Source organism: Urtica dioica, chromosome 9 (assembly GCF_054948205.1).
Source record: "Urtica dioica subsp. dioica isolate 48M chromosome 9, U.dioica_male_clone48M_v1_H2, whole genome shotgun sequence".
Classification (NCBI taxonomy): Eukaryota; Viridiplantae; Streptophyta; class Magnoliopsida; order Rosales; family Urticaceae; genus Urtica; species Urtica dioica.
In genome coordinates this window covers 29,719,648-29,788,914 of record NC_142764.1, presented here as the reverse complement: position 1 = coordinate 29,788,914, position 69,267 = coordinate 29,719,648, and the positions used below count along the sequence as shown (strand labels likewise).

The 69,267-nt window shown below is 35.2% G+C and overlaps 9 protein-coding genes across 14 annotated transcripts; 6 read left to right on the top strand and 3 right to left on the bottom strand.

Moving 5' to 3' along the window:
• The first annotated feature begins 19,164 nt into the window (after positions 1–19,164).
• On the top strand, positions 19,165–26,608 carry TPL (Transducin family protein / WD-40 repeat family protein). The gene is made up of 25 exons (XM_089625187.1): positions 19,165–19,321; positions 19,866–20,003; positions 20,135–20,314; positions 20,415–20,528; positions 20,620–20,778; positions 21,020–21,197; positions 21,286–21,415; positions 21,521–21,630; positions 21,725–21,893; positions 22,008–22,187; positions 22,292–22,365; positions 22,465–22,560; positions 22,663–22,758; positions 22,868–22,995; positions 23,094–23,328; positions 23,410–23,571; positions 23,666–23,761; positions 23,882–24,028; positions 24,222–24,332; positions 24,426–24,605; positions 24,694–24,822; positions 24,917–25,012; positions 25,188–25,376; positions 25,490–25,656; positions 25,914–26,608. The coding sequence occupies exons 2-25, from the start codon at positions 19,924–19,926 to the stop codon at positions 26,122–26,124; spliced, it is 3,417 nt and encodes a 1,138-aa protein (XP_089481313.1). The 5' UTR covers positions 19,165–19,321; positions 19,866–19,923; the 3' UTR covers positions 26,125–26,608.
• Positions 26,609–27,803: 1,195 nt separating this feature from the next.
• LOC149386728 (Leucine-rich repeat family protein) lies at positions 27,804–32,589 on the bottom strand. 3 transcript variants are annotated; one of them, XM_089625188.1, is made up of 16 exons: positions 32,445–32,589; positions 31,738–31,980; positions 31,507–31,635; positions 31,219–31,426; positions 30,912–31,058; positions 30,767–30,841; positions 30,604–30,675; positions 30,441–30,512; positions 30,108–30,179; positions 29,917–29,991; positions 29,499–29,570; positions 29,301–29,372; positions 29,042–29,185; positions 28,879–28,950; positions 28,656–28,802; positions 27,804–28,293 (listed from the first exon to the last, which is right to left on the bottom strand). In XM_089625188.1, the coding sequence occupies exons 2-16, from the start codon at positions 31,936–31,938 to the stop codon at positions 28,109–28,111; spliced, it is 1,743 nt and encodes a 580-aa protein (XP_089481314.1). In that variant the 5' UTR covers positions 31,939–31,980; positions 32,445–32,589; the 3' UTR covers positions 27,804–28,108. The 3 variants fall into 3 exon arrangements, with proteins under 3 accessions (XP_089481314.1, XP_089481315.1, XP_089481316.1); XM_089625189.1 differs by having other exon boundaries at positions 31,738–31,983; positions 32,442–32,578; XM_089625190.1 differs by lacking the exon at positions 32,445–32,589 and adding an exon at positions 32,214–32,234.
• Positions 32,590–34,247: 1,658 nt separating this feature from the next.
• On the top strand, positions 34,248–37,279 carry PTAC17 (plastid transcriptionally active 17). Its single transcript, XM_089627155.1, has 10 exons — positions 34,248–34,697; positions 34,916–34,981; positions 35,078–35,258; positions 35,371–35,567; positions 35,900–35,950; positions 36,071–36,162; positions 36,314–36,432; positions 36,501–36,595; positions 36,697–36,801; positions 36,890–37,279. Exons 1-10 carry the CDS (start codon positions 34,401–34,403, stop codon positions 37,025–37,027), a joined length of 1,341 nt encoding a protein of 446 aa, XP_089483281.1. The 5' UTR covers positions 34,248–34,400; the 3' UTR covers positions 37,028–37,279.
• A 2,122-nt stretch (positions 37,280–39,401) lies between these two features.
• On the top strand, positions 39,402–40,776 carry LOC149386726 (uncharacterized). The gene is made up of 3 exons (XM_089625065.1): positions 39,402–39,451; positions 39,875–39,936; positions 40,199–40,776. Exons 2-3 carry the CDS (start codon positions 39,908–39,910, stop codon positions 40,656–40,658), a joined length of 489 nt encoding a protein of 162 aa, XP_089481191.1. The 5' UTR covers positions 39,402–39,451; positions 39,875–39,907; the 3' UTR covers positions 40,659–40,776.
• A 291-nt stretch (positions 40,777–41,067) lies between these two features.
• LOC149386725 (triphosphate tunnel metalloenzyme 3-like) lies at positions 41,068–42,610 on the bottom strand. The gene is made up of 2 exons (XM_089626663.1): positions 41,906–42,610; positions 41,068–41,404 (listed from the first exon to the last, which is right to left on the bottom strand). The coding sequence occupies exons 1-2, from the start codon at positions 42,466–42,468 to the stop codon at positions 41,377–41,379; spliced, it is 591 nt and encodes a 196-aa protein (XP_089482789.1). The 5' UTR covers positions 42,469–42,610; the 3' UTR covers positions 41,068–41,376.
• Positions 42,611–43,362: 752 nt separating this feature from the next.
• LOC149386724 (DEAD-box protein abstrakt) lies at positions 43,363–47,352 on the top strand. Of its 4 annotated transcripts, none has more exons than XM_089626630.1 (5): positions 43,363–43,516; positions 43,738–44,210; positions 44,496–44,951; positions 45,567–45,915; positions 46,530–47,352. In XM_089626630.1, the coding sequence occupies exons 2-5, from the start codon at positions 43,765–43,767 to the stop codon at positions 47,043–47,045; spliced, it is 1,767 nt and encodes a 588-aa protein (XP_089482756.1). In that variant the 5' UTR covers positions 43,363–43,516; positions 43,738–43,764; the 3' UTR covers positions 47,046–47,352. The 4 variants fall into 4 exon arrangements, with proteins under 4 accessions (XP_089482756.1, XP_089482755.1, XP_089482757.1 ...); XM_089626629.1 differs by having other exon boundaries at positions 43,368–43,516; positions 43,699–44,210; XM_089626631.1 differs by having other exon boundaries at positions 43,370–43,516; positions 43,718–44,210.
• A 3,605-nt stretch (positions 47,353–50,957) lies between these two features.
• LOC149386723 (NADH-ubiquinone oxidoreductase 24 kDa subunit) lies at positions 50,958–53,528 on the top strand. Its single transcript, XM_089627086.1, has 10 exons — positions 50,958–51,130; positions 51,223–51,255; positions 51,374–51,439; positions 51,872–51,988; positions 52,103–52,180; positions 52,266–52,371; positions 52,494–52,540; positions 52,808–52,885; positions 53,001–53,066; positions 53,162–53,528. Exons 1-10 carry the CDS (start codon positions 51,074–51,076, stop codon positions 53,267–53,269), a joined length of 756 nt encoding a protein of 251 aa, XP_089483212.1. The 5' UTR covers positions 50,958–51,073; the 3' UTR covers positions 53,270–53,528.
• A 362-nt stretch (positions 53,529–53,890) lies between these two features.
• Positions 53,891–55,163, top strand: LOC149386722 (uncharacterized). Its single transcript, XM_089626079.1, has 6 exons — positions 53,891–54,107; positions 54,204–54,328; positions 54,404–54,500; positions 54,618–54,727; positions 54,802–54,876; positions 54,952–55,163. The coding sequence occupies exons 1-6, from the start codon at positions 54,038–54,040 to the stop codon at positions 55,000–55,002; spliced, it is 528 nt and encodes a 175-aa protein (XP_089482205.1). The 5' UTR covers positions 53,891–54,037; the 3' UTR covers positions 55,003–55,163.
• Positions 55,164–59,244: 4,081 nt separating this feature from the next.
• Positions 59,245–65,224, bottom strand: AVP1 (Inorganic H pyrophosphatase family protein). Its single transcript, XM_089625104.1, has 7 exons — positions 64,856–65,224; positions 62,974–63,548; positions 62,048–62,427; positions 61,869–61,955; positions 61,120–61,450; positions 60,002–60,472; positions 59,245–59,721 (listed from the first exon to the last, which is right to left on the bottom strand). The coding sequence occupies exons 1-7, from the start codon at positions 65,100–65,102 to the stop codon at positions 59,506–59,508; spliced, it is 2,307 nt and encodes a 768-aa protein (XP_089481230.1). The 5' UTR covers positions 65,103–65,224; the 3' UTR covers positions 59,245–59,505.
• Between the last annotated feature and the right edge of the window lie 4,043 nt (positions 65,225–69,267).

Here is a 69,267-nt window from a genome sequence, read left to right as displayed (position 1 = left end):
GAACTAAAATTTTATTCATATCGATAGTTTTTTTTTTTTTTTTAAGGCAGCTTTGCTTCAATGGGGATTGAACCCACGACCTCCACACAAGAGGTGGTGTGAAATTAACACTAGACTATTCTAGGTATCACTATTCATATCGATAGTTTAAATGTGAAAAAGAAGTAGATATATATTCTTAATCATAATTTTTATGGATTCTGTCATTTCCCCAAGGTTTAAATGTGATTATACTCTTTATATATTTTTTGGTATTAAATAAAGTGTTTATATATGTTTTTTTTTTTTTAAAAAAATTGCATGAAACTCTCCATTTAAGGGAATTGATAAACCATTTATATTTCTTTAAAAGAAAAATAAATAATCTATTATTGGTGGTGCATTAATGCTGAAAATGTTATAGGTCGGCAAGAAAAGTACAAAGTGACTATCTCTCCAACTAATTTTTTTCTTTCTCTTTATTATTTATTCTCTTTCGATAACTTGTTCCCAGGGCGACGAGACGATACGAGAATAGAGTTAATTAAAAAAAAAAATGGGCATCAATTCTGCGAACATAATCTCTTATACCATCTCATTCAAACCAAAACGAGAGAAGAGAAAATGACTAGTCGGTATATCGCGAGTATAGAAATTTAAAAGTTTCTCTTCTCTTCTCTTCAAAAGAAAAGATAGATACCCTTGTTTTTTTACTTTCTAATGCTGAACATTTTTTCTCGAGAAGATAACTTTCTTGCAAGTGCTTCACAACAATCACACGCCTAAACCTTTATTTTATTTGGCTATAAAAATAAAGTCTAATAGAATGATAAGACGTGGAGAATTGAGTGAAACGAAGTACGTACGTGGTACACAACAATGTATGCAATGCAATGTATATATAGTACGTTCTTTCTTATTGATTATTTTTCTTATTTATATTATTATTATATTTTATAAAAGTACATTATCTTTTGGTGGGTCTACTCTACTCCATGCCATCATCTTCCTTGGAGACTTAGACCATCTTAACATAATTAAAAAATATAATGTTTATATTTTGATGACAGATTTGATAGTAATTAAACAAAGATTATATAGTCATATCTGTCATTATTATATATATTCCAATATTTAAATCCTTATATATAACATCATTAAAGAAGTTTTGAACGTTGTACGAGTAAAATAATTTAAAGCTTAATTCATTAAAGTCAAAATCACTGATATGTGCTCGTTTTCATATATATATTCAAAATCAAAAACGTTGTGGCTTTCTTCTAAATGGTTATATCTAAGTTGTCTTTGTTATATTCTTATGAATTGTTTTTATTTAGAAGGGTCACCTACATATATCTATTATTATACTTAGATTTTCAATACACATATACTTCAAAATTATAGTTAAAGATGACAGTTTTACTTTTACTCGCATACTAGTCCTATTACCTGATTTATAACAGTTTGTATCGCATTGGAGGGTATATTTATGGAAAATTGAATTTGTCGCGAAGTTTATTTTGCATTGGAGAGTATGTTTTAGATTTAAGATATCAAACACATATACCAACAAATAAAACATAGGCTAATTAATAACCCAAATTGAGAATGAGAAAAATAATATATATCCCTCAAATATTTCTCAATAAAGTAATAAATGCACACAACTAATTATATTTTTCACTGTGTGGATGATATGTATGCGCACGCAAAAATAGAGAGATAGAGAGATTTTCATGAGAAATTTATTATTCCATTTGCTTTTAAAAACGAAAACCAAACTATATATATGTAAAATCTTAGCAGCTTTGTCTCTCCCAAAAAAATCGAGTTTTAAGCTTTCAATCTTCAGTTCCATCATCTTCCCTCGGATACGAAGACTCTAGTAGTCTCGACCACTGGAAGACTCTTGACCTAAGAGAATGTATTAGGGTTATTAAGTTATATAGTCACACGGTTATAGTGAATTTAGATATACCCCACCTTTCGTTAATTTCTTGTAAATAGCCAAGTTAACTTATTAACAGATTAATAAAAGACTTATTTAATCCAGCCAAACATGTAAAAAAAGTTAGTTAATAGGCTGCCACGTATGCAAGTTGGCTATTTACAAAGTATTTACTAAAGGTTGGCTAATTTACAATTCCTATAGTTTAAGTGGCTTTTTTTTTCATATTTTACTTTATTTAATACAAATTTATTATATCTGACTTTTGTACCGTCTTATATTTAATCGGAGTGGTTTTGAATATCTTTTCAGATTTAAATCTCAAATCTAAAATATGATTTTCTTTCGGCGTGGATCTCAGTCGGGCAAGACCCCTAACACCGTAATCTGCAGCAGGCGAAAACCGACGTTTCTGCTCGTAATTCTTGTAGTAATTTGATAATGACTGCTTACCTACTTAGATGGGTAACCCAAAAATTATTTTGTTATATTTTTTTTTATTGTTTTTAGTCAACTTTTCATTATTTTTTTTCCGTAGAAGTTTTCGAATTTCATTTACATTATTGTTGTAATCTAAATCTTTGATTTTTATCAATAAATTAATTTTATATATAAAAATAAAAATTATATTTGTCACATCATATTTATATTTCGTTAATTACAATTGTGAAATCCCAAATTTAAGCTTAATTAAAAAGCTAAAATTTTGGTGTTCGAGTGACGTTATTATTATTTTTTAATAAAGTAGTGTTGAATGATTTAATTATGTGGTAGTTTTTGAAGTTTTTTTTTTATGTGTTCTTTAGAGTGTTTTTGAATTTAATATACTCTTTAGATTATAAAATAGGGATATACTATATATATAAGTTATATATTATAAATAATTTATGTGTGTATAAATATACATACTTAACCTATCTTATATAAATATATATATATATATATATATATATATATATATTATGATTTTAAAGTAAAGTTAATATATATAAGTTAATATATATAAGTTTATGTACGTATAAGTTATATATATATATATATATATATATATATATATATATATATATATACTTAGTAGGTTATATTGTATAATATAATATTTTTCAATAAAAATTTACATGTTAACGATTCAGCATTTTGGGTTAGCATATACATAACCGTATATATATATTAATAATAGTAATAATAATAATATTTAATATATTAAGTTTATAAGTAGGATTAGGGTTTGTGCTTTTAGGTTTGGGCTTTAGGGTTTAATTAAACCATATATAAGCATCTCCTCCTCTTTTTTTAACGCTTCTTCTCTGCTCTCCCTCCCCCATCCCTCTCTTGGTTTGAAAATTCGTAGCTCCAATTAGGTATGCTTTTTTTTCTCTCTGGTTCGTATTCTTTGAAAACGGTTTCTTAAAACGCTTGCTCTGGTTTCAAAAAAATTGTTTTTGCGTTGATTCTTTTTGGAAAAGTTAGGTTTATGTTTCTTCTATCTAAATCTTTAATCGAAAAATATTTTTATGAATTACAGAATATTTTCCGAATATTTTCAAATCAATGCACAGATCTGAGACCTATTCCCGATTTTCAGACTTTAAATGCTTACCGTGGATTCAACAAATTTGGTTTTGCGTTGATTCTTTTTGGAAAAGTTAGGTTTGAATGTCTTCTATCTAAACCTTTAATCGAAAAATATTTTTATCAAATACAAAATATTTTCTGATTATTTTCAAAACAGTACGCAGACAATTTTTGACAAAAATTTTAAAGTTAGTTTTAGCAATTCTTCTATTTTTAATAAATAGTTAAAAATTTATTTTGGCCGTGATGCCTTTACAAAAAGTGATCCAAATTATGTTTTATACGTACTGGATTTTTTTTACAGAAGTTTTCTCAGAGTTTTAATTTTTCACCGAAACCCTAATAGCCAAGGGTATTTTCGTAATTTCACGTTGAATGTCGTTTCTGAAAATTTCCAGAACCTACAGTATGTCTTGAATACTTTTCTCAGCTGATCCCAATAGTCTTTTTCCGATTAGGTTCCAATTCTCCTAGAGCGTACAATTCCTTCGACGATCCACGATCGTAACTCCCGATATCCAGGTGAGAATAATCTCACTGCAACACATATTAGTTCAAAATAAATTTGATAAGTGTTTATTCATGATATGACTTGTTTATGGATTTATATGTTTGAGTATGCGATTTGTTATTTGATTGCGTGACTAGTTGAAGTAGTTTGTGAGTTATGTGTTGTATGCCATGTGGTGTTATGTTAAAGTATATTTGAGATATATGTTTTATTCTAGTCATGTTTTTGGTATGAGAATATATATAAAAGTTTTTATGCTCATGTCATATCAGTATGTAACGTAAGATTCAAAGTGAAAATATAAAGTTAAGCAAGGGAGTCATACCGCCTCGAGCTACGGAGGTATTATGGAGAATTTCTCGGGCCGAGGCTCAAATGGGGAAATTTCTCGGGCCGAGGCCCTAATAAGTTAATTAGCTAGATAGAGCGAAGTGTGGGCTTTGCAACCTCATATCTTCGTCTCTAAAGTGATCACTGAAATAGGTATGACTACCCTAGGGGCACCCCGAGCTAAAAGTTGATAGAATCAAGAAAAGAAAGATCAAGTTACCGACTAGTTTCAAAATACTAATAAACGGTTCATGCATTGCATTACTCTTTTTTGTGAGCTTTATATTATTCTCGCTGAGCATAAGCTCATCTCTTCGAAAAAAAATATACGTCTGTGTTGTAGGTAAACAACTTGCAATGAACTGAGCAGGGCGGATTAGCGGCGTCGATAGCGAGAGGGCGGGTCATGGTTTCCATTCACGAAATAAGTCTTCCGCTACAAGTTATTAAGAAATAAATTTTAAGGTTTTTGTTTTCTTTATTAAGAAATAAGTCTTCCGCTACAAGTTAAGATTTGCTAGTTCATTAAAGTTATTTTATGGATTACGTTTTATTTTTCTAGTATGTTGGTTTAAATTGAGTATCTCATAGTTTTCATATTTGGTTAATTACTTCTCACGATATTTTGAAACGCAATCTATTTTTTTTATTTAATGCTTTTGTTTCTTTTTAAAATGTTCACAATTTTGGTTCACCTTTGTATGATATGTTTGAAAAAAAAAATTCCTCCAAGTTTTCTAAAGGATTTTCGAAAGTTTAAAAAGTAAGATAAGTAAGACGGTCCGAAAAGTCGGGTCGTCACAACAATATACTGTTTTGCTTGGATAATATTATTAAATAATAATACATTTAATGCTTGTTACTAATTACTACACGTCTTATTGTTTAGATCGTACAGTGCCAACAATGAGTAAATGGGCCCAGTAACGTGAATGCCCATAATTGATAGAACCACAAATATAAATATAAATATAAATAACAAAGTGCTTGCAACTTTATTTTTCTTGCTATAAATTGCCTTAGGTCATCCTTCCTTGTCATTAACCTAATTTCACACTAAACAATCAATTCAGTCAAGCCCAATGTTACATAGTATGTAAAAATATATATATATATATATATATATGCACATATATATCCCAATTTTCTAACACTTTGGATTAAATGGATGGAAAACAAATAGAAATGAATAAATTAAATGTCACAGGAACATCATGCTAGTACTGTGTGGTCCAACGTGTTTGTCACCTAACACCCAAATAAAGTATAATTAGGAAACTTCCCTAAAAAAATAAATAAAAAACAAGAAAGAAGAAGGGCATGTGCATGTGCGCGCGTGTGATTTAAATAAAGAAGAAGCGCGTGGGTTGTTTAACGGACTGCGCTGAACTTCAAGCTCACGCTGTACGAGTCACGATACAGAAGATCCGTAATTTCAGTGAAGTGAAACGCTCTGATTTTTTCTTATAAATTTAATTTTCAGTCTCGGCAATCTCGTACTTTGAGTTTCCATGGCATGGTCGAGTTTCATTGGTTACAAAACGAATTTTTAGATATATATCTGCGTTCTCTCTCTCTCTCTCTCCATCACTTGTTTACGGCATTTGAAATATTTTAAATCAAAACTATAGCACATTTTTTTTATTAGTATAGTAACGTGTTTTGTTAATTGTAATATAAGATCGATTATACATAATTTATATGTACAACGACGGGTATCCTAATTTTTCTCAGTATGCTATCCGGCTATAAATATATCACGACAAAACAAATCTAGCATGATCTATTTTCCAAAATACTATTTCGACTTTGGATTTTAACTCAAAAATAACAAAAAGCTCTTTAGATATATAATTATACAAAAACTCAAATTTTGCGATATAATTAGTTTTAATAAATTTTGAGTAAATATTCACGAACTTAGTTAATAAAGTTAATAATAAAAAATTTATATAAAATTGGTTACTAATCAGATCTCCAAAATTTGGTGGCTTAGTTAATAATAATTTTATAACAAAAATAGTTTTTAGATAACATTAATATATATTTATATATTTTTTTTACACTGAATATTAAAATACAAATTAAAAGTCATAATTATATATAACCGCACTTTTGACGATTTATAATCGTTGCAAAATAGAATATCACACCACCTTCCTTGTTGCTTATCGTTCGTATCATTTGTCATTTATGTTTTTCGGATTATTATTTGTCCTTTTTTGGATGTCTCACATACAATGATACAATGGATGTGTGGTTTGGATTTGGTATTAAAAATTCGGTAGCCCACATGTATTTATGTTACTAGTTGTACTTTGGTGTATTTTGATTTTGATATGTTTTCTTTGTAGTACACCTCATTAACATAAATAAATATATAATTGTAATTTCTTAAATATCGTTCGCGTGATTAAAAATAATTATATTATACACGTGTCTATGCAAAAATATGGCCTGCTTTGATAGCAAGAGAAAAGTGAATACCACGATAATTAATTATATATTGACACCGTTTGACATAACTTTATTTTTCAAAAAAAACGTTTTTAGATTTAATGTTTTCAAAAAACTGTTTTTTATAACTGACAAGTGTTTGGTAAAATGTTTATAAAACAGTTGTTGCTGGTAACAAAAACTGATTTTGCGTTTGGTAAAATAAATATATTATAGTAAAAATACTAAAATAGACATGTTTTTAAAAATTAAATAATAATGATTAATATGATGATTTATATGCATATATATAAATTACAATAATAAATTAGTATATATGGACAGCAAAAATTATTTTATTTTTAATATAAAGTTTTTAATTATTAACAACAAAAATAATAAAGTTTTTAAATATAAATTAGGTAAATTTTTATATTTTTAATATAAGTTAGATAAAGTTTTTTTATAAGATAATTTCGAGGTTTCACAATAAAATGAAGATATTAAAGTAATTGTATATCAAGATACATAAACGCTTTTTCCAAAAGCTAGGATTCATAGTTTTTCCTTTTCATGTACAATTTTTAAAATCGCTTTGAAGTTTTTTTTTCTAAAAACTGTTTTACCAAACGCAAACAAACGGTTGAATTTTTTCTAAAAATAAAAACAGAGATTAATAAGCTGTGTCAAACGGGATCATTATAAACATCTTACGACCGAGCCCAACATACACACGAGGGTGTGCTCTCCAGAAAAAAAGTTAAATATCCATCATCTTCTTCTCCATCGAAACACTAAAATTTTCATTTTCAGTATAGACCAACGGAAGATATTATTTTTTTCATCAATATACGTTGAGTCTATAGCTATTAAGCGATTATTAACTTTTCGAGACCGTTGTCCAAAGCTCAACACTATTGTCACCCTCGTCATTGCGAGTTTGGGAACCAATGTCGACCATCATAGTCAATAACGGCGGTTTATATATGTTCGTATTTTTTTGCGTTACTTTATGTTTAAGTGACTTTGACTTAGATTTGACTTTTGTACGTATCACCAAATTGATTTTTTTTTTTTTATCAATGTGAGTTTCGTTTTATCATTAGACCATAATCTCACGTTATTAAAATTATAAATTTTCAATTCTCATGAATATCAACCAAAGAACATCTTTAAAATATAATGCAATATGTAACCAACGAATGCAATTTTTTGTTGACAATACGTGTTACATTAATAGACTGATAAAGTAATTGTAATTGTGTTTGTAGTCGACTTTTTATCGTCTTCTTAAATTTTGATTTTTTTTTTTCTTTTCAAATTGTTAGATATTTAAGTTCTTTTTAATTTGATCGATATATTTGTTTTAATAATATAAGTAAGTCAAAGTGGAATGCTGACCACCATTTTAATAATACATGGTTTTTTTTTTTTTTTTTTAAGGCAGCTTCGCTGCAGTGGGGATTGAACCCATGATCTCCACACAGGAGGTGGTATGGAATTACCACTAGACTATTCTAGGTACCACTAATAATACATGATTTAGGTTAATGGTTTTTAATCATTTTGAACAAATTATTTATATAATTCAACAGTTAACTGATATTTATTATTTGAGTACAAATTATGGAGAATAAATATTGAATTTCATTATGGAAGATCTTTTCATTAGTTTGTTTACATTTATGAGGATAGAACTTCGGAGATAAACCTTATGACGATATATCTACAAGATTATCGACTAATCTAGCTGTTAGTATCTTAAAAAAAATAAAAGAATATATTATTTCCATAGAAAGGCGCTTAATTGGCATTTATTGATTCGGAAATTGCCTTCTAGTGATATATTCTACAACGAGAGAATTTAGTATAAAATATTAAGAATTATGGGACAAGAAGAGAAGTCACAATCAGTTTTCAAAAAAAAAAAGAAAAAAAAAAAAGGAAACGGTCATTGATGCAATACGCTGAATTAGCTCCACTTTCCTAATAGATTAATAAATAAATAAAAGCCATTGTCTGACAACTGACAACTAGAGCCAGAAAAAGTAAACAGGCAAGGAATCAATCTATCGAACTTTATAACTCCTTTTAAAAACTAAAAAACGTGAGATTTTCTCTCTTTTTTTTGCTTTCCTTTCCGCAATAATCTCTTTGCCGATATCTCACGGGTTTTCATGAGGTGAGAATTTGGTGTTGTCGTTTCGGGATCTGGTGTAGCTAATTAGCTTGACTATTTGGTAACTTAATTTATTTCTATATATAAAAAATAAATTGACGCTAAATAAATAATAAGTATAGAAAGCGACATGCCAGGGAAACGTAGTCAGAGTGCTAGTTGCGTCCCAACAAACGGAGCGTGTAAATTATTTTCCAGAAATTGACACATGCGTGCAATCCTCTTTATACGCAGTAAAAAAAAATACAGAGAAATTGTCATATTTATTACCATTTCAATAACATTTTTCAATAATCCACCAAAAACTAATTTTGGCCAAAAATATTACTTGAATTTTTGTGAAAAACCCAAAATATCATTCACTTTAATATTCATTACATTTTGATCAAAATTTAAAACTCAATTAATATTTATCTTTATTGATTATTTTTTCATTTAATTGATTTTATTTTCTCTTTCTCTCTCCCTAACCGAGTTTATTCAAAATCTCACCCTCACTGATTTCTCAAATTAAAGATAAATATTAATTGTTTTAGATTTTGGTCAAAATGTCAGGAATATTAAAGTGAATAGTATTTTGGGTTTTCCACACAAAGCCAAGTAGTATTTTGGCCAAAATTATGTTTTAGTTGATTATTGGAAAATGTTATTAAAATGGTGGTAGAAATGAAAATTTCTCAAAAATATATGTATGTATATATATATAAGACCAAAAAAAAAAAAAAAGCAAACTCGAACTAAGAACATGACTAACTAATCTTTCAAACACAAAAAACATCATATTAGGACAAAACATCAAAATTTATACAAAATAAATACAAAAGATATGTTATTTCGTCATTTTATACAAGTGAAAAACGACACTCCTAATAAAAAAAAAAGAGGCAAGTAAACGGCTCTGAATCCTGAACCTCAAACGACTCTGAAGGCTAAGTCCAAAACAGCTCTTAAGGTTGAGCCACAAAATAGCTTTGAAGGCTGAGCCACAACTCGGCTTTGAAGACTGAGTCACAAAACGTCTCTGAAGACTGAGCTTCAAACGACTCTAAAGGTTGAGCCTCAAATGAATTTGAGGGTTGAGCCACGAAACGACTATAAGGGTTGTGCCACTTTGAGGGCGGAGCCACAAAACGGCTCTCAAGGCTGAGCCAAGAAAAGTCGTTGAAGGTGTGAAATCACACTTTTAGACAACTTAATGTCTAATTCTCCATATAAATTAATACCACACATACTTTAGGAGAAAAAGGCAACACAATATAAGAGAAGAAAAATACTACAACTTTTCTCTTTCTCTTCCTCTCTCTGTCTCTAGAAAAACCCAACACAAAAGCAAAAGATTTATTTCCAAACACTCAAAAATTCAAAAGAAAAATAACCACAAAGCTCTTAACGCTCTAAAAACACTCAATACGCCGAAAAAAGACCGAAAAAAGATCAAGAAAAAGACAAAGATGAAGACGGAGAAAAGAGAAGAAGGAGTCGAGACGAAGAGAATACGATGAATCCGAAGAAAACGACGAAGAAGGCATAAATAACATAATCACCAATCCAAAGGACTCTAAATATGAAGCAAGCTTTCACCACTATTTCGAGGCTTGAGAAAACGTGACCCCGACAACACAATATCGAGACACGTCGCAAGCTCGCACCCCGACGCGTGTCCTGTGAATGTTATCCGATAAATCGCATTAACAAGATAAACTAAGGTAGTCAAAATTCCACTCAATTTTAAGAAACAAAACTTATTTCTAATTTTAAAACTAATATCATCTCTAAAAAAGTCCACCATAAGAAACAACAACAAACACTAACTATGCACAGAAAAAGAGCTACGGTGGAACGGACCATGGAGCTAGGGAAGGTGGTGGGAGAGGATTCCAAGGGAGTGACTGTGAAATCCCAAAATTTTAAGCTTAATTAAAAAAGCTAAAATATTGGTGTTCGAGTGACGTTAGTATTTTTTTTAATAAAGTATTAGTGAATTATTTAGTTATGTGGTAATTTTGATGTTTTAGTTTTTATGTGTGTTTTGGTGTGTTTTTGAATTTTAATATTCTCTTTAAAATACAAATTATGGATACAATATATATAAGTTATATAATGGCTGCGTTTGGTTCAGATAAAAAAACCTTGTTTTAGTTTTTAGAAAAAACTAAACTGCTTATCTGATGTTTGGTAAAACTATTTTTACAAAAAACTTCAAAAGCGATTTTAGATTTTGTACATGAGATGGAAAAGCTATAATTATTAACTTTTATAAAAAGTGTTTTTAACTTTGGTATATAAATTACTGCATTATCCTCGTACAAAAAATTATTCATATATATGTATATAAATAAGCATATTAATAATTATTATTTAATTATTAAAAACATGTTTATTTTAGTTTTTTTACTATAATATATTTATTTTACCAAACACTAAATCAGTTTTTGTTACCAGCAATAACTGTTTTATAAACAGTTTACCAAATACTATGTCAGGTTTTGAAAAAAACAATTTTTTTAAAAACTGAATCTAAAAACATTTTTTTAAAAAACAAAGCTATGCCAAACGGGACCAATATATATAAGTTATATATTATAAATAAGTTATGTATGTATATACGTACTTTACATATATATATATATTATAGCAAATTAAAGTTAACGTATATATATAAATAGTATATATATACATATTATTTTATTTTATATAACAAGTAATTTTACGTTTATATATATATATATATATATATATTAAAGTTACTTATATATATACTCAGTGTATTAATATTTTACGTTATATATACTTATATATATGTATGATCACTTTATTTTTTATATAAAGTAATACGTTATTATACTTATTTATATATATATATATATATATATATATATATATATATAAAAGTTACTTATATATATAAAAATATATCAGCGTGTGTCTTTATTTTAATAATAATAATAATAATTAATATATTAAAAAAATAAGTACGATTAGGGTTTGGGCTTTTAAAGTTTGGGCTTTTATAGTTTAATTAAACCATATACAAGCATCCCATCATTTTCTTTTAACGCTTATTCTCTGCTCTCCCTCTTCTATTCTCTAATTAGGTATGCTTTCTTTCTATCTGGTTCGGATTCCTTGAAAATTGTTTTTTAAAACGCTTGCCCTGGTTTCAAAAATATGTTTTGCGTTGATTCTTTTTGGAAACGTTAGTTTTAAGTGTTTTCTATGTAAATCTTTAATCGAAAAATATTTTTATGAAATACATAATATTTTCCGATTATTTTCAAATCAGTGCACAGACCCGAGACCAATTTTCGATTTTCATACTTTAAATGTTTACTTTGGATTCAACAAATTTGGTTTTGCGTTGGTTCTTTTTGAAAAAGTTAGGTTTAAATGTCTTCTATCTAAACCTTTAATCGAAAAATATTTTATGAAATTCAAAATATTTTCTGATTATTTAAAAAACGGTGTGCAGACAGTTTTTGGCACAAATTTTAAAGTTAGATTTTAGCACTTCTTTTATTTTTAATAAATAGTTAAAAAAAATTATTTTGGCCGTGGTGCCTTCACAAAAAGTGATCAAAATTATATTTTATACGTACTGGATTTTTTACAGAAGTTTTCTCAGAGTTTTAGTTTTTCACCGAAACCCTAATAACCAATGGTATTTTGGTAATTTCACTTTGAAAGTCGTTTCTGAAAATTTCCAGAACCAAAAGTATGTCTTGAATCCTTTTTTAGCTGATCCCAGTAGTCTTTTATCCCGATTAGGTTCCAAGTCTTTTAGAGCGTCCAATTCCTTCGACGGTCTATGATCGTAACTTCTGATATCCAAGTGAGAATAATCTCACTACAATACATATTAGTTCAAAATTAAATATGATGATTTTTAATGTATGTTATATTTTGTTTAGAGCTTTATATGTTGGAGTATGTTTTTCTTTATTTGAATGTGTGATTGATTGTCGTAGATTGATTTATGTTTGGTCAACTATACAGTGTTAAGTTAAAGTAGATTTGAGAATGTATATGTTTTATATTTTTTTAGTCATGTATTGTACGAGCATATGTTTGAAAGTTTTTATGTACATGTCATACCAGTATGTAATGTTATTTTAAAAGTGAAAAGATAAAGATAAGCAAGAGAGTCGTATCGCCTCAAGAGGTATTAAAGAGAAGTTTCCCGGGCCGAGGCTCTAATGGGGAAATTTCTAGGGCCGAGGCCCTAATAAGTTTAAAAGATAGAGCGAAGTGTGGGACTTTATAACCCTAATCTCTTCGTATCTAAAGTGTACACTGAAATTGGTACGACTACCCTAGGGGCACCCCGAACTAAAAGTTGATAGAATCAATAAAAGAAAGATAAAGTCATCAATTAGTTTTAAAATACTAATAACTAGTTTATGCATTGCATTACTCTTTTTTTGTTGTGAGCTTTGTATTATTCTCGCTGAGCGTAAGCTCATCTCTTCGAAAAAAATATACGTCTGTGTTGTAGGTAAACATCTTACAAGGAACTGAGCAGGGCGGACTAGCGGCATCGATAGCGAGAGGGTTGGGTCATGGATTCCATTCACGAATTAAGTCTTCCGCTACGAGTTATTAAGAAATAAAGTTTAAAGTTTTGTTTTTTTTTTCGTTATTAAGAAATAAGTCTTCCGCTACGAGTTTTTAAGAAATAATTTTTAAAGGTTTTTATTTTCATTTACGTCGAAGTTTCAAAGAATTTTATATTTTGGTTGATATTTCGATTATGGATTATGTTTTAGTATTTTTGCTGATATATTTGGTTTTAAATTCGTTTTTTCAATTTTCGTTAAGTACTTCTCATGAAGTGTTCAATATGCAATCTTCATATTTTTCTTAAATGCTTTTGTTTCTTTTTAAGATCTTCAAAATTTTAGTTCGCCTTGATTCGATGTGTTTTAAAAAAAATTCCTCCAAGTTTTCTAAAGAATTTTATAAAGTTTAAAAAGTAAGATAAGTACGACGGTCCGAAAAGTCGGGTCGTCACAGTGACCATCTAAATTAAAGGCGGGATACTCGAGATCCACCATCGGAACAAAGATTATTGAATTTTCAAAATTCCCTCTTTTTAATTATTTTTCATTCGAAATACGAAAAAGAATTACAATTCGCAAGGTAATGAAGTAGAACGTTAGAATTACAACTATGACTCAATTTTCATTTGTATAGTCGCGAATAAATTCCTCATAGTCTTTAGATAGAGCAATCCCAATTGAAAGTCATACTAATGATAAAAAACTAAAAATCTATCTTAGCAGACTTAAGAAACTAAACAAGAATTGATTTCAATTGTTCTAAACTATTATTTAAATAATTAATTAAGTAAGTAAGTTATCAAAATTTGGAGATGTACTAAATAGCTAATTTTTTTGTAAATTTTAAGGAAATATCCATTATGGTGATGTGAGATTGTTTGGATATTTGTAGCATTTCATTTATGCTAATAGAGTATGATGGTTATTTACAATTATTAACGAATATTTACAACTATTAATGTTTTTTTTGGCTTTGTTAGAAAAACTCGTGATTATTTACTTAAAATTTATTAAAGATTGACTATATGATAAAATATGAATTTTTATATGATTATATATTCAAAGAGCCCTTATTTAAATATGAATTCTTAAAATGCATAAAAATAGTCAAAGAGAACTCAAACATAACTTTCCAAATATCTAATTTTCATGTAATCTCTCTTTAGTTGATTTGTAACACGAGCTATACCAAAGATGCGGCAACCAAAAAATAAAGAAATTAGACGAGTATATTTTTTTCTATTCTTTAATTTTTGTTATGAGTTATAAAAAAAAATGAAAAAATCACTTAAAAGATTGCAATAACAACTTAAGATGTACAAAACACTGAAAAAATTACAATAACAATATAGTATAAAACTGGTTTTTTTTTTAAAAAAAAAAAAGTATAAAACCAAATAAACTCCCACGACAACACTATTCAAAATATTGCATGGTGGGTCATGGTCTGACACCACACTTTGTTCCTTTAGCGCGTGTCCAACACGACGAGTACCGTAGTGTGAAGGCAAAACTTCAAATGAGCTTTTGTGTCTCATGGTCTTTTTTCTGTTTTTGCTTTCCTAAACCCAAAATAAAAGAGAACAGAATAACCGCATGCATAAACGCGAAGCTAAATTGTTTTTTTGTTCACTTCTTAATATATATATATATATATATATATATATATATGAACTTGTCACATATAGTTTAGCACTATAAATTTTTTTAGAGTGCAAAATTTGGAATTGGAATTTATTCCGCGTCTTATTGGACTTCCAGTTCCAAATGATCCGAAATGTTCTAGTCTAAACAATGCCAAATTTTTGGCCGAACCAAAACCTTTTATTTATTTATTAATTTCGCAAATTAAAAAAAAAAATCATAAACAATACTAGAAGGGTGCCGAAAATTATAATTTGCGAATGGTTTAAAATAAATTTTTTGTACCATTATTAGGCGTGAATATAATAAATAATAGTCTTATTTTTACAAGCACTAAATTGGATCGACATTGAAATTCTCAATATAAAGATAGACTTGATTTCAAATTTGATCGAACTCATTGATAAAACACATTCATGGTATGTTCCAGTTTTCGCTAGTAGAATACTGGTAGTGACAAAACCTCGCATCTCTGTACATGGTAAGCTAATCAAATCAACAAAGATCAACATAACTCGCATGAAGACCTCAAACATACACACATATTTATATTTTATATAGATCTTCCAGGAAATATATAAAAGAGTTATGCAATAAAATGGCTATTGGATCTTCAAATATACAAGCATATAATGTAAATCACATGTGTACGTAATGCTAAAAGATCAAATAAATAAAACTCTTCCACTTTGACAAGATTAAGAATCACAAAAAAAATTGAAAAAAAAATGTGAGAACGAGCTAACAATGTACCATGTCAAAAGACACTTAATCGAATTTCGATAAAAATATATAGATTTTTTTTTATCCTTGGAAAAAAATTAGTTGGCATATGACAAATGAAAATTAAAGAATACATTAAAAATCGAGCATACATAAGACTATTTCAAAATACTCACAATATGGTTGATGAATAAATCCAAATAACTACGATCCGATGATCAATAAGAACAAGATTCTTCAGCAGTCGATCCACGAAGCGTGAGTTTTAAATTGTGATCAGAATAGGAGATCAGAATAAAATAGCCATTATTTATAATACTAATTTATATTATGATATATTTTATTTTTTATTTTATTAAAATACATTTGTAGTAAACTCTTTTAAATATTTTTGTTCATAAGAAATAGTATTTAATTTACAAAAAATTGGCTGCTTAAGCCACGGAATGTGTAGTAATTTAAAATTGGTCAACCTTTCGTTAATATGCTGTAAATAGTCATATTGCTTACGTGGCAACTTATTAATTAAATTAGGTTTACACTTTTGCCCTTATTTAACTCGCAGAAACCGAATAGGGAAGTTTTCAAATTTGAAATTTGAAATTTCCTGCAGATTTTGAAAATTAATAGCCCATTTATTGTTATGTTTTTTAAAGTTTCTATTTTCGTGGTTAAACTCTGTAAATATATTATTCATTTATTGATATTATTTTGTCTTCCATATATTCATAATTTCCAGAATTTTCGTGCTCAAAATATTTCCATAATTTTTTTTTCAGTTCAAATATACTGTAAATAAGCTTATTATTTACAATGAATATACTGTAAATATGCTTTGTATTTACAATGAATATACTGTAAATATGCTTCTTATTTACACGAATATACTGTAAATATGTTTTCTATGAACAACAACCAAAAAAAAAAAAACTGTTCTTCTTATTTAATCATATGTCTGTCTCTTCCTACGCGGACCTCGGAGGTCACCGGCAGCGATGGTGACTTGACCGCCATCAAAATGGACCGACGATGGTGACTTGCTCGCGGCTTGGATCTTGGATCGGTTCGTGGTCGCTCAACAATGCTCGTGGACGCTCGGATCTGCGCTTCCCAGCCATCACCGGCCGCGATCTCCTTCGCGCGTCGCTCGCGGCTTGGATCTTGGATCTTGGATCGGCTCGTGGTCGCTCAACAACGCTCGTGGACGCTCGGATCTGCGCTTCCCAGCCATCGCCGGTCGCGATCTCCTTCGCGCGCGCTCTCCGACGGTCCGACGCGACTCGATCTTCGCCATCGTCGGTCGCGGCTTCCCTCGCGTGCGTTGTCAGCCACTCCAGCTTGACCCGGTCGAGGATCTCCTTCTCAGGCGCGGCTCGAGCACCAGCCTCCATCTGCGATGGACTCGTCTTCGAGGTCTGCAGAAATCGCTCCAATAGATTCGTGAGAGGATATTATCGTTTGGGGTTCTTCTTCTTTTTTTTTTTATGGAAATTAATGTGGGTAGTTGTGTGTGAACGCATCTACACGGTTTTAATTACTTCCTAGATTTTCGCGAGCATTAATAACGAAATATTTGAGCTGATTAATAACGAAACTGGGCGGGAAAAAGAAAAAGGGTAGTCTAGTCAAATTTTGACTGTTAATAAATCATCCGGACTATTTACCACTTATTTACAGAACGTTGGCTAAAAATAAATTGGCTATTTTCAGGAGGTTACTTAGCTTAATTACCCTTTAATTTATGTAGCGCCAGCGCCCCGCCCTATGCTTACTATCATTTTTATTATAGCCAACCGACAGAGATATCCAACATGCATAGTCTATCATATACTCCATATACATATACTAACATATAGGAGCGTGAGTTTGACTCGTTGGAGTCCAAAATAACTAAAAGTATGGTCAAGTTTTTTGTATATAAGCACATACATATTACTTTCGTACCCATAAATTAATATTATTATATTTTCTTGGGGACCATCTAAACATTTATCTGAATTAGCAATTATTTCCATATTGTGATAGAAAAAAGTGAAGTTAAATCATTCAGCTTTTATTTTGTTTTAGAAGAAAAACCAGTTTTGTCAAAGGAGATATGAGTTGATTGCATAAATATTCACATTCTCTAACCTTTAAACAAAACCAGTTAATTGATGTTGACATAAATGACTACACTAATATTCTAATAATCCATTAGAAGATATGCGTTTCATTTTCGTTGGATTAGTATTAACTCCAAAAAATTTAGCATTAAAATTATACTATATACAAGCCTACAAGAAAAGTATATCTTTTATAATAAAAGATATTATCATATCAATATTATTAATAGGCTTAACCAGGTCACGCTAATATTTGACCATTTCTTTTTAATCTCTTTACGAGAGAATAATATCGCCGTATTTTGTGCTGTGTGATAAGACAAAAAAGAAAAAAAAAAAGAAAAGGAAAAAGAAAAGACGTTACATCTCTGACTAGAAAACCTCACAAACTTATTATCATCCATTATAACCCCAATCTCAATCGGCTAAATTATTGAACAAGCATAATTCCTCTTTCAAAAAAAAAAAAAAAAAAAGGCATAATTCAAACCAAAAAATTCCTTTCTTTCTCACCCCAAATTATCGCCGAAAAGTATCGCGATAAGTTAAAATATATCGTAGCGCCATCATTAAGTGTACTACTGTATCACGTGATAAATATAATAAGAACCGCATTTTCATTTAGGAAGAAGAAAAAAAAAGCTTCAAGCAAAAAAAGAAAAGAGAAAGGCAAACTTGATGGCAAAAAATCGTAATATTCTTAAAATTCTAGGGGCAAAACGTTTCCGTGGGACCAGCCTCGAAAGCTTTTGTCGTTTCTTGGGGGATCTAAGGAGAAGAGTTAAAATCGCTTTCCCAAGTTATTTTCACTTCCTTTTCAGTGGTACTATCTGTCACGGCTCAGAGCCGTCTGATCAATATAGAAATGAATCGAACGGCTCGTACAGGCAGGGGAACAGTGAACTTGCCCATATGAAAGCGGAACTCCGACTCTGTCCAGAAACTCAAGCTGAAGGACACCTGTCAGCTCGAGATGCCGAGCCGATAGACTCGGACAGAACTAGCCGGCTTGGCCTACGACTGCGCTTATATGATAACCTAGCTGTCAAATCACTACAACTTATCGTTCAAACGGATAAGTTCTTACAACCCCTAAGCTTATAAGTACACCTGCTTATCATCTCTTTTATCTGTCGCCCCTCTTGCTATATAACTCACCATTTCCTCAAGTTTTTAGATGTCTCTCACCTATTTATAAATACATATCTATAGGGCGAGAAGTTTACCAAGTTTCTAGAGAGAGAAAGCTTGTCCAAGCTCTTTCTCTCTCCTCTCTCTCCTCTTTTGCTCCTCTGTGGTCTCTGTTTCTCTTCATCTTCTTCCGATTTGGTTCTCAAGGTGAGAGAGCTTTGGACTTTTATTCCTGCGTTTAATTTTTTTTTTCTTTCGCATCTGTTCCTTTTTTAGGTTTTTCAATTTTAAGCTTGACTTTATTTTATTTATTTATTTTAATTTTTTTTGCATCTTCGATTTCTCACGGTTCTAAAGCTGCTTTATTTCTTCGTCTCTTTGATCTTTTCAAAGAGAAAGGGAAATTGCGAGAAAAAAAGGAAAATCTAATTATTTTTTTATAATTATTATTTAACATGTATTTATTCTCTCGATGTCGTTATTTCTCTCTCATTTGAATTTTTTCCTCGATCATTTCGAACAGAAACGATGTTTTAGTTCAATGATCTGGATTTTCTGGATTTGTGAGTTCTGTTTCTAGTTGCCCTAGCTTTAAACACATACTTTGACCATCTGAATTTTATGACTTTTTTTTTTCCTTTCCTTTCCTTCATGGCTGTGCCTTTTTTAAAATAATTATTCACCACTTGATAATTCTATATTTATATTTTAAATTTCCATTATTGAGCTTATTAATTTTGTTTGTGTGCAGATCTAGGCCTATTTTTAGCAACATTCGAGGGTTTGGAATTGAAGACGGTACGGTCACGATGTCCTCTCTCAGTAGAGAGCTTGTGTTCCTTATCTTACAGTTCCTGGACGAGGAAAAGTTTAAAGAGACTGTTCACAAGTAAATCTCATTCTTTGTCTCTCAATTTAATCTTGGTATTTTATGCTCTCTAGAATCGTTGATTTGCTTCATTCAGTGGTTAATAATGTGTTTACATTTGGGTCAATAATTGCCTATTGCCATATAAATAGGCTTGAGCAGGAATCTGGGTTTTTCTTTAATATGAAATACTTTGAGGATGAAGTGCATAGTGGGAATTGGGACGAGGTTGAGAAATACCTCTCAGGCTTCACAAAAGTGGACGACAATCGGTATTCGATGAAAATCTTCTTCGAGATAAGGAAGCAGAAGTATCTCGAGGCTCTGGATAAGTAAGCTTCGCAATCTTTTTGAAGTCTGAGTCATTGTTTGGGAAGTACTCGAAATGGTTCGGTTTCAGTGTTAAGTGACGAGGTTCGTGACTTTTTGTAGGCATGACCGGTCCAAGGCGGTGGAAATATTAGTGAAGGATTTGAAGGTTTTTTCGACATTTAACGAAGAGCTTTTCAAGGAAATAACTCAGCTCTTGACATTAGAGAATTTCAGGTTAGTGAAAAGTAATGCATCCTAGTCTTGGCGTAAGAGATTTGTGGCCGGCATAGCTGCTGATCGAAATGTTTTTCTTGTGTGTTGAAAGAGAGAATGAACAACTGTCAAAGTACGGAGATACAAAATCTGCCCGGGCTATTATGTTGGTTGAGCTCAAGAAGCTGATCGAAGCAAATCCTTTATTTCGAGACAAATTGCAGTTTCCACACCTCAAAAATTCCAGGCTAAGGACTCTTATCAATCAAAGGTACCTTCTCTCTTTTCTTTGGTACTGTCACGTAGTAGTTGAGATACAATCCCACTCTTATCTGCTTTCTTCTCACGCATTTGCTGGGGTTTAAGATATATGTTGCCCCGATATATATCTTGAGCCGTTGCATTTATACTCGGGACAATCAGAACAAATCCAGAAGCGAATGCATTTAGCGGTTTCCATTGGTGACCATATCGAGTTACTCGTTCTCTCTTGATTTGTTTTCGTATCACAGCTTGAATTGGCAACATCAACTATGTAAAAACCCCAGACCGAATCCGGATATAAAGACTCTCTTTGTGGATCACTCGTGCGGACAACCAAACGGAGCTCGTGCTCCGTCGCCTGCGAACAACCCTCTGCTCGGTGGATTACCAAAGGCCGGAGGGTTTCCTCCTCTTGGTGCACACCCGGTAAGTTTTCACGATCCCACTTATAATAAATTGGATTGCGTATTCGAGTTTCACCTTTTCTTTAATGGACCGGGCTCTGATTCTTCAGCCTTTTCAAGCCGCCCCGGCACCGTCACCGGTTCCTGCGCCTCTTGCCGGATGGATGTCCAATTCTTCGACGGTTTCACACCCTGCTGTTTCTGGAGGAGGCATTGGTCTGGGTGCTCCGTCGATGCCAGGTTATTTGGATTGCATTGTTTTTTTTTTTTTTTTTTCCTCCCTCTATCGTGGCATGTTTTGTCATGGTTCCTAACTTGAGTGGTCTTCTTTTCCTTCCCTTCTAGCTGCATTGAAGCACCCGAGGACACCTCCAACTAATCCTTCAATGGAATACCCCTCGGCGGATTCTGATCACGTTTCCAAAAGAACAAGACCGATGGGAATAACTGATGAGGTGATGATACTTATGCATGTCATACTATCATTTTTAATAATATCCCTTGTGGTACTCTTTCTTCCTTTTTGTTAATCTTGTTCTGGTTCTACAGGTAAACCTGCCAGTTAACGTCTTACCAGTGACGTTTCCCGGGCATAGTAGTCATAGTCAAGCTTTTAATGCGCCCGATGACTTGCCAAAGACTGTCACTCGGACTTTAAATCAGGGTTCTTCTCCCATGAGCATGGATTTTCATCCTGTTCAACAGACTCTACTTCTAGGTTTGTCTAATCATTGGAGCTTTTTACCCATATTTCACTTGGAGTGGATAGGTTTCGATGTCTGCGATACCCAAGTAATCTGACTCTTTATATTGCCATTCGGTATTGGTTCAGTTGGTACCAACGTGGGAGACATTGGGTTGTGGGAAGTCGGATCCAGGGAGCGACTGGTTCTGAGAAACTTTAAAGTATGGGAGCTCAGTGCGTGCTCAATGCCACTTCAGGCTGCTCTGGTTAAGGATCCTGGGGTTTCTGTCAACCGTGTCATTTGGAGCCCAGATGGTTCTTTATTTGGTTAGCCGATCTACTTAAGAACGCTCGTCTTTTTCTTCTTTTCTTTATGGTGTTGATTCTCTGATCATTGTTACTAAAAGCGAAACATTTGGTGTTCGATTCAGGCGTTGCATATTCTAGGCACATTGTTCAAATATATTCTTACCAAGGGGGTGATGATGTACGACAACACCTGGAGGTAGATAACACTCTATGTATGGTTTCAAATTGTCAGTCTCTCTGGATCTATTTTTTCAGCCTCTCAACATTGACAGCGAGTATATATTCAAATGCACAGATTGATGCACACGTTGGTGGAGTTAATGACTTGGCATTCTCTCACCCGAACAAGCAACTTTGTGTTATTACATGCGGTGATGATAAGACCATCAAGGTTTTTTACTTGTTTATTCACTCATAGCGGTACATGGTTTAGCATATTGATCAATTGAATCAATCTTTCTCATTCTTTTCTCACTCCCTTTATCAATTTCAGGTTTGGGATGCTGCTACTGGAGCAAAACAATACACCTTTGAAGGCCACGAGGCTCCAGTTTACTCTGTCTGTCCCCACTACAAGGAAAATATTCAGGCATGTTCGGGTTTTGATTGCTGTTATTGAGCTAAATGTTCTTCTAATTTTCCATTTACTACTGTTCAGCATATTCATGTTTTTGTTATGCTCTACTTTATTGTTACAGTTCATTTTTTCAACGGCTCTTGATGGGAAGATAAAAGCATGGTTGTACGACAATCTGGGATCTCGAGTCGACTATGACGCTCCCGGCCGCTGGTGCACAACTATGGCATACAGTGCTGATGGAACAAGGTAACTAAACAATCTCGTCTGACTTTTACTGAACTCCATATTCCATTGGTGCCTAGTTCGAAATTGATTTGTTTCCCCTGGACTGGCGTTTTTTGCAGGCTCTTTTCATGTGGGACTAGTAAAGAGGGAGAATCGTTCATCGTTGAATGGAATGAGAGCGAAGGGGCTGTCAAGAGGACCTATCAAGGATTCCGCAAGCGTTCTTTGGGAGTTGTTCAATTCGACACGACTAAGAATCGGTTTTTGGCCGCCGGTGATGATTTCTCAATTAAATTCTGGGACATGGACAATATTCAACTCTTGACTACTGTCGATGCCGATGGAGGACTCCCGGTAGGTTCATTACCAATCATAATATTTTCTCTTCTTAAGTTGAGCGATTTCTTATTCCTTTTTTTTTTTTCCAATTCCCAGGCGAGCCCCCGTATTCGCTTTAATAAAGATGGAACTCTCTTGGCTGTTTCTGCCAATGAAAACGGCATTAAAATTTTGGCAAATAATGATGGAGTCCGGTTGCTGCGAACTTTTGACAACCTTTCCTTTGATGCATCAAGGACATCGGAAACTGTGACGAAGGTATTTTTTTGCAGAGATTATTACATATATCTCCTTAAACTACCGCAAGAAGAAAATTTTCTGACCTTTTTTTTCCCTTTCTAATTTCACGCAGCCTTCTGTGAGCCCGATTTCAGCCGCCGCCGCTGCTGCTGCTACAAGTGCTGGACTTTCAGACCGAAATTCTTCTGTGGTTACTATTGCTGGGATGGTTAGTATTATACACCTATTGGACCTTTGTTCCCTTATTTTTTCTTGCCTTTTTTCTGTCTGCTATGTTGTGTAAATAGACGCCTTAACTTTATCTTGAACAACTTTTCGTCTATTGCAGAATGGGGATACCCGGAACATGGGAGATGTCAAACCTAGAATTGCCGAGGAATCCAATGACAAATCGAAAATATGGAAGCTCACTGAAATCAACGAACCATCTCAATGTCGATCTTTGAGGCTTCAAGAAAACCTTAGAGTAAATAAGGTATGTTTTCGCTAATCATAATTGAATATGTTCATCCTTGTTTATGGCCTGTGTTAGTACCGTGGTTCGAGCCCATGATTGAACTTGACTGTCTAATATCGAAATAACATCGTGGTAGATAATCTGACAAGAGTCATTTTAGTTATGTCTCTTAATATTGCTTTCTGATTAACTGAAACCTTTGTTGCAACAGATATCAAGATTAATCTATACAAACTCCGGTAGTGCGATTTTAGCATTAGCATCAAATGCGATTCATCTGTTATGGAAATGGCAGCGAAATGAGCGCAATTCTTCTGGGAGAGTAAGTCCCCACCTCCAAATCTAAAGTGGCTCTACATTCACCCAATAGTTTTTTTTTTTTCAAATATTAATGCGATTGCGTTGTTTTTTTCAGGCGACAGCTGGCGTATCACCCCAACTGTGGCAGCCGACAAGTGGCATTCTAATGACTAACGATGTCGCCGACACCAATCCTGAGGATGCCGTTCCTTGCTTTGCTTTGTCCAAGAACGACTCTTACGTAATGTCAGCATCTGGAGGAAAGATTTCGCTATTTAACATGATGACATTTAAGGTATAGAATCTATCTTTATTGAGTTATTTATAATCATGTGTATCGTTTTCATTAAACTAACTTCATTTTGGTTGTCAACAATCATCAGACAATGACGACTTTTATGCCACCGCCCCCAGCAGCTACTTTTCTTGCTTTCCATCCTCAAGATAACAATATCATCGCTATTGGAATGGATGATTCAACCATTCAGATATATAATGTGCGAGTCGACGAGGTATGACAGGGTTCAAAAACATTTCCTGCTCAGTAAAATAAATATGATTTGTATGTTTAAGTCTCGTTTAATAACCGAAATCAACTTGATGCAGGTTAAGAGCAAGCTGAAAGGCCATTCCAAAAGGATAACTGGCCTTGCCTTCTCTCACGTATTGAATGTTCTAGTTTCATCTGGAGCAGATGCACAGGTTTCACTTCCTTTCCTCGCTAGACTTTATTTTTCGTACATATGTTGTATTTGATGTTGGGCTTCTTGTTTTCTGAGACTTGGAAAATTTCTCCCTCGGATTTTATTTTTTCCTGAATAATGTACTAATGTTACACAATATGTATTTTTTTTTTCCTTCTGTTCCTTGTTTCTAGATTTGTGTGTGGAACTCGGATGGGTGGGAAAAGCAAAGGAACAGATTCCTACAGATTCCATCTGGAAGAACACCTTCATCTCAGTCAGATACACGTGTACAGTTCCATCAGGACCAAATGCACTTCTTGGTTGTTCACGAAACTCAACTCGCCATTTACGAAACGACTAAGCTAGAATGTGTTAAGCAGGTATTTATCCTTCCACCTTCATCTCAAGTATGTGTATATATACACACACACGCACCGATTCTACAGGTCTTGACATTGTAGAGTAATCTCCCTATTGCCCTTTTTTGTTTCAGTGGGTCCCGCGGGATTCGTCTGCATCGATCTCCCACGCGACATTCTCGTGCGACAGCCAGTTGGTGTACGCAAGCTTTCTAGATGCAACGGTGTGCGTGTTCAGTGCAGCTCATCTCAGACTTCGATGTCGCATCAACCCATCTGCATATCTTCCTTCTAATATAAGGTAACCCCTTTCCTTCCCAATCAGTCTCTTTGACCCGAACGATTGCACGTAAATATGCGATTTTGGTCAATCTTCTTTTACCTTAAAAGGGTTAACCTCGGTAAAAAAAAAAAAAAAAAATCGTCCCTTTCTTTCTTTCCTTGTCTACTTTAAAATAGAAAACCCAAATAACCTAAAAACGGTAAACCTTCACAAACAATATCTTTAAATGCACGGTTCAACTGAAGCAAAGCTTGATTTTGTTGCGGCGCAATCAGTTCTAGTGCACAGCCGCTGGTGATCGCAGCCCATCCGCAAGAAGCGAATCAGTTTGCGTTGGGACTATCGGACGGAGGAGTTCACGTGTTTGAGCCGCTCGAGTCAGAGGGCAAATGGGGAATTCCACCGCCGGCTGAGAACGGGTCATCGAGCGGCGCGGCAGCTAATAACACCGCGGCCGGAGGAGCGTCAGAGCAAGCCCAGAGATAGCCCAATGACTCTCAGCCAGAATCACAAGCTCTTTTATTACATGCTTGGCTTTCGCTGGCCCGTTTCAGATTTAGGTACGCATTTGCAGATAAAAAAACAAGCCTCTCTCCTTTTGTCTCACCTCACCCGAACATAATCGTCCGTCCCGTGTAACTTGCTCCTAAACTCATCTTTTTTTTTTTCTTCTCCACATTAACACTTTTGTTGTTTTTTAAGTTATGCTGTAGTGCATGGTTATTATTATTGTTATTATTTATATTTTTTAGTTTTTCCTGTTGGAAGGTCATGATATGTAATTTACTGGAGTACCGATGTGCAAAGATCTTTAGATTAAGCGTTTTGGATCAAAATTCGTGATATGGTGGTAAACCTAAGCTAGGGAGTAAGTTTTTTTTCTTCTTTCTTTTGTACGGTGTTTTCGCCGACATTGTTGACTACCGGAGATATTCATTAAGACAAAGTTTGTTCTTTGTCTTTGATTGAATTTGAAGGAAAGTCTTACTTGCAGAAATAACCTTTGTTGAAAATACTCCTTGGCGCGCTGGAGCAATTTTTTATTTTTTTTTGGCAAATAGACATGAACAATCTTTAACATCATACTAAAATGTTGAAAAATTGTTTTTACAAAATTAATATTGAACTCTTCATGAAATATTGTATTTTTCACAAATTTTGTTATAAACTATCAATTTGGAAGAAAAAAAATGGTTTTAATTTTTTTTTAAAAAGCTATTTCATTACCATCTACCTATTTTCTTACCAAATGCATAATCGTTTCACAATATAAGACTACCATTTGCTCGCTCGTGAAAGCTTCAAAAACCCTAATCGAAACAGAATGGTAACAAATATATGATTCAACTAGCCCAAATATTTGGTTATAATGAATCAATGATCTCTCGGAAGTTTTGATCTTAACAATGATTTTTTTAAGGGTATTTATTGTCGGTGAAGATTGAATTTACGACCTACATTTTGGGGATCAAACTTAACTACCACTTAAACAACAATTTTAATGTCGCTTTCAATGAATTTTCCATAATAGTGGAAAATGGAGAAGTCAAATGAAAACATAGAAAATGTAGAAAACGGATTTAATATTTCATTGGATAAATTATTTTTCAATGAAAAAGTCTCTACCAGCCGACGAAAAAGATGTTTTAGAATATATGTTAGATTTTTAAACGTATAAAATATGAGACTAGCTCAAACAAGTTTTATGGATTTAATATCTGGTATATATTAATTTCATAATGTATAATAATAAATTTATGATTCTATTAATTATATTTAATTTGATGTATTAATATATATTTTAAATTTTACTTTAATATATTTATTAGAAAACGGATAGCACCTATCCGTTCAGAGAACTTCTAAGAACTCGGACATAAAACGATGAGGTTATTGGGAAAAAAAAACCATTCGCTGAAATCCGTTGTCAATGTTCACCAAAAAAAAAAAATCACTCGTTTTTTCCATGTTAATGTCGAAAATGACACATCGTTAATGCGAGAAACAACAAGACATTTCTGAGACGTTGCACAGCAAAGCGATAAAAAATGAGAGATACGATTTTGAGGTTATTTCCATGAATTTCAGCGGCATTTTAATTCCTCGGCTTAAGCCCGTTAAGAACACAGCAGAGTTTACTTGAAATGGATAATATTGTGAGAAAATACGAAAATGAACATAGGATAACATATAATATTTGCAATAATTGTCTGCAATGTTTGACAATCTGTACATACAACGAGGAATTAAATGATTATAATTATATGTACCATAAGTTTTTTTTTTTGCCCATGCCTAGGAAGCTGCTTGTACACGTTTTTTCTTCTAAACCCCATCAAGATTCAGATGAAAACCTTCACATAAAGCACATAGGTCTATTTTTTTATCTTACAATCCGGGCAGTTCAAATTGCAAGCACAAATCTTTTGACTTTACACTTCTTTGCTATACATACATTGCTTTCACGTACTTACTCGGGTCGGAAGCTGACCAGATTAGGGAGGTGGGTCAACTGAAGATTCTTTATGTCGTTCGCCGTGACTTTGCACGACTCCAAAGTCAGCAACTTCAGATTCTTCAGAGTTCTCAGGTGTCGCAGACCGGCGTTTGTGATCCGAGAGTTTGACACGTTCAGCGATACCAGTCCACTCAGTCCTGCGTCGTTTTCATCAACTCGTAAATTTTCTTAAAATTCATTTCGATAAAAAAAACAAAAAATTGGCTACATAAGCCACCTAAACTATAGGAATTGTAAATTAGCCAACCTTTGGTAAATACTTTGTAAATAACCAACTTGCATATGTGTCAGCCTATTAACTACCTAAAATATATGTTTGGCTGTGTTAAATAAGTCCTTTATTAATCTGTTAATAAGTTTACTTGGCTATTTACAAGAAATTAACTAAAGGTGGGCTATATCTCAATCCACTATATCCGTGTGGCTATATAACTTAATAACCCTAAAAAAAAAAAGCATAGAAAAACATTGGGTGTTTTTGTTTTTGGTCGATCGTTACCTGAAATCATCTCCAAGGTTTTGTCGGTCAAGTTGCAGTTTTGTGACAGGTTCAACAACGTGAGGGACGATAGCTCTTTGATGTTCTTCACACCCGAATCAGTCAATCCTCCGCCGCAAATTTCCAGTGACTTGAGGTTTTTGAAGTCTGAAACGTAATTCAGTTTGAAGTAATCAAAGCTTAAAGTTAAAACCAAAAGAAAGTAGCGCAAAAAAAAACATACGCCGCAAATGGCTCGTTCCAGAATCTGTAATACGTGCTCCGAACAGATCTAGATGCGTCAATCCAGTCAAACCTGAATCACGTTTTAATTAGAATCACGATCAATAAAAATATTGTAAATTTTCCAGTTTGCGTAAAATCCCAATCGAGCATTGTACACTCACTTGTAAGAGCAGCTAGACCGGAATCTGTGATTTGGCGAACATCCAAATTAAGTGATTTTAGAGATGAAAGCCCAGACAGCTTTCTTAAACCACCATCAGAGATCCCTGTGAACGATAAATTTAGGCTCTCCAGCTTAACTAATCCTACATTACACAGTGTACTTTTGTCAGCATGAGTAAAAGAGAGAATTAACCACAGCCGTATTTTGAAATGTGAAGTGAAAGGTATTTATAATAACAATAAATTAAATTAACCAACCAGACAAATGGTTTAGTCCGTTGCTTCCAACTTCAGTATCAGATAACTCCAAGCATTTCAATTGCGCAAGACCTACAGCAACGGAATTGCACAAGAAAGTTGTTACTCGCTCTCTCTCTCTCTTTATGAAATATGAAGGAGAAAAGATTCGGCAACAGTGAATAAACTTTTTGACAGAGGTGACAATGCATATATCACCTGACAAATGCACCAGACCCTCGTCACCGATCTGACAGGAATCCAAGTTCAAGCTCTCCAAATTTTTCATACCTGCTTAAAGATATATAAGTCAATCGAATATACAATTTCAATGAAGTATACTAATGCACATATATATGCCTTTACACATGCACTTTTTTGGTCCGTTATCCATACTTCCCCATGGTTGTTAAAAGGTTGTTAAAAGGTAAAATGATACATACAACAATCTATGCTCTATAGGACAACAATCATCGCAGACAAATTTGGCTAGATGATAATATTCACAGCAAATAACTTCTTATCATTGATGGGAAATCTAACCAAACAAGACACCTAGGATATAACTTGAAATATGGAATACCGAGAGAGAAGAAAAAGAACCAAAAAAAGAAACGAAGAGAAGAATATAAAGTACCTTTGAAATGCTTTAAACAGGCATCTGTGATGCCATTATTGAATGCTAAGTTTAATATCTTTAAGTTCTCGAGTCCTGCAGATTATGTACAAAATTACCCAAAAATCTTTGTAAAAATAGACAGTGAGGTAACTAAATTTCCGTTGCATGAATGAAGAGAAACGACTGAAGTAAAATCTTAAACAACTTACGAGAAAACTTCTCACATCCATGGTCGGTAAAACAGCATCTGCTTAGGTTCAGGTAAAGCAACGCAGAAAGAGCTGGTAAAAAAAAAAAGAAAAAAAGATGAAGGCATTAAACCTGGCAAGAAATGAAGTGACATTCTTTCTAGCTTTAATTTATTTTTATGGACATCTTGTTCCCCTAAATCATCTTCGTGGATAATAAACTTGATATGAAGAAATGAGAATACCAGTTCGGAGACACTTGAGTGCACGTCACGTAACAACACTATGCAAACATGAATATCCAACAACTTCACCAAAACAAAAAAATCTAATGGTTCTATAAAATATTATAACCTGAAAGGGTCTCTAAGCACGCCGCAGTGACTGGACACCCTTCCAACTTCAATAGAGAAAGACTGTGAAGACCTGTGATACGCCGCCAAATGAAAATAAGAAACAAAAGAAGAAATTGCTTGTGTTCACTTAGGCTGATGAACATAATGAAATCTTAAAATACCTTTCAAATAAGAAATGCCAAAATCTGTAACTTTGCTGCTGGAGATTTGTAACTCTTTCAAGTTGGTAAGCCCTGAAATACACTTGTGTAAGTAATTGGCGGAAAAAAAAATCATCCCTTTCAGAAACATGACTGTCTGGAATAAGCCATTTGGCAAAATTACCCGCGACAGGTTTCATATCAGTATCCGTAATGCAGTTGCACCAATTGACATTCAGAGATTCCAATCTTTTTAGGCCTATAAGAGAATATGTAAGTTAAACAAACTACACAGTTGAAGGTGAGAATGATTGTCATAACGATCGAACCTTTAAGATAAACAAGTCCTCCGTGGATACCAGGACAACGTTCCAGGTCCAACTTGACCATGTTGACTAGTCCCACAAAGGCTCTCATTCCTTCAGCAGTAATTGACGTGTTTCTTCTTAAGCTTAACGTGGTCAGATTAGAAAGACCTGCAAAAAAAAAAAAAAAAAAAAAAAAAAAAACCACACTTAGTGAACGCAGAATCTACTCCACTAACCGGATCTCGGGAAAAAATGATCAAAGAGAGAGATAAGAACACTGGTATCTACTAAAATAATGTTAATAGAACACTGAGTTCGAAAAGTCTACCACTGATAAACTCCAGTCCCCGGTTCGAGATTTGGTCGCAGTAATTGAAGTTCAACGATTGGAGATTTGTACAATCTTTGAGACCAACCAACCCATCGTCAGAAACATCCGAACCAGAAAGATCGACAGAGAGTAAAGACAAGCCTTGAGAAGAGACAACATCCATCCAAGCATCGTTAACCCCGGGATATTCTCCCAAATAAAGATCCTGTGAAAACACATTTCTCCATCATAAAAAAAACCCAATATCAAAATGAAAAAAAAAGCAGATTCTATCCGTAAACTTACCTGAAGAGCACAATCGCGAAAGGCTTCGAGAGTGGTCTCCGTTAGGCACTGTGAAAACACGAGTTCATTGAAGACCTGCTGAGTTATATCCCTCGGGAGCGTTGAGAATGTTCCGTGCTTACTAATGTCCTGCCATGAAACCAAACAGTCAGGTATATTTATACAGAGCTCTACATTTTTCACCATATCCACAACAGTAAGTAAAAACAATTCGAGTGCTTTTATTTTTACCTCCCTAATCTTGCGGACACACAAGTCCAAGAGAGACGGGCATTTGCCTTTGTTATCGCCACCGGGACGAATGAATGACGTGGCGAGCCACTTTGAGCTCCCACTTTTACCGTACCTTCTAGAAACTCCGCCGCCGCCGATTCCATTGATGTTGTCCTCGTCTTCTCGACGGTCTCTCTTCCTCGAACAAGCGCCGCCCATCGCCGATCAGATTCTTCTGATCATTAACACATGTCATAGAATCTGCAATAGAAACCCCAAATTACATGATTGTTGTATATAGTGTTAGTGATTCTTTAAGTGAATCCATTGTTCGTTCGTTTTTAGCATAACTCAACGCCGATCAAACACATACTTAGCCAAATTCATAGCCATAGAAGACTCGTCAAAGCTTCAACGAATAAACACAAACAAAGAAAGTCAAAATGATTTAAAATGGATTAAGGTAAAAACGATCACTATTTAATACTACTCACTAAATATATATTCAATAGCGCTGAAAAGTAGGTCAAATTTCACCGAATAAAATAAATATCTTTCACGCTGAAGATCATTGGGAAAACGCTTATAGATAGATCAAATTTCTCCACGTTAATGTCGATCATGGTGATGAAACGAAAAAGAAAACGATCAATCGATATTTTGTCATGATCAAAACGTACAAAAAAAAACAAGCTACATCATCAAGGCATAAAGAGAGAGAGAACCTGAACATAATCGAATTTTGATCGATGGTTGAAGATCAAACGGCTGTGATCATCGGTCGGTGATGAGTTTCATGAGAGAGAGAGAGAGAGAGAAAGAGAGAGAGAGAGAGAGCTGAGAACAGTGAGTGAGAGAGACGGTCAAGGAGTGGGAAAGAAAAGTGGGCGAGGTGGTGTACTTAGCCGAGCCAAACACCGAAGCTATAGATGATCGCCACGTGGATAAATTTAGTCAGACATGGGAGGTTCGGGAGTGAAGCAAAAATGGTTTGGATAAGAATTTAAGCAAAGAGATAATTAAGGGAGAATGGGTCCCACTTATTTAGCCTTTATCCATTTGTTCCGACTGGGTCCCACCTCTTTGGATGCGCATGCACGCAACAATATCTGTCTTTTTTTTTTCTTTTTTTTTTTGTTCTTACAAAAAGCTTTATATTTTTTGGTCGTTCAATGATCAATCAAGACTTGATTGTCACGATCGCTTATCAAACATGATTACATTGAACGGACTGAAATAGAATCCGTGACTCTGGTTAGAAAATTCCGGACAAATTCTCTGATTTTGGATTAGGGTGGATGATTGCTATTAGTGAATTTCATAAATGAAAGGTTTTTTTTTTTTTTTCATTTCATTCAATTTTTCTTTTTGGTGGATTTTTCGAGATTCAACAATAATTTTGTGATCACATTCAAACATTGAATATTTTATAAAAACTGTCGAATGAAATAAAAATAATGGATTCTGGGAATGAAATACCCCATTCCATCCATTTAGTTGAATTATGTATGATTTTCTTTGGGTGGCAACATAGCTTTTTATGGCACGACTCATTCTCCTTCAATAATAATTAACAATAAATAAAGATGGCATATATACTAATTATTTTCATATTTGTATATTTTTTTGGTTTTCGTTACTACCAAAATCGGTTGAGCCCAAACTCGACCTCGATCCCCCACGACAGCAACGTTAGAGACTCATCGACATTGAGAACGACATCTTGAAGATTATCCTCGGAGAAGCCTTGCCCAATTGATTTCGATGAAGATTCGCATGATCTTCATCAGAGACCTCATTTATGTTGACGTCGTGAACTATTTGGAAGAGTGAGTCTAAAATAATACCCAAAACATTATCTCGCTATGTCACGAAATCGACTTGTTGTACAACACCTCACAACCGATCAAACATTTATGAGACTAGATTTCAGCAAAGATGATTGATTAGGTTTCAATGATCTATGATAATGTCTACAAATAAGTGAGAGAAATTGCTTTAGGAATTCAAGAATTCCAAGCACCACCATGAAGCTCATATGAAAAGCTCCATGTCATCGAAGAAATGAAATAAACATTAACGACTTATGTAGTTACGATACAATTAGAGTTAATATTAGATATTTATGTTGTCGTAAAACATAATGATTATATATAAGTATTTATGCTTTTTTTTTTTTTACATTTGAGTCATTCATGTGTACTTTTATCTAAAATTAATTAGTGCAACTATAATATAACATTATATATTTTACCGTAAAAAAATAAAAATATATAAATATTAAATACAAAAATATTAGATTTTTTACGATGTTATGATCTCTAATAATAATAGCAAACAAGACTCCATAAAAACAAAAATAAAACATTTTCAAAAGCTTGGGTTTACTTTACCCCCTTTATTTTTTAAGCAAGAATTAAAAAAAAGAAAAAGAAAAAAAAAGACAAGACCGGCCCTAGATATATATATATATATATTTTTTTTTAATGGTCTTTATCATATTGCTGTGATATATATAAATATTTTCATATCTAATTCCAAAGATTTTCGTTTCGTGTGTCCAAAACCAGACCACTACTGATAAACCCTCATCGTCCCTACAGCCCCTCTTATCTCCCCACAAACAAAACCTAAAACCCTCAAACCGCCATTGACAGAGCACCTTCGAGACCGCCATAGCGATGGCTTCAATCTCGGTCGAAATAGCCACGGCCATTCTCGGCCTGAGCTCGCTGAGCCCGAGGCCACTCTCCAGAGCCGTCCATTTCCCTCTCGCCTGGACACCAAGACCTCGTCTTCGCAGCTTCTCGACGTCGGCGAGACTCTTCTCCAAGCCGACTAGACTCTCGCGGAGGTTCTCCGTCGCCTCCACCGCCGCTCCGGCGTCCCAGGACGAGAGCTCCGATGCCACCACGATGATTCCGCCGGATGAACGGATTCCCGCGACGATTATCACCGGATTCCTAGGCTCTGGAAAGGTATCGGATTTCGAACTTAATTTCTTATACTTTTTTGCGGCTCGATTTTTTTTCTTTTTTTTTTTGGTTACTTATGGTATAATTTTCAACGAAGGTACCGATTTTTGTTTGCTTCGAAACCGCAAAGTTTAGAATTTTTGTAGAAATTTCTAATATTTTTGAAGAAACAAATTGGTTCTATTCTGATATCAATGCTTTGTATATGGAATTTTGAACAGACCACATTGCTGAACCATATACTGACCGCGGATCATGGGAAGCGAATTGCAGTCATTGAGAACGAGGTTACATAATCATAGTTATATCTTTTCTTTTGTTTATTCAAAGGTGTTTTTTTCTAGGGTTCTTATAATTATGTGATGGTTGGGTTGATCATGCAGTTTGGCGAGGTAGATATCGATGGCTCATTAGTGGCCTCGAAAACCACCGGAGCCGAAGATATTGTGATGTTGAATAACGGTTGCCTTTGCTGCACCGTTCGCGGCGATCTCGTGAGGATGATTGCAGAGCTGGTTGATAGAAAGAAAGGGAAATTCGATCACATAGTCATCGAGACCACAGGCACGGAAATCGCGATGAGAAATCTTTTTTTTTTTCTTTCTTTTTTTCTGTCTTTGTTGACGTGATATGAATGTGGTTTACATTTTTCCTCTTTCGTTTTCTTTCTCGTCAGGATTGGCAAACCCGTCACCAATCATTCAAACGTTTTATGCGGAGGATAAGGTTTTTAATGAAGTCAAGTTGGACGGAGTTGTCACTTTGGTGGACGCTAAACACGTCAGATTGCATCTCGATGAAGTCAAACCAGAAGGGATTGTGAATGAAGCCGTAGAGCAGATTGCTTATGCCGATCGTATCATCGTGAATAAGGTAATCATTGAGTACGACTAAGCAGAGTCTAATGCAAGATTAACCCAGGTAATCAGAGAGACCCGAGGTCTCGCATAAAGCTTAAAGCCTAAAAAACCCGAAACTGGACTGCCCTGAATGATTATTTTCAGCTTGGATTTTAAGCCTATCTACTCTTAAATCTTTATGGTACTTAGTTCTGACCCTAATGTTTAACTAAATATTTATTTTTTAAATTCTTATTATCACAGAACTAATTTAAATGTTATTAGCACAGAATTTATCCATGTATGGGGATAAATATGATACTTTCGCTTATGCTTAACTGATATGCCTATATCTTGTTTTTCCAGACTGATCTTGTTGGAGAATCGGATGTTACTTCGTTGGTTCAACGGATTCGGGTTTGCCTTTTCTCTTCCTCATTCATTTGATAAAGCTAAAAAGAAAAGAAAAGAAAAGAAAAAACTTATTCCAAACACATTTTTGCTGAGCATCTTTTCCAAATTTTTATTTTACATTAGGTTATCAATAGCATGGCACAACTCACTCGGACCAAATTTGGACAAGTTGACTTGGATTATGTCCTTGGCGTTGGAGGCTTTGACTTGGAGAGGTTTCTTATTACTCTACTTCTTTTTATGATCTCTAGTCTCTACTTCCTGTACTTAATATGCTCTTAATATCATATGATTTCACAATGGTTCTTGGAGACTCATATTTTGGTTATGCTGACATTTGCTTTGATATGTTATGCTCTTTGCCAGAATAGAGAGTGCTATAGAAGATGAAGGCACAGAGAAAGATCATGATGATCATGCCCACGATCACGATCACAATCACCATGATCACGATCACGATCACGACCATCACCATCATGATCATGGTAAGTCTGTCTGTGTGCCTTGTGTTACCATTCTCGATCACGATAAACGAAATATTTTCTATACGCAGAGCATCACGATGAACACCACGCCCACGACCACACTCACGATCCAGGCGTTACTTCAGTTAGCATAGTCTGTGAAGGAAGCTTAGATCTCGAGAAGGTAATATTTCTTTAAAATCACCATCTATTTATTTATTTTTATTTTTTTGTCATTAGTTACACAAATCGTCACTAATTTTGTGTCTGAAAAAATCTTCCCAGGCTAACACGTGGCTTGGTACTTTGTTGATGGAAAGAAGTGAAGACATATACAGGATGAAAGGTCTTTTATCCGTGGACGGCATGGACGAAAGATTCGTTTTCCAGGTGGGCTAATCGTTTTTATTCTTTTATTTTTATCTGTTTGATTTTATATTTACTTTAATCACGTAATCTTGATTTTGGGACATTATAGGGAGTTCATGACATATTCCAAGGTTCACCGGAACGGTTGTGGGGTAAAGATGAACAGAGGATAAACAAGATTGTGTTCATCGGGAAGAAGCTGGACAAAGAAGAATTAGAGAAAGGTTTCAAGAGCTGTTTGCTATGATGGATTGATTGATTACTAAAGCTCTGTTTTTGTTGAAACACACAATTTTCATTAGCACTTTCATGGCAGTGTAAAGCATGTACTTGGTGTTGAATTGCAATAGTGGATTTCGATCTTCACTCCGTTTGCATGTCTTGCCTAATTTCTTCACTTTGTTTACTATGTGATGTTAGGCTATGTCATTGGTTTCTCTCTTATTGACAATTCTATGTGTATTACAAGAGGTATACATGGGAATTTTTGTTTTAATAAGTATTTTATTTCTTAAAATACATGCACAAGTAAATCAGACGTTAGAATTTTTTTCTTACTCTTCTTGCGCTGATAATAAGATTTGAACACAAATTCTCACACAAATCAAGTTTTAAAATACAGCATATAGCAGCCGTACATCACTTCTAATTTTGAGGGTATACCACGATATTTGATTAACGTATGTGATATCTCATGCCGCGTGGTATAGTGTCCCTCCAGAAATATTATGCCAAAAAAAGTATTAAGTAGGGTATTTGAACAACAAATAAATTAATATGAATAATATCTAATATATTATATTTGTCTATCATCAATCAATGATATTTAACTTATTACTAATAAAAACATTAGAATTATGATGAATATAAAAGATTTATGAATAAAATAATAAAACAATAAATGATACTGGTACTTTTGTTATTTACGGTATGTCTATTGTATTTTTGATAAATTTACAATTTAACATATATTTGTAGTGGTAAATTTGCGAGTTTTGTGATATTTATGCGGTGTGTGTTCGGTTTTGAAGTATGCCGTATAATATGTTCATCCCCTCACAGGAAAGTGGAATACCACGGTACTTTAAACCTTGACACAAATACGAAAATTTCACACAATGAAAAAATATCGCCAAATCTAGATTAATATGGGAAGATGATAAGCTACTACTTGTTACTTATGGAAGAAGGAAGAGGGGCTTTGGGAAGGCGACATGTCTGAAATGGCCCGGTTTAGCTGAGTGGGGTCAAGGGAGAAGAAAGGGTAATTAGGGAATTTACTTTGTGTGAGCGGAAATTAAAAATAAATGAGGGAGTACTATAAGGTATCTTGAAGATCTATTTTAGAATCTGAGTACTATAAGGTAAAAAGCATTTATGAGGAGGTCTGATCGGTTCTATATGCGCGTTATCACTCCGTTCAAGCATGAATTCATCTAGAAGTGGCTCAATAAATAGTCAGACCATCTAGCTCATCTTATTGATAACCGCATTTTCTTGTAACTCTAACTCATCTTCCAGACTCGGTCCTATATGCGTGTTGCTGATTGCAAAAACAACCCTGTACTACGGCCAATAGATGCAATGCTAGTTTAGTTCTTGTTATCGTTAATACTATACTCCGTCATCTTGTAACTACTGTAGCTTATCTCTTATAGTACACTTGTACAAGACCATTAAATATCATTCGTTTCCCTCTTAACGGTAATCGTGTTCTTGATTAATTGATCCAAAACATATCAGAAGCTTCGCACACTATTTTACACTTAATTTATATTTGTATTTTTTTAAAAGTGACACTATTGATAAATATGATATGATATATTAGCAGTACATGTGGTATCATTGACAAAAATTACATGAGTACATGCGCATTAAGTTGAAAAAATGATAAATTTTTCACCATTAGATCAACCTAGCTACCACTATATTATATTTTAGAGTGGGTTGAATTTATAAAACTTCAATAGTAAACAGTAATTTAGAGTTGAATACTATTTACTACAAAAGTTTTATAAATTCATCGGCTCTTATTTAAATTTTTTATGCCACATAAAATATTTTTTTGTGGCCTTTACATTGACCGGGAAAAAAGACAAATAAAAATCTTGAATTCAGTTTAGATAGACTGTTGGTTATTGGTTATAATTTATAACTCATAACCAATAAATTAGTGGACACCTCTCTTAGACCTTTTTTTTTTTTTTTTTTTTTGAGGAAACCTCTTTAAAAAACTTTTTGACAATGATACATTTGCTTTTATCTATGAAATTCAAAAAGTACCTTTACGGGCTTCTTAAAAGTTACTTAAACTACCAATTTTTAAAATATAAACGTAAACAACTCTTATTCTAAATAAAGCTTAAAATTATATTTCATATGCCATGTAATTGATTTATAATCATGTAATTCGTTCTCAATAAAAAATAAATAAAAAAGAAAACCTTAGACGTGCTGAGCTGAGCCCATATCACATACAGATTGGGTCGTTTCATTGTAAAATGGGCCAAAAAGACAAAAGAATTTTCCTAGGAATCTTCGAAGATACAGAATTCGAAGTCAAAGCCCTACTTACCATTTCTTACGGTAGTCAAAATTCGTTTGGCTGCTACAAATAATCTTCCTACGCGTAACGCCTCTTCTCTGCTCGCTGATATTTCCTGACTTCAAGGTACGGTTTCGTTTTTACTCTTTTATTATAAACCTTTAATTCTTGTTTATATAATCGAAATTCTTGGAGTTCACTAGTGCAACAATCAACTACATAATTGTCTAACAAACAAAACCATATAAACTACTTTATTTTCTTCCTGAAATTATGTATGTTTGAACTTGGAACTCTATGACTTATTGGAGTCTCTTTATTTATTTAATTTTTTTTTTGACGTGATTCTAAGAGTTCTAATATACTTTTTGAGATTTATTGATATTTTTTTTTTGAAACAATAATCTTATATTAACAGGCTGAAACGCCAATTTACACAAAGGGAGAGCAAAAAACCGCTCTCCATACCGAATCATGATTTATTGATAATGTACGCATCTTTATTTATTTATTGAGAGCTAATCTTAACGTTTGAATATTGTAAAACAGTTCGATTCATCTCTTGACCAAAGTGCTTCAGTGATGTACTCGAGAGGAGAATATCAGATGAGGTAAGTTTGTTTTAGACTTGAGAGGATATTCAATTAATATGAGTTTTTGTTAAGTTCATGAATATAAACGAAAATGCGTTAAACTCATAAATTTCGAAGAAAAAAATTCCCGCGAAAATTTTTACGAGCTACGGACTCCTAAAAAGGATAAAAAGAAGACTCGTAAACATTTATTTTTTTTGGAAAAATTTATTTCCATATTTTGCCATTAAAGGATCATATATTCATGTTCAATGATCATACTTAGCATGGATATTTTCAGGGACGTTGAGTATATGGACGTCGTCGTCGAAGACGAAGATGACTCTGATTACTCTGATGATGATGAGATGGGTTTTCCTGAGCAACCTGTGTATTACATGATAACACCAATGCCTGTACACACGGATTCCGGTGAAGAAGATAATTCCAGCGACAGCGACGACGACAACTACAACGACAACATCGTCGATGACATTGACAATGACATGAAACCCAACGATGATCCCGACGACTACAATTCCGGGGAAGATAGCGGTACCGAGTCTGACCCTGACTCCGATGACTCCACCGACGCAGACTTCTACGACGACTCCGACTCCGACACCGACGCAGACTTCTACGACGACTCCGACGACAGTGACGACGAAGATGGCTCCGACGACGGTGACGATGACGATGGCTCCGACGACGGTGACGATGACGACGACGATGTTCAAAGCGAGGAGGGGAAGAATAATTAATTTTTCTTATATATTATTTGTTAGCATCTACAATTGATTTATTATTTATTTATTCAATATATTTATGTCACTTTTTTGTTTGTTGGCTTTGCGCACTATTCTAAAACTTAACGTATAAGAAGGGCAACAGGTAAACGTAGTTTGTTAGTGGTACTATGTATTAAAAAGTTACTTGTTTACCCGATCTATTTACTTGTTTTTTGAGCTGAGACCGTTATTAGGTCGTCGGGCGTACCCGTTTACTCGTTCGTTAATAAAATTAGTACTTAATGTCTATATTTCAACGAAATCAAACAGGTCCGGAATTAATATCAAATACAGAATGATAAATTCAGTACTCTATGCCAAAACCCCAGCACATAATATCCGTTTAAATCGGGAATCACCCGTTTACCCCACGGATGAGTAAATAATGAGTAAAAATGGAATCCCTGCTTTACAATGAATCTTATTCATTATTGAAACTCAGAAAGAACATTTTTTATTAAATGGTAAACAGAGCATTTACACTGTAGGACCATGCATATCATGTTATAAGTGTTTGTATTTTTAAATTGCAGCGAAGAAAGATCAAATGGCTCGTCTTGCTGCTAATCGCCTTGGTGAGATTCGTCAAGCTTTTTGTCAAGTTTGTATTTCCTCTCGGTTCATCGCTATCACTATAAGCGTTGCATACTCTATACTCTATCGTTAATCATGCCTTCTTTTTACATCTCTTTCACCAAACCATTACATGTTTTATCAGCCTACATTAACATAAACCAATTATCTATATATATCGCAAATTATCAGAATATCTCATATCCATCGAAGACGTACATATGCAATGTGCTCCTTGTAAGTGTTTAACAACCCTCTACTACAAATCAAAGCCTTATCGATATGCATGTTCATTCTCAAACACTTCATGCTCTAGATATCCATTCTAAGCGAGATTGTCCATTAGAATGTCTCGTTGCATGAAAATGATAATGTATGTATGTAATATACTCTTTATTAAGACTTTGATTTACTTGTGAAGACTACTATACCAACAACGACGATTCCTTGAAGACTATTCAAATTGAATTATTTTTTAAACAACTAAATCCACGAGAGGCCTTGGTAGAGTATCTTAGTAGCCCCAAGTGTAACTTTCAGAATTGGTTTCTCTATACATTCCTAATCTGGAACCGCAAAAATTTCAAAATTCTGGAAGCTTCTGTGATCGAAAGACTTGAAATTTGGAAAGCTTGGAGTAAGAAAACCTGATTCCATTGCTCTCCAAGAGATTCTCCAGAGCGGCCTTGGCTTTCTCCGGCTCTGAGCTCTCGCACTCGATTTCGTAACTCGTCCCGAACTCGTAGATCGTCTCGTCCAGCTCAACCCTCAGTCCGTCGCGCCAATCGTAGACGGACCTCACGTTCCTGAACCCTCCCAGGCACACCAGATCTCCGCACGCGTCCCTCACGCGCCGCAGAATCTCCGACTCCGACGACGAGCCGTCGCGCGCCGCGGCGAGGAGGCGCCAGGGCTCGGCGGCGCAGGCTCGGCCGGCGGCGGCGTCGTAGGGCTCCTCGAGCTCCTCGGCTCGGCTGATTCCGTCGGCGATGGTCGGACGGGATTTGAGAGTGAGGAAGCAGCGGAGGGAGTCGTCGGCGCCGACGAGGCGGAGGCGGAGGACGGCGTTTTGGGAGGTGAGCTCGGAATCGGCGCCGTCGAAGAAGATGTTGTGTTGGATTAGGGTTTGGGAGTGAAAAGGTGAGAGGAGAGATGAGAGTTTCTGGTGCGAGGCTGAGTCTGGGAGACGGAGCTTCACTTCCACCTCCATTCCCGCTCTGTTGTCTTTGCTCTCTAGTCTTACCCAAATGACGAAAATGACTTTTCTAATCCCTCTCTTTTCAATTTTATGCTCTTTTGCATTTCGGTACCACACTTTTACACTTCATTATTTATCTTCCTTGCTCGATCACATGTTGAAATTCAGTTTGTTTTCAATAAGAGAAAGAGATATTGATAAGCGCAATTAGCGTTTATAAATTACATTGTATATTTAATTTTGTATTTTTTGTGGTTCCTTTTATTTTTAATATAATACATACATTTATCATCGCTGATGCGTTTATAACGCGGTTAAATAACAGCACTCTTTCGATAATAACTTATCAAAAACTAAATTTTACTATATAAGAACTTAAACTACGTGGACTACATAAAATTTGAATTACTACCTAATTTGAGAATTGAAAGGCAATATTTTGAAAATAATGTTGGTACTCTGCATCTTCACGTAGAATTCAATATTTCTAGATTCAGAAATAACGAAGTGTTTTTTTTGTAAATCATGATTTTACCACTCGATCTTTTGTAAGGACATTTTGTATTACAAAATTTAGATTCAATATTTCTCATATACACAGTCAATTTTTGTATAGATTTAGATGGTGCAAATGGAGCAAATTCTATTCAATCTCGCATTTATTACAAACAAAAAGTGTGGAGATTGCGCCTCAATAATTACGAGGACGGCGATAACTTCGTGTGGTCGAGGTCGATGAGAGCGAGTCAGCGAGGGTTAGAGAAAATGAGAGTGTTATTAAGGGGATGTAAATTTTTTTTTTGTTGTTGTTGGAAATATAAAATTGGGTATACTTTCACAAAATTTGAAATAGTGAGTGTAAAAACAAATTTCTCCTTTCTTAAGCCCCTATTTTATCTTATAGGAAGTCTTTCCTTTCTACCGCCATATCAGTGTTCGACCACCTTTCTTTTTTTCAGTGAAGTATCGTTGGTTTCGTTCTTTCTCTCCTTCCAGCGACTAGAGCGAAATCCAAGCCCTCAGATTTCAATCCAAAGCTAATCCAATTCGCCTGAGACTGGTAAGTTTCTTTCTTTTCATTTTCTGTTCCTGCTTCGCTCGGTTTTGTTCTATTTCCGACGTGTATCGCTTCCAAGTCCCGCCATTACATGCTACGATCCGCTAGAAAGAATCGAACGAAGAAAATAACAAATCACAAAGGATTTAGGGATTCATAACAAATACTACTGTTAATTTCAGCAGAAAAAAAAAAACAAATTAGGGTTGGTTGGTTGGTTCTAGGGCTTTGTGAGCGAGTGTTGGAGAGAGATGGAAGAAGAAGATGACTATGAGGAGTACGTACCGGTGGCTAAGAGGAGAGCCATGGAAGCTCAGAAGATCCTCCGACGGCGGCAGGGAAACTCCTCCGCCGTGGACGACGAGTCGGAGAAGCCGGAAGAGGAGGAGGCGAAGCCGAGCCTCCTGGTGAAGGCGACGCAGCTCCGGCGCGACGCGCCGGAGGTGACTCAGACGGAGCAGATCGTCCAGCAAGAGAAGGAGATGATCGAGCACCTCTCGGACCGGAAAACCCTAATGTCCGTACGAGAGCTCGCGAAGGGGATCACCTACTCCGATCCCCTCCCGACGGGGTGGAAGCCGCCGCTGCCGATCCGCCGGATGTCGCGGCGGCAGTGCGACGCCGTCCGGCGGCAGTGGCATATCATCGTCGACGGCGACCAAGTCCCTCCTCCGATCAAGACCTTCAAGGAGATGAGGTATGTTCTTACTGAGTTCTACCTAAGACAATTTATTTTTACTTTAGAATCTGAGATAACAAGGAAAATGTTTATAGACGAGAGATCAAATCGATTCTTGCTAGTAAGAGTTTTTTTTTTTTTTTTTTTTTTTTTTTTTTTTTTTTTTTTTTTTTTTGTAAAGCCCTAGATTTGTTCTTGCACTCAACTCCAAATCTATAAATATTCACCGCATTTGAATCTAATTTCCACCAAAATCAGTCCACTTCTTTCATCATCGTGTATATAATTTTCATGTATTGTTAGGTTCCCGGAGCCGGTACTGAGGAAGCTTCGAGAGAAGGGGATCGTTCAGCCGACACCGATCCAGGTCCAGGGGCTTCCGGTGATCCTCTCTGGGAGGGACATGATCGGGATCGCCTTCACCGGCTCTGGGAAGACTCTGGTCTTCGCTCTGCCGCTCATAATGGTGGCGATGCAGGAGGAGATCATGATGCCCATCCTCCCCGGGGAAGGCCCGATCGGACTCATCGTGTGTCCGTCCAGAGAGCTCGCTCGCCAGACCTTTGAGGTCATCGAGGAGTTCTTGGTCCCAATGAGAGAGGCCGGGTATCCTGAGATTCGGCCACTTCTCTGCATCGGCGGAGTCGACATGCGATCCCAGCTCGACATCGTCAAGAGGGGCGTTCATATCGTCGTCGCTACTCCCGGGAGGTTGAAGGACTTGCTGGCCAAGAAAAAAATGAATCTCGACAATTGCAGGTACGGACTTTGTTTCTGTCATATTGCATGTGTTTGGTGTTGAAACGGTTTTTTTTTCTTTGTTTTCCATATGGGCAATGAGTTTCGAAGTGTTTGGGGGTTATGGAAGCCTGACATGATACAAGTATCTAAATTTGAATATCGACTGTTATGTTTTTCTACGCTTCATTAGGAAAATAATTAACTTAAACGTTTGATATTGCTAAATAGCCAACTTTTGGTAAATCTTAGGTATATAGACATTTTCATGTATTTACAGACGTAAATCTTTAGATAAATAGTCACCTCCATATATTAGGCCACGTCATTATTTACGGCTATTTACCTAAGATTCACCAAACGTTGGCTATTTAGCAATGTCAAATGTTTAAGTTGACTATTTTCCTAATTTTCTGTTAAATATACATTCTCTCATCATGATATATGTATGGTTAAGTTTTTGTTGTTTTTGATGTTGAGACAGTTTTTTTCTTAATCCACGGGCAATGAGTTTCGATGTATCTAAATTTGATAATATTTTTAGATATTTTTTCAGACCTATTGCCGATTGAAATCTTGTTATTCGATTCTTTCTTAAAAAAAAAATGTATTGATATGGATTGATTCTCGGGGCAGGTATCTAACTCTAGACGAGGCGGATCGGCTGGTGGATCTGGGGTTCGAAGACGACATTCGAGAAGTGTTTGACCACTTCAAAGCCCAACGCCAGACGCTCCTTTTCTCGGCCACCATGCCCGCCAAGATCCAAAACTTTGCGAGGAGCGCTCTGGTCAAACCCGTGCTGGTCAACGTGGGCCGAGCCGGGGCGGCCAACCTCGACGTCATCCAAGAGGTGGAGTACGTGAAGCAGGAGGCCAAGATCGTGTACCTCCTCGAGTGCCTCCAAAAGACCCCGCCACCTGTCCTCATCTTTTGCGAGAACAAGGCCGACGTCGACGACATCCACGAATACCTCCTCCTAAAGGTATTTTTAGTTTTATTTATTTATTGTTTGGTTGTTTTTAGCCGGTTGAAGCTAGTTTCGGCTACTTTTTTTACCGAGAATTTTCGATTAATAAAACAATTCGATAACCCAAATTTTAATTTAGTTTTGGGTTGAAAAGAACATCTTGTTAATGGTTAACAAATTAACCCCAAGGGTTGGTCTAGTAGTAGGGCGATTCCTGGGACCTTATCAGTCCCCAATTCGATTCCCCTTGGTCGCAACAATTAGGACTGCTGGGTTAGTCTCACTTCACCGCGATTGATAATGTTAGAGGCTCATGTATTTTAGTTGAGTTTTACTCTGACACCAAGGTCATCTAAAACAAAACAAAAAATGGTTGATAATTTTACCGAAAAGAACCCCAAGAGGTTGGTCTAGTGGTAAGGGTGGTTCTTGGGACCCTGTCAATCCCAGATTCGATTCCCTCAAACGCAACAACTGGGACCATTAGGGTAATAATGCCAGTTGCTCATGAATTTGAGTCGGGTCTAATCCGAACACCACGGTTTAAAAAAAAACAAAAAAACAAAAAACAAAAAAAAAAGAAGAAAATTTTGGATAATGGTTGATCTAAAATTCACTTTTACATGAAGGGAGTGGAGGCTGTGGCAATCCACGGAGGAAAAGACCAGGAGGAGAGAGAGTACGCGATATCATCGTTCAAGGCGGGTAAAAAAGACGTCCTTGTCGCGACCGACGTGGCGTCGAAAGGGCTGGACTTCCCCGACATACAGCACGTGGTAAACTACGATATGCCGGCGGAGATCGAGAACTACGTGCACAGGATCGGGCGTACGGGTCGGTGCGGCAAGACTGGGATCGCTACGACGTTCATCAACAAGAACCAGAGCGAGACCACTCTGCTCGATCTGAAGCACCTCTTGCAAGAAGCCAAGCAGAGGATTCCGCCGGTTTTGGCGGAGCTCAACGATCCGATGGAGGACGTCGAAGCCATCACCGACGCCAGTGGAGTCAAGGGCTGTGCTTACTGTGGCGGTCTCGGTCACCGCATCCGAGACTGTCCCAAGTTGGAGCACCAACAGAGCATGACCATCGCAAATTCCAGACGGGATTACTTCGGTTCCGGGGGTTACAGAGGAGAGATTTGATTTCTTGTTTATTATTATTTTTATTTTTTTTATGTTGCGAGGCCGTGTAGATTTGCTCTCTCTTATTTTTATAAGCAAATTTTGTGCCTTTTGTTGTATACAACTTGTGTTTTCTGAAGCAGTTCTTTGCAAGTTGGCCGTGTTTAGAATTTAATTCATGGCTTTTTTGCTTCTTCTGGTAGTGCTAGCTTGTCTTCTCAGAATCTCTGTTTTGACGAGGGGTTTATTAACATATTTTTACACCAGGATCAGATGTTATCAAGTTTCTTCATGTAAATCAGATCTTAAAACTAATACTAAATAAATTGATTGATTAGCTAGATAGTCAAGATTGGTGGGATAGTTGAAGTTAACAGTCCAAATTTTATTCTTCCTCTTCAGTAAAATACTAACCAAAAAAAAAAAAAAACAAAACAAAAAATTGCTTTTATTTTTATGAGCAATTTATGACTGAAATTTTTTATTGCCACTTATTGCTAGCACATTTTTTTTCTTCACTAATTTTAGACTAACTATAACTATTTTAGAGTCTTAACTTAGGTCAAAATACAAAATACAACTGAAGAAAACAAAAAAAAAACGTTAGAATTGATTAAAATCTTCATATTACACTGTTGTTTCCCGTTCTAATAGGAATAGCTCAATTTACATTACAGTTCCTTGATAGCTCATCAACTTCTCGGCTTCTAGCACAAGGAATTGAAAATTGAACATTACTGTAACATCACAACCACAAGGACCCACATCATCATCAATCAATCGTGATGAAACTTGCCATCTCCTCTGTACTGCCAAGTTTGAATAAAAGAGAAATTTCAGTAATAAATAAGAGTTGGGTTTTTATTTTGATGAAATTTGATGGTGGCCGATGGAATTCAAAAATCACTTGGTGTTATTTAAATGTGTCGAAAACATTCGAAACAAATGAAAAAAAAAACAAAAACGAATATATGAAAAATGCTTTGACCCTCCAATCATTCAGACAGTACCAAATTGCATTACAAACAGTTCAAATATAATCACTGAGATCATGATGATCATATTGGAAACGAAAAAAATAAAGACTAAATTAAGCCATAGAAAGTATTAGTACCTCGAAAGGGCTGATAATACTAGAGCCTTCTTCTATGGCTAAGTCATTAGACTGAAGAAAACCCTGCAAATTCAACGACTTAAAATGCTTATAAATCTCATTAACTATGACTTTTCTCTCTTCCAAACCCCAAAAGAAAGCTTCTTTCATCTTCTCGGTTTCTTCTTCGAGCACCTTCAAGCGCTCGTTCAACTCCTCGATTTCACTACGCGAATCGTCATAGCACGACTTATTTTGTGAGAAACTCTCTTGCGATTTGTTCAAGCCCTTTCTTGAGCTCGAAGCTTCGAAACCCGTCCATGGTTTTTTCCCTTTCTCACTACGTTGAGTGTCCTTTTTCTCGGCCCGAGAACTTCCTCCGAGTCCCGAAATCCATTTTTTCGCCGATGAGAACTGTATGTTCAGCTCCATCTATTATCTAACAATGAAAAAAAAGGAATAAAAGAAGGAAAAATTAGTATAAAACATACCAAACAAAAATGATGATCGCTTACCTGCGAGAGTTGCAGAACTAAACCAAAAAGAAAAAAGATATGAACTTTCTTTACTTGCAAGAGATGAGTGAATGAGTGTTATGAATGGTCTTATAGTTTTTATGTTATTGAAAGAAAGAACACATTCCTTCATTTACAAGGAAGAGTGAGTGAGAGAGAGAGAGAGAGAGAGAGAGAGAGAGAGAAGGAAATTGCTGAGCATTTGCGAAGGGAATGTCATTACTCTAATAAAAGCTTAGTTCTGTTTGTTTACCATTCTAATTATGTTCCAAAGTTTTAAGCAAAAAAAATAAAAAGGTGATAGTTATCAGAGATGTAAGTAAATGCTAAGTGATTGAGTAAATGTGTGGGTAAACTTTGGCGTTATTTTGGCGTCATGTTTGTGGTTACTCGAGAGATTAAACAGAAAAAGTTAAAGCCATTACGATGGTTTCAGAGAATTCATTCCTTTTGAGACGTTCGGTTATCAAGGCTCGTAAATACCTCTTTTCTCACCGCTTTTTCTCGTTCTCCAATAAAAATGTTTGCATTATTTTCTGTTAAATCAACAAAGGGAAATAGAGGGAAAGACATTAATACAAAGTACTCCTTGAAACTAACTGATGATCAAAATAGTCGGCGTTTTTTAGCAAAATAATAAAAATTATATTGTAAAAAAAAATATTTATAATCATCATTAAAAAATTTGACCACTTTCAAACAAGTTAACAAGATAAAAAAAAAAATATATATATATATATATATATATATATATATAAATTGAATACATATACATTTTTTTTTTATAAATTTTGACTATTATATTAATTTTAAATTAACTTGGTAATTTTGCATATTCATCAGTATTATTTAGCTATAACACCCGAAAAAGAAATGATAAAAATAGTATGGTACTATAAAACCAACCAAATCTTATAGATGGTTCCTAGTTCGTACTACATTGCAATTTCACTTGGCTATCTCGACTTAATTATAAGCAAAAAATTTAATTAATAATTGACATACATAAAAACTTACATGGTAACTCATTGAACTTTTGTTTACCTTTAAATTTACAAAAAAAAAAAAAAGGTAATTAGCCAATTAAAACGTTTGATATTGTTATATAACCAACATTTCATTAATTTTAGGTAAATAACCATAAAAATAATGTGGTATTCCTGATTTGTCATTTCATTAAAATAAAAGCGTGGGGTTTTTACGTCAATTTACGCGTGTTAATACATGAACGTGACTATTTACCTAAAGTTTACGAAACGTTGACTATATAGCATGTGAAACTGTAAATATGACTATATACATAATGGACTCTATTTACAATATAACCAAATGATTTATTTGTTTTACTTAACTACCACATGTACACGTGCAAAATCAGTAAATAAAAATTACGTGCACTTCGATTTTTTGTTCTCTAAAACATTATGCATTGGTTATAAGATTAAGGACATCTCGATCATAATATGTACCGATGACTTGTCAAAATTATTTGTAGGCTGATCTTCCCATCAACTTGATCAAGTCGATCCCCGATCAACCACGAAACGTCTTCTTAATTAACGCATTCAGAGATTCTCTTGAGATTGTTTAAAGTTGATTTGTTTTTCAAAATTCTCAAAATCAGATGGCCCGATCACATAATAATCATACAATTATCGAGCCATTCGAATCGTTCATTTGCTTATAACGGCTTTTATCCAACGTATATAAAAGGTTCAAATCAAGTCACTCAAGGTGGAACTTTTGCAGCTAATATTTTCATTGTTTACTCGAATTTGCTTTGAAGCGAGACATGTGTTCCGACTTATTAACCTCTCGCGTCTTTTATTCATACAACTCATCACCGAAGTTTAACATGTGCTTCGATGATCCGACAACTTTCTATATTGTTCTTAAATTTCCAGCGACAACGTTGCTTAAATGATAAAAAGATTAAAAAAAATAAAAAAATAAATAAAAATTATGTAATTAGCCCGCTTAGATGCTTGTGATTGTTATATAGTCAACGTTTGGTAAATAAGCACAAACATGATGTGACATTTCTGATTTGCTCTTTCATCGAAATAATGTGAGGTATTTGCGTCAATTTAAGCGTGTCAATACGTGAATGTGACTATTTATTAAATATTTATCAAACGTTGACTAAATAACAATGTTAAAGGGTAAATATGATTATATATTTAAAGATTCACGCTCTGAAACAGCAGCTAAGCAGAGGATTTACCCATCTACACATACACAGCAAATCAAGATCTAACGGCTGTCAACCATCCACGTGTTCTAAATCTTTCTCAGGTAAAAAACAATCCCCGACCCAGACTCTCCGATCCCTCTTCTTCTTCTTCTTCTTCTTCTTTTCTTCCTCTTCAAAACTTTCTCTCACCTGTTTATCTCTCGACTGTGTGTAATTATCACTCAGTTCAGAGATTTCTTCTCCGAAAATGTTGGCTCGTATCGCCGCCAATCGCCTCCGGGAGATCCGTCAAGCTTTCCGCCAGGTTTTTTTTTTTTAAATGTTGTTTCCCTCTCAGTTAATCGCCCAGCGTTACATTCTCTCGCTAATCTTGTTTTCTTCCATTCTTTTCTGTAGCCTTCGCGATCCTTATCGACTGCCCTAAACTACGTGAGTTTTTTTTTTTTTTTTTGTTCCATTCTTCATTACTAATTTCAGCTTTTCGTCTTTTCCTCGTCGTTCGCGATTGATTTGGGATTTAATTTTGTTGCTTCGGTAATTGAAACAGCATCTTGATTCTCCGGACAACAAACCGGACCTTCCATGGGAGTTCTCAGAGGCCAACAAACCGAAGGTCTGCTTTTTTTTTTGGTTGATTTTTGTGGTTTGTACGGTTGACATTTATATGTATGATGATTGAATAGTCCGGGTTGTGTATTATGCTTTGTGTTAAGTAATCTTCAATTGTGAGGAATATCGATCGTTGTGGCAGCGAATTGACAATTATACTAGGCAAAAATTGAATAAAAATAAGCAATTAAACGGAATATATAGGCACTATCTATGGGGTCTCTGTATCAAGCTTAGCTCGATTTTGCGCTCTTATTATGCAACTGAGGTAAATCTGATTACGCTTGGACTAATTGCTATATTGAGCATGAAATTATTGAAAATGTTGCATTTGGGTAGTTTATGGGGGGTCAAAATAAATCAGTACAGCCACTTGACTACCTATCAGTAACTGTTTGATTTTGGGGTATAACGTTGTAACCTTATTCAATCATAGGTCACGGAGATCTTGTCTCACTATCCAACAAACTACAAGCAATCTGCTGTGATACCTCTTCTCGATCTCGCGCAGCAGCAACACGGTGGATGGTTACCTGTTTCGGCGATGAACGCTGTAAGTTTGTTTCTGATGTTGGAGATTTGTTTTGATGTTCTTTATTTGTATCATCATGTAATAGCTCTTGAGTTTGAATATGATGTTAATATAATTGGTTTATGGATGATTCAGGTTGCTAAGGTTATCGAAGTCGCTCCTATTCGTGTTTATGAAGTCGCTACGTTTTACTCGATGTTCAATCGCACGAAGGTTTCACAGAATTTATAAGCTCTTTTTTTTTTTTGTTGCTAAAATACATTATTGAAATTAATATTCTTATTTGTTTGTTTCTCAGGTGGGGAAGTACCATCTTTTGGTTTGTGGCACAACACCGTGCATGATCCGAGGGTCGCGAGATATTGAAGATGCTTTACTGAAACACCTTGGAGTGCAACGGAACGGTTCGTAAATATATATATATATATGTGTGTGTGTGTGTGTGTGTGTGTGTGATGAATTAACAGATACAACCATGATAAGTGTGATTTTGATATCGGATCTCGTCCCTTATTGTATTGTCCAGAGGTGACAAAAGATGGATTATTCTCTGTTGGAGAAATGGAATGCATGGTAAGTCCCCAGCATTTTTTGTTACCTTCTAGTCTTTAGTTGTATCTCCACATGATAAATAGATGTTGAGTCAAGAGAGATTGCTTTTATATAAATACTTTACGGTGCATACATTCCTTTTAGAGAGTGAATAGGAGTTCTAGTTCCCTTTTTAATTGTTGTATTCATAGTATCATTGCGAATGTATATATTATTGTTGTTTCCTTTCACATTCTGATATTGTTATGGATACCATTTGTTTCATTTTTAATGTATAATCTTGTGCAGGGTTGCTGTGTAAACGCTCCTATGATCACTGTGGCAGATTACTCCAATGGATCAGAAGGATATACGTACAACTATTATGTGGGTCTTTGCGAATTCTTCTTATTTACTATTTCCATTATCCCGTTGACACACTTGTATGCTAGTTCGTAAAAGAATCTTTTGGAATTTATTCCCTCTCTGGTTTTAATTTCAGGAAGACGTTACTCCAGAGAGAGTTGTAGACATAGTCGAGAAGTTGAGGAAGGGAGAGAAACCACCGGTAAGGAAACCGACAGTGTGAAGCGTAATAGAGCTCTATTTTAGTTCTTCGTGTACATTTTTTGATTGACAACTGTTGTTATTTTATTTTTTCAGCGCGGAACTCAGAATCCGAAGCGTATAATGAGCGGACCCGAAGGAGGAAACACCAGTTTGCTGAGTGATCCGAAACCGCCACCGTGCCGAGACCTCGATGCTTGCTAAAAAAAAAACTTGCAGAGTCAGTTATCAGTTGAATAATGTAAAAAAGCTTGGACATTTTCAGGCTTATCTCAGTCACATATCACCATTGCCAAATTTCTGGAGCCATTTTATTTTTTTTCTCTCTTTATTCTCATGGCAATATGGCTTCTACTGGATGTGCCGTACAATTTCTTGGTTTTTTTGGACGTATTTAATGGGGGTTTAGAATTAGAACCCTTGGAACAAAGTATGAGCACCACTTTTTTCTTTTTCTTTTTAATGCTGTGTTCTGAGTTTCCAGTTATTGCTAAACCGTACCTCTAATATTTTTTCCATACTCAATTAACTACCCCAAAAAATTAGAAATAAAATTGTGGAAAGTAAGTGAGACACGCATAAATGGACGACTTCCAAAATGATGATGAAATATGTGACGTTGATTTTTTATTTTTTTATTTTCATTTTCTTTTTGGGAAACAACACCAATCCCTTTCTAATTTCCTTCCTTGCACTTCTATTTATACACGTCCGTTTCAATTTCAATTGTCTCGATTATATACGAAGCTAAACAAAGCCCATCTAATCTCACTGTGTTCTGAGTTTCAATCGTATGCTCTTTTATTTTTTGTGACAAAACTATGCCTTTGTACATCGTTTCCTTTTTTTTTCTTCATGATTTCCCTTTTGGAAAATTGTATATCAAGCAACGAATAAAGTGGAATGATCTTTGATTACCAGAAAATTTAAGGAATCTGATTTCCTTTTTTTTAGTGAGAAGAAGAAGAAGCAATGGGAAGTGCGTCGTCAATGTTGACTCAGTATGACATTGAAGAAGTTCAACACCACTGCAATAATCTATGTAGGTTTTATTATTATAATCTGTGTTCGCATTTTGGTTTGATTCTGAGTTCTGACTTGTGAGGGTTTTCCTTTTTGTGGGAAACCACAATTGCAGTTTCGCAGCAAGAAATAGTGAGTCTGTACAAGAGATTTTGTCAGCTAGACCGAAACGCAAAAGGGTTTATCTCGGCCGATGAGTTGTTATCAGTTCCCGAGTTCGCAATGAATCCTCTCTCGCAGGTATATAATTCTGAAAGATAACTCCTTTTCGAAATTTGGTTTGTCATGATCTTTGATATGGCTAAATTTACTCAGAGGCTTCTCAAGATCGTTGATGGCTTGAATTTCAAGGACTTTGTGGCTTTCTTATCCGCTTTTAGCGCCAAAGCTAATTCCCACCACAAAATCAAACGTAAGATAGTTTCATTCACTCAATCTTAGTATCACCCAAAAAAAAAACAAAAAAAAACAAAAACCAGATATTTGTTTCAGCTTCACTAGTAATAACAGAAGAAAGTCCTTTTGGCAGTTATCTTCAAGCTCTACGATTCGGACGGTAACGGAAAAGTTTCTTTCGAAGACGTGCTTGAAGTGCTTCACGATCTCTCTGGCGCGTTCATGTCTAATGAGCAGAGAGAGGTAATTAACCCAACAACAGTAAACCGTGTTCTTATCATTACCGATTATGGATTACCTCACTCTCTATGTTGCAGAAAGTTTTAGTTCAAGTTTTGGAAGAAGCGGGTTATACCAGAGAATCCTGTTTGATGTTGGAAGATTTCATCAAGGTATTTTCATTATTACTGTTACTGACTTGGACCATGAAAACCAATGCAAATTATACTCTCTATTATGCGCTTAAGGTATTTGGAAATCACGGCATAAACATGGAGGTTGAAGTGCCGGTCGACTGATTCGAGTTCTGGAAATCGAACAAAGCTCCAACAGCAAGTATTCAGTTTCCTAACTATATTTCTGGCTCTCTTTTTGGTCGAGTAAATAAACGTGTACACTGTACATGATATTTGTATGAATTCTTTAAGAATTGAAAATATGAATATATATGATGTGTTTATCGCAATTTTAGTATTTGTTGTAAGTAGTCAATCCTTTGCTTACGTAAATAGTATTAATATACTCTTTAAGTCGTATGACCAGTAGTTCAACATGGCCAAAAAAAAAAAAATGTGCGACAATAGCATAGATTAAAATTGTCAAGAAGCTACATGATAAACTAACATGGATTGGGCTACACTTTATTAATGGATTAATCATTAATCTACTCTAAAGTGAGTTTTGGCCTGAGTTATAAACATGGCATGATTTGCGCCGCCGACCCGATTGCAAATCCCTGAAAGTATTACTAGTCCAAAGTTGATACGAGTTCTGATAAGAGGCCAATTAATTTTACTTTTTCAAATTATCAAAAATAAAATTTGTTTTTGCTTTTATTTTCTATTACATGATATGTTTTCCTATGGATTTTCTAAATTTTATATAAAAAATAAGACATTTATAATTTTAGTTTAAAAATATCAGCAAACTATATATTTGCAAAATTTTGAAATGTTGAGGTATAAAGTTGCACAATTGAATAGAAAAGTGAGAGTATTACACCGTAGTTTACTCAAATAATAAATTACAAGAATAATTTTGTAGTTTGCATTCACTTTATTTTTCACACCATTAGTCGAAATCAAGGTTTAAAATATCGATGTCGATACTCATACCGATGTTCTGATTTTACGGATATATCGAGTATCGACAAATATATCGACGGATATTCTATAACAATTTCAATACCGATTACCAATTATATCGGTGATATATCGATTACCGACGGATATATCGACAAAAATCTTATAATAAAATATGTACCATTGTTTATATTTTTGAATTCCAAATAAAACAATCAAATTTAAAAATATATGTATAACTTTTTTCTTATAGATATACATTATTAATATTTACATTACTTTATCAATATTAAAAAAATATAATAAAATAATTTTTTTTCAAAGAAACGTAATATTGTTTTTACTACATTACAAATATTCTTTAAAATAATAAAAATAAACAGTTATATATATTTAATTATTTAGTTTATTAGTATAGATATTATATATATAATACATTATTAACATTTTCTCTCTATATATATACATTACACGTTATTATATGGTATGTATATATATATATATATATATATATAAGCAATAGGCCCCGGCGTTGCCCGGAGAGACTTGATAAATTTTAAATTAGATACTAATGTGAACGGTTTGCAATTGTTGGTTAGTTAGCATTTTTTTTACCACTTTTTAATATATATTTAAACCATTTTAATTAAATAATAACTCAGATATAAAAAAAAATAGTAAGTTGTAATAATAATTGTTATCGTTTTAAAGTTAGTTAAGAGAATTTTCATTTTTAGAGTCATTTATGGAATTTTCGTTTTTTGGAGTTGTTTCTGGAATTTTCGTTTTTTAAAGTTGTTTCCGGAATTTTGTTATACGGTTACTTATGTAATTTTAAAACTTAAATAGGTGTTTTTGGAAACTTTTTTTAAAAATTGAGTGTTACTGTAGTATGAACAGTAAAAGGGGGTTTTGCTTTATATATATATATAATAATATAAATGTTTATATGCGATGTTATTATATATAGGGTCAAGCGGCTATATAGCCAAATAGAACTTAAACTTTTGCAAAATAGCCATAGTTTGCCAACTATAAGTAAACTAGCCAAAGTAAGATTAATCTAGGCTGGATTAAATTTAATCCCAACGAACTATAAAGACAGAATGTAAGTTTTATGAAGGCTGGATTAAAATTAATCGAGGCAGGATTAAAAATCGCAGTACTCTCAATTGGCTATTTTGCTATAGCTAATGAAACTATGGCTATTTTGCAAAAGTCATAGTTTGAATTGGCTACTTCGTACCATTTTTCCTTATATATATATATGTTTATATAATAGTATGTGTATATATTACAAATGTATATAAATTTATAGTAAAGCATCACAAAAGCAAAGCAAATAAGATAAAAGAGTCTCACATTGCTTGTGAAGAACCAATTTTGTCATTCCAAAACACTATATAAAGAGCCAAGTCTTCTTCCATAATCCTCAGTTGAATGAGTCTTTCAATTTCATTGGGCATGCTCTATTAATTGTTAATTTGTCCCACGTCACTAAATATATTTTTTCAAAAAAATCTAGGACGGTAACGTTTGTTTATGATATTCTAACGAGACTTTAAAAAAATGATATATCGGCGATATCTCGATATTTTGAACCTTGGCTGCAGCAGAGCCCCCTCAAAAACGCTTCAAAAAGTGCCGAAACCCGTCTCCATGAAGCGAAGAAGAAGGTGCGTCTTGCCAATAAGGATCTGAAGATTGTCACCAAGGCTGCCAACGAAGCGAGCTATCAGCTTAAGCTCGCCATGTCTAAAGTAAGAGATATGAAGAAACAACTGTCCAATATCAAATTGGATTCTGCCGAGAAGTTGCGATAGACAAAAAGTCTAGGAAATTCCAAGATAAAGTTTAATCGTGCAATAAGAGGGGGCTATGCTACAACATCGAGACCTGATCCGTTGGTTCACTGATCTCCTGCCCACCCGTCTATTACGGCAGCTCTGGCCCGCTTCTTCCTTTTGGTCGTTGTCATTTTCTGCCCACAGACTCCTGGGCTCTGCGCGTTTGTCGAGACGTCGAGCGGAACCACCTCATCGGAAGAGTGGCTGCTGACGCTCTGCGGGTTCATCGAGACGTCGACCGGAACCACGAGATGATAGAGATGTCGACAAGAACCACCTCGTCGGAAGCCTGCGGGTTCGTCGACTGGAACCACCTCGTCGGAAGCGTTGTTGACGTGGGGGCTCGGCTCGGAGGATTCGCTGGTCTCCGTTCGAATCAAGGTCGGGGCACCGTCAACGTCGTTCTTTTGCCTTCCACAATTTCGTTAGCTTTGCAAACCAGCGCTTGGAATGATATTTTTTTTTCTTCGAAAGAAGTGTTTAATTCTATGCCTTAATTGTCACTTTGAAAGTAGAGTGGAATTACCAATTGCAATTCATTAACTATTTGTGTGTAAATCTGTATGGGAAACACAAAAGAAAGTACTCGACTCAGGATTCTATTCAGAGAGAAATACGGAAAATTGAAGCTACGTGTCTTGGAGGAAATATTGGACTACAGTAACACGTCTGATAAAAAAATGGTCCATTAGGTATATATCCATATTTACAGTTTCACATTGTTTTATAACCAACGTTTCGTAAATCTTAGGTAAATAGCAACGTCCATGTATTTACACACGTAAATTTACGTAAATACTCAACTATTTTATTTCAATGGAAGGGCAAAACAGGAAGGTCACGTCATGTTTGTGGATATCTACCTAAGATTTACGAAATGTTGGCTATATATCAATCTCAAACGTTTTAGTTGGCTAATTACCTAATTTTTTTGTTTTTGGTTTCTTAAATTGCCGACAAACTTGTAAAAGAAAAAGAGAGAATCTTTGTTTTGACTCTACATAGTGGCAAGAGATAATTTAATAGGAGCTGAAAAATCTAAATTTAAGGGAAGCACTCGAAACATGGGCAAATATCCAAAAATATTTCAAGTGAAGATCAGTCAGTCCAAGCTTTGAACTTTGCAGAAAGACCTCGAAGAACCCACCTTATGCGTAGAAGTACAAGCTGGCCTTCTTTTCTTTGAATAATACCCTCGTTGAAGTCCTCATGATTTACCCGCCATAATACCATATGGTCATTTTAGTGTTATTCACACAATAAACGTTTGACAATACAATGAAGAGGGGATGAATCGGACGTGTTACATTTTAGTGTTATTAACATGGCACTAGAAAGGGGATGAAATCAGCTTTATTAAGGATTAATCTACTCTTAGGTCATTTTGGTCTATATTTATAAACACGACACAATTAGCATTGTGGAATATAAAGAGAAATAGGTTGGTCCAGGAGCAACGTGATTAGGATAAATCAATCTCTCAAGCCAGTTTTAAGTTTTAACTAGTTGAACATGGCCAAAAAAAACAATGCCTCAATACATTGATAAATCAGGATTGTGGAACAAAGCATTGACATGAATAATCAATTCAACCATCAAAACACAAAATATATGAAACTTGGGCAAAAAGGAGGTTTGTAAATTGATTCTCGAGGTTCATAATCATACCGTAGTAATATTAAGAATGAAACTACCTAGAATAAGAGGTACACAATCACAACATCAAACCAAAACAAAAAAAGGATTCAAAAGCTAAATTAAAGCCTCTTTTTTCCCACCCCATCCCATCCCTCAGAAGGACCAAAAATACAACAAAAAAAACAGATTTAATTGTAAGTAAAAAAAGGGTTTCTCATCATCATCATCGTCGTCATCAATTTCCTCCGAAGATCTTGAAAAGAAGACCGCCATGGGTGGCGAAGAAAGGAGCGAAGACGAGGGACTCGACGGCCATGAGCTTGATGAGGATGTTGAGCGACGGTCCAGATGTGTCCTTCAGAGGGTCTCCGATCGTGTCTCCGATCACAGCCGCCTTGTGCGGCTCCGATCCCTTCGGGCCTAGGGTCCTAGCGTGCTCCGAAGCACCGGCCTAGCAAAACCCACCCAAAAGATGTCAACCACCACCAAACTAAAACCATCTTAACAGAACTTAAATGTCATCAAGATTTTTTTTTTTTTGCAATAATAGAATAATTTAGTCCAAAAAACACTATTGATTTTTGAAGAGTAACATTGACCCTAAAATTACACTGAAGAGTAACATTGTAGTAAAAATTAGTAGCAAGATTTCGTTTTCATGATATTCTTCTTAAAAAAAAAAAAAAAAAAAAAAGTTGGGGAAAGGAAAGGGAATAAATATATATACATACCTCGATGTACTTTTTGGCGTTGTCCCAAGCTCCGCCGGTGTTGGAGGCGGAGATGGCGATCTGGACGCCGGAGACGAGGGATCCGGCGAGGACGCCGGAGAGGGTGTCGACGCCGAAGAAGGTTCCGACGATGAGAGGGGTGAGCATGACGAGGGCCCCCGGCGGGATCATCTCCTTGATGGAGGCGTCGGTGGAGATCTTGACGCAAGTGGCGTAGTCCGGTTTGGCGGTCCCTTCCATGAGCCCCGGGATGGTGTTGAACTGCCGCCTCACCTCCTCCACCATCTTCAGGGCCGCGCTCCCGACGCTCTTCATCGTCATCGCCGAGAACCAGTACGGCAGCATCGCCCCCACTATCAGCCCTATGAACACCTTCGGCGTCAGCACGTCCACCTTCGACACCCCCGCTCGGCTCACAAACGCCCCGAACAGCGCCAGCGACACCAGCGCCGCCGACCCGATCGCAAATCCCTGATACGGTCGGTCACCAACAAAGCTGTTATATCAACTTGTTTTTTCGTAAATGTTAGATAAATAGTCAGTTTCATATATTTATCTCAACTTTTACGATTCTCGGCGTTTTGCTTGTCGACCCTTTCGTTTTTTTTATGAATCTCTAATGGCTTCAGACAATATCATGTCCTTGACATGGTTTCAAACATTGCTAAATAGCTAACATTTCGTAAATGTTAGATAAATAGTCAATTTCATATATTTACAGGCGTAAATCTTAGGTAAATAGTCACACTTCTGTTTATTAGTACACGTCATCTTTATGACTATTTACTTAAGATTTACGAAACGTTGACTATATAGCAATTATAAACGTTTTAGTTGGCTATTTACCTACTTTTAATGAAGGAAAAAAAAATTCATTTGAACAGTATTTTGATAATAAATAGTGTTACAAAATGCATTAAAACATGTTGCAAAATGTTTACTATTTGAACACTGGTATTAAAGTTTTTTTTTTTTCATTAAGGCCAAAAATGTTACAAAATCAATCATTTCAAAAAACTATTTAGATCCGAAAAAGTTAAGCATATTATGGACCAGAATGCCACAATCACAAAAGCTAAAGAAAAAAAAAAAATAGTACTAGACATTCAAGGTTGTACCTTTCCGATAGCTGCAGTGGTGTTTCCGGCGGCGTCGAGGGCGTCGGTCCTCTCGCGGATGCGGTGGCTCATTCCGGCCATCTCGGCGATTCCTCCGGCGTTGTCGCTGATGGGTCCGTACGCGTCGATGGCCAGACCGGTGGCGATTGTGCTCAACATTCCCAGAGCCGCCATCGCAATTCCGTACATGGCAGCAAAGCTGAAACTAACAAAAATGCTTGCTGCGATGGCAAAGATCGGAATGATCACTGACTTGTATCCCAAGGCAAGTCCGAAGATTACGTTCGTCGCAGCTCCGGTCCTGCACGAATCCGCCACATCTTGCACCGGACTAACAAAAGGAAAAAAAAAAGACAAGTTAGTTGTCGAATGAAGCAAAAGAGAACAAAGTCTTTTTTTTTATTTTATATAAATGTGTGTATCAAGATTTCGAGGTTATTGGGAATTAACTGGAAATTACAAGAGCTAACTCGTTTCAGAGACTCGCTTCTCATTCTCATTCCAAGAATATTCCCTTTTTCTGAGTTAAATTTAACTTTTTTTTTTAGTTATTTACAGTTTCATTTGACATAACTGCAAAATCTTCTGAAAAAAATGAGATATGAATGGAATATTTGAAATTTCAAAGTACCATATTTGAACAAGATATTTGTGGAATTTCCCAATAAATTAAACCTGAGACTGCGCTTACACAAACATCGCATAATTCAGATGATCTTATATTATTTATTATTTAAGAACGGAGGTACCTGTATGCATTGCTAGTGTAGTACTCGGTTACAAATCCGATAACAAGACCAGCCCACAAACCAACTCCGACGCACAAGAATAGTTCCCTAAGAGACGATACAAAACATTATTATTATCGAATTTCGCATCATATATAGTAACGACAATGATCATGATATCGGGAGAGGAGACTCGTTACCAGTTCTTGACAACTTTCTGCTCTCCGAAGTTGAAGATGGTAAAGGACGAGGGAAGAGCGACCCAGCTGACGATCGCGATGGCGACGGTCATGAGAACGGTGGAGATGATGAGCTGTTTCTTCAAGGCGGGCTCGATTTCCTTGACGGCCTTGATCTCGAAAAAGTCGGTGGCGAAGAGGGTGGTGATTAGGCAGACGAGAATTCCCGTGGAGCTGATGAGGAGCGGGTAAAGCATCGCAGTGAAGTCGTGGTTGATACCGAACGACGAGATTGAAGCCACGACAAGAGCGGCGCACGATGCCTCGGCGTACGAACCGAAAAGATCCGATCCCATTCCGGCGATGTCTCCGACGTTGTCGCCGACATTGTCAGCAATCACCTAAAACAAAAAGAAATAGATTTAGTACCACCCAAGAAACATCATATTATAAAATTGAATTACTTGCAGCTAAAGCTGGGATTTTTGTTGGGCATAGATGAACTTGGAGGTTTAATTTTCTGTCTAATTCAAATTTTATACCCTGAAAAAGAGTTATCTTCAAAAATACCCTAAAACCACCATTTTTTAATGGAAAAATTTACAAAATAGCCATTGACATGCAAAACCGCCAAAATATAAAGTTTTCAGCAAAATAGCCGAAGTTCTATAGCGAAATTGACAATCTTTTTTTTTCTTTCTTTTGACGATTTACATAAGCAATTAATAACTTATATAAAATTTAATCACAAGATCAAAATAATTATCGAAACTTGGTACTTTCACATTTCGACTATTTCACTCATTCTAGACAAACCTCGGCCATTCCACAACTCCACTCATTTTCAATTGGCTATTTAGCTAAACCATTCTTTGTTAAATGAAAAAATAACATTTCTACGGTAAAAATTGGTTAATCGCAAAAAAAAAAAGACCATCTTTACTTACAGCCGGATTTCTAGGATCATCCTCGGGAATGTTCCTCTCAACCTTCCCGACAAGATCGGCACCGACATCGGCAGCCTTGGTGTAGATACCACCGCCGACTCTCCCAAAGAGAGCCATCGAAGATCCGCCGAGTCCGTACCCAGTGATGGCCTCGAAAAGTCCCTCCCAATCATCGCCGTAATAGATCTTGAAAACGTTGATGGTGACAAAGAGGACCAAGAGGCCATTGGCGGCCAAGAGGAATCCCATCACGGCGCCGGACCTGAAGGCCACGATGAAGGCCTTTCCGACGCCCTTTCGGGCCTCGAGCGTCGTCCTCGCATTCGCGTACGTGGCGATCTTCATTCCGAGGAATCCCGAGAGGACCGAAGTGACAGCGCCGAGAACGAACGAGGCCGTGCTGAAGATCGCGGTCGCCATCGCGGGCTTGCAAGTCTTCGAGGCGTCGTACGTGCACGGCCTGCTCTTCGTGCTGAAGCTCTCGACGGAGCCGAGGAACACGAAGATCAGAGCAGCGAAAGCGACCATGAAAACTCCCACGTACTGGTACATCGTGAACAGAAACGACGTCGCTCCTGTTACGAAACATCAACAATTCATGTTTCACTTAATAATTTAGTACTCAATGCATTATGATATCTTTTTTAATACAAGGTTCTGGAAATTTTAACAGTTAATTTAGGACTTTAAGTGCACTGTGTTAGCTTAAGAACTTAAGAGCCTTAAAATAGTGTAAGGAAATATGATAAAAAAAAAAAAAAAATGTGATATTCGAAAGTTTGTTTGAATACGTTACTAGTGTGAAGTACATTAATTACATAACACTTTTGGACTCGGACTAGGTACAAACTTCACTGAAACATTGGATTTTAATCAAATTTATTAACCAGGCATTGATTTCACCAATAAAATAAGCAACTGTGATATTTCCGATGGTAACACCATGTGTATAAAAGTCCACATACATAGCCTTGATTTATTTTGACTCAATAATCACCAACCTTGAAATATTTATTTAGAAACGACAATAGATTACTCAGGTCTGTAGTTAGTTCTTGATAAATAAATAAATAAAAAAACAAATAACTCGATTAAAGCAACAAAACATTTTTTTTTAATAGACAACATGATATTCTGAATAGAAAACACGTTCCCTACCCAAAAAAATAAATAAATAACAATGCAACTCGATTAGAGGCTCAAAAGATTCTCATCTCTACCCACACGTGCGACTTTTGAATAAGATCTCGCACGTGTCGCCCAAATGAGCACACTATCATTTACTATCAGACAAACGACATCTTATTGCAATTAATATGCACTAATTGCAATACAACAAGATAAGCTCATATATTATTCTTGTGTCGATAAATCAACAAGAAGATAGATCCAAATTACTAAATTGCAGAAAATACTATATTTATAAAAAGAAAAAATCACACGAGGAATCATCCTTAAAACAATCCAAACCCTAGTTTAAGCAAATAATGTATATAACCTTAAAAGTTGAAACCATATCAAATCGTTAACTTTGTGTTAATAAGACTCGTCCATGGAATATTACAAGATTAAAGATCCAAACTTCGTGACATTTCTAAACTGAAATTTTTACCAATTTTCACACTATGTCGCTGTTAAATGGATTTCTAAAGTGTAACAGAACTAAAGCTTCAAAACCATCTTTCATTCATCGGTTTACTCAGATTCCAAAATAGAAGCTTTAGATAAAATAAATAAATAAATAAAAACAAAAAACACTCCAACATTTCCGGAGAAAATACACGCAGAAAAAAAAGAGTGCAGCCTCAGATCTAAAACATAAAGATAATACGATTTCAAAAGGAACCAAAAAAAAAACGACACAAATATAGAAGCTTTTTACCTTCAGAAATGGCGTTCTGAATCTCGGCGCACTTAAGGACGACATTATGGTCGTTGAGACCTTCCTCTTCCTCGATGAGTGAATCGCTGTAGCCATTCTTGTTCGTCGACGACGGAGGGTTTCGGTCGGGCGTGACTTTCACGCGCGCCACGAGGAACCACTGAACCAGCGAGAAGACGATTCCGATCACCGCGCAGACAGGGATCGCGATCTGCGTCACCAGCACCGGAATAATCTCGTCCACCATCTCGCCGGAACCCTAGTAGCTCTCCGTTAGCCGGAAAATACAGAGAGAGAAGAAGAAGGTAAAAAAACAGAGAGGTAGAGAGAGAAACCCACACGGATAGAGTGAGGAAGTGAGCGAGTGAGAGGCTGTTTTATATCCCCCGAAAATGTGGTCGTTTTGTGTTGTGAGTCGTAGCGTTCGTACGAAGCTTCCGGGCCGTTGATCTGAGGCTGATCAAGATCCGCTTAAAACGTACGGTTGAGATCTAGGACTAGTTTATGAGAGCGGGAACATTCATTTTCTGTTTTTTAAGGACTCTTATCCTGTACTGCGCCACCACTGTTCCCTACGCTGCACCGCACTACGAGCGAGTTATATTGTTGTCCGTATCTATAGATTCTATACTGAAATTCCTCGTTATTTGGGTGCAAAAACATGTCTTTTTCGCGAGCAAAAAGAATTCTATTGATAGAAAAACTCTATTATGAACTCTTGCGCGTCAAGTTCAAACTCAAAATCGTCTTGCCATTTTTGTGTTATATAAATTTAGCAACACATCGATATAGTCACGATTCACGATTCACGAATATATGATGCATATTTCAGACATTAATACTGTGTTTTTTATTTCCTTTCTTGGAAGGATTAAATATTGATTAAAACAAGGCACACAATGAGATTATAAATATATTAAGGGAACATGATGTATACATACACCAATCTAGAGATTTTTTTTTTTGTTCTACACATAAAATGATATATTATGTCAATTTCTATGTTTGTAAATGTTTGCACCGTCCATTTATTATTTATGTAAATATATATATATATTATATATATATATCTTTAAATAGATTTATGTGACGAATTTATTTCTTATTTTAAATTTTATTTTACTTTAATCTCAACAATTATGAAAAAAAAAATCTAAGTTTATCATTACTTATTCAACATTTTAATATATTAGGAACAAAAATCTCACTCTCCCTCTCTCTCTCTCTCTCTAATCTCTTTCATGTGTAGAGCAAAAAAAAAGCTTAGAGTAGTGTATGCAAATGAAAAAGACCATCCAAATTGCTCAACGTTATGAGACCGACTCATCACTAAAATGACTATTAATCGTCATTTATTATAAAGATTCTTAAGGACACTCATGAGGATTGTTAATCAATCGTTTTCATGTTGAATATGCTCAAGCGTACATGTAACAATAAAGAATAAAATTGAGATGCCACGAGCCGCTAAACTTTAAGAGCTATCGAATTCCAATGAGTTGGCGGATTTTGAGAACTCGACATACTTAATGATATGGAAGAATTTGTCGAGCTGATGGGATTTGAGGAGCCCGCGAACTTTTACAAGTTGGGGGACTATTCGCGACTTGGTTGGTTTGTGGAGTTATCAAAATTCTACGAGTCGTCGACGGACTTTAGGGGCTTAACAAGCCAACTAGCTTTGATAAGTTGGTAGATTTTTAGGAGGCAACGAACTTTGAGGAAAAAGTGAGCTTGTTAAGCTGGCAAACTTTTAGGGGCCAAAGTCGTTGACGAGATAACATGCTTTGAGGAACCATGAAGCTTGAGGACCTAACGGGCTTGGAGGAGCATGAGAGCTTTGCGATTCAACTAGCTCGGCCAGCATGCTTGACGAGTTGGTAAAGTTTTAGTAATTTACAAGTTTGACGAGTTGGTAAAGTTTTAAGAATTTACAAGTTTGACGAGTTCGTAAAGTTCGAGGAATTTACAAGTTTTGACGAGTTCGCGGACTTAATAAACCGGTGAAAATTGAGAGTCGGGCGGAGTTGACGAGCTGACATGCTTTACTTAGCCTCGAGCTCGAGGTCGACTTATTGCTTTTGAGTCTTTGGTGTCATTTTTTTTTGTTGAGCGTCTTTTTTTTTATTCGTAAAAAAAACAGCGCTCTAATGAATCTAATATTATTTTTAGTGCAATGTTTTAAAAATAGTGGATAAAAATTAAAATACTTCTTCATGGTAATATGTATGAAAAATATAATTATGTAGATTATATAGGCACTAAATTACAAAATTATACTTAACGGTGCACCAAATTATAATTTGAACTAAGATACCATTTTCACTCAAATATTCACAAACCTCTCAATGACCCATTCCTTACGTCGAGCCTCATATTTCAATGGATATTTTGACACATGTTAAGAGATTGTTGGAGAACACATTGAATTTTATCAAAATTAATCGCATCTTTTACCACCGAAAATGATTTTCGTTGAAAACCTGATATCGGCAAGATGCCCACTTGTGCAGATTACTTTGCCTAAAATAATATATAAAAAAATTAATACAAAAATGAAAAATCAACCACAGAGTCTATAAACGGCGAGTGAGATCTTAGTCTCTTGTTTGATTTTTTTTTTTTTTTTAATTTTAGTCAGGTTTAACGGCTAAAAAAATATAACGGAGTTATTACAGACTATAAACGGCGAAGTCAGAAGTGCAGTGTAGTGTGGCTACAGTAAACGGTATCCTAAATCTAACTTAAGAGTGTGACTTATCCGTAAATTCAAAGATCTTCTTAAGCCTATGATTGTAATGACACGTAATAGGGAACAGAATGGTTAGGCTGTGCGTTGGAACATGCAATAAATTCCCTCAAGTGAAATTTGTGGGAAGTTGGATAGGATATAATGGAGATGGTTTTTTAGAACGGTTTCAGTGATTCTGACGTCGCGTGTGTTGAATGGCGTGCAGAGCATCCTATCGGATAACCAATTTTTCATTATTTTTAAATTCACAGTCACTAACTTTGATTTGCTTTTCTTTTTTTCTTTTTTTTTTAATTCATTCATATCCACTCATATCTCATCGTAAGTGAATCTTAAGCAACAATGTTGGAATTCCCATGTTGATCCCTTGTCCTTATCGGAATAAGACTTTAAATTTTGAAAATATACTCTTTTCCTTTTGTTCCATTTTCAGTTTGGCAATCTTTCATGTGACACGTACTTGAAAGAAGTTTTTCACATTTTCATCAATATATATATATGGCGTTAGTTACACTATGCCTTTCGAGTTTGGTTTCATTTTGTGTACAAGTTTTGTTTTTTTTTTTTTTTATACTGAGAGCGGGTAGTGTATATCAAAACAATTTATTTTTATATTAAAAATAATTTAAATTTAAAAAGTTACAAGTAAATTACAAGTTCATTTAAACAATCATTATATATAGGATATGCGTTGGCAATAAAACAAAGCGTTTTGTTGGCTTCTAGCTCTTCTACTTGAAGAGAAGGTGGACAAAAATTTGGTGTGGGCCGTGAAGAATTGATTGGGCGATCGAGCGATGAAAGCAAAATACAAAAGATTTATTTTTGGCTCTCAAAACCCTAAATAATTATTGTATGATGCGAATGAGTAGATTTCGAACCACACGTGCGAGACTCGCACGTACGTACGTTGTACTTTACCATCATTTATGTAGCGTTTATTTTAGACCCTTGTAATATATACCAGGAATATGTATACAAATATTTCATTTCATGTCATTTTTAGATATTTAACGTAGCATTGTTTAAAAGGGTCATTTGTGTATTGTGTAGTGTAAACATTAGCCTTCGATTATGATTTCATTAAGTGAATTTTCAATTTTTCGGCTTAAGTTAAATATTGGGTAATTAAGCTAAGTAGCCTCCTGAAAATAGCCAATTTATTTTTAGCCAACGTTCTGTAAATAAGTGGTAAATAGCCCGGACGATTTATTAACAGCCAAAATTTGACTAGACTACCCTTTTTCATTTTCCCGCCCAGTTTCATTTTTAATCAGCACAAAAATTTCGTAATTAATGCTGGCGAAAATCTAGGAAAGTAATTAAAACCGTGTATATGCGTTCACACACAACCGCCCACATTAATTTCCATAAAAAAAGAAGAAGAACCGCTGCAACGATAATATCCTCTCCAAATCTGTTGCAGCGATTTCTGCAGGCTGGTGCTCGAGCCGTGCCTGAGAAGGAGATCCTCAACCGGGTCAAGCTGCAGTGGCTGGCGACGCACGCGAGGGAAGCCGCGAGCGACGATGGCGGAGATCGAGTCGCGTCGGACCGTCGGAGAGCGCGCGCGAAGAAGATCCAACCGGCGATGGCTGGGAAAAGCGCGCGCGAAGAAGATCCAACCGGCGATGGCTGGGAAAAGCGACCACGAGCCGAT

Coding starts and splice junctions, on each gene's coding strand:
- LOC149386722 (XM_089626079.1), top strand. CDS start 54,038: ATGGGAAGTGCGTCGTCAATGTTGACTCAGTATGACATTGAAGAAGTT. Junction 54,329..54,403: donor CAATGAATCCTCTCTCGCAG/GTATATAATTCT, acceptor AAATTTACTCAG/AGGCTTCTCAAGATCGTTGA. Junction 54,501..54,617: donor TTCCCACCACAAAATCAAAC/GTAAGATAGTTT, acceptor TCCTTTTGGCAG/TTATCTTCAAGCTCTACGAT.
- LOC149386725 (XM_089626663.1), bottom strand. CDS start 42,468: ATGGAGGTGGAAGTGAAGCTCCGTCTCCCAGACTCAGCCTCGCACCAG. Junction 41,405..41,905: donor TTGGAGAGCAATGGAATCAG/GTTTTCTTACTC, acceptor ATGTTAATGTAG/GCTGATAAAACATGTAATGG.
- LOC149386724 (XM_089626630.1), top strand. CDS start 43,765: ATGGAAGAAGAAGATGACTATGAGGAGTACGTACCGGTGGCTAAGAGG. Junction 44,211..44,495: donor AAGACCTTCAAGGAGATGAG/GTATGTTCTTAC, acceptor ATGTATTGTTAG/GTTCCCGGAGCCGGTACTGA. Junction 44,952..45,566: donor ATGAATCTCGACAATTGCAG/GTACGGACTTTG, acceptor TTCTCGGGGCAG/GTATCTAACTCTAGACGAGG.
- LOC149386728 (XM_089625188.1), bottom strand. CDS start 31,938: ATGGGCGGCGCTTGTTCGAGGAAGAGAGACCGTCGAGAAGACGAGGAC. Junction 31,059..31,218: donor GGGACTGGAGTTTATCAGTG/GTAGACTTTTCG, acceptor TTTTTTTTGCAG/GTCTTTCTAATCTGACCACG. Junction 29,992..30,107: donor TGGATGTGAGAAGTTTTCTC/GTAAGTTGTTTA, acceptor CATAATCTGCAG/GACTCGAGAACTTAAAGATA.
- AVP1 (XM_089625104.1), bottom strand. CDS start 65,102: ATGGTGGACGAGATTATTCCGGTGCTGGTGACGCAGATCGCGATCCCT. Junction 60,473..61,119: donor CCACTGCAGCTATCGGAAAG/GTACAACCTTGA, acceptor CGACCGTATCAG/GGATTTGCGATCGGGTCGGC. Junction 59,722..60,001: donor ACGCCAAAAAGTACATCGAG/GTATGTATATAT, acceptor GGGTTTTGCTAG/GCCGGTGCTTCGGAGCACGC.
- TPL (XM_089625187.1), top strand. CDS start 19,924: ATGTCCTCTCTCAGTAGAGAGCTTGTGTTCCTTATCTTACAGTTCCTG. Junction 21,631..21,724: donor CGATGGGAATAACTGATGAG/GTGATGATACTT, acceptor CTGGTTCTACAG/GTAAACCTGCCAGTTAACGT. Junction 22,188..22,291: donor CCCAGATGGTTCTTTATTTG/GTTAGCCGATCT, acceptor TGTTCGATTCAG/GCGTTGCATATTCTAGGCAC.
- PTAC17 (XM_089627155.1), top strand. CDS start 34,401: ATGGCTTCAATCTCGGTCGAAATAGCCACGGCCATTCTCGGCCTGAGC. Junction 36,163..36,313: donor GGAGGCTTTGACTTGGAGAG/GTTTCTTATTAC, acceptor GCTCTTTGCCAG/AATAGAGAGTGCTATAGAAG. Junction 36,802..36,889: donor ACGAAAGATTCGTTTTCCAG/GTGGGCTAATCG, acceptor GGGACATTATAG/GGAGTTCATGACATATTCCA.
- LOC149386726 (XM_089625065.1), top strand. CDS start 39,908: ATGTACTCGAGAGGAGAATATCAGATGAG. Junction 39,937..40,198: donor AGAGGAGAATATCAGATGAG/GTAAGTTTGTTT, acceptor GGATATTTTCAG/GGACGTTGAGTATATGGACG.
- LOC149386723 (XM_089627086.1), top strand. CDS start 51,074: ATGTTGGCTCGTATCGCCGCCAATCGCCTCCGGGAGATCCGTCAAGCT. Junction 51,256..51,373: donor TATCGACTGCCCTAAACTAC/GTGAGTTTTTTT, acceptor TAATTGAAACAG/CATCTTGATTCTCCGGACAA. Junction 51,989..52,102: donor CTGTTTCGGCGATGAACGCT/GTAAGTTTGTTT, acceptor TGGATGATTCAG/GTTGCTAAGGTTATCGAAGT.